Source organism: Electrona antarctica (assembly GCF_951216825.1).
Source record: "Electrona antarctica genome assembly, chromosome: 6".
NCBI lineage: Eukaryota > Metazoa > Chordata > Actinopteri > Myctophiformes > Myctophidae > Electrona > Electrona antarctica.
The window spans coordinates 10620354-10683167 of NC_136811.1; the positions used below are offsets into that span (position 1 = coordinate 10620354).

Below are 62814 nucleotides of genomic sequence, written 5' to 3' on the forward strand. Positions count from 1 at the left end.
AAATGAAAGAAGTTCAAAATAAATAAATAAGATGGGGAGACCCGTTATTGAACATACAGTCCATGGCAATGATTGCTATAGGAATAGCTTCAACTGGCGACGGTGGCTCAGCGGTAGAGTGGCTGGATGTTCCCGGTTCGAACCCGGGCTCCCCCAGAGTTAGTGTCTAAGTCAGTGGTTCCCAAACTTTTTCATGTCAAGGACCCCCAAATTGACACTGATGAGCCCGCGGACCCCCATTTGAAAAATATATGCCAGGGACCCCCATAAGAGAAGATTTTGACGGCTCTAGCAGTGATTCTCAACCCGTTCAATTTCAAGGACCCCAATTTAATGTCATTTCTATCTCTGGGACCCCCGATTTATATTGTAAAATCAATGTTAATGTAACTCTGTGAGTGTACAAATCCATTTGGTTCCATTTGTACACTCTCAGAGTTACAGACCCATAAGGGACCATTTAGCTGGGTACCCCCTGGAACTCCCTCAAGGACCCCTGGGGGTCCCCAGACCCCACTTTGGGAACCACTTGTCTACAGTAAGTGTCCTTGAGCAAGACTCTGAACCCCTAATTGCTCCGGATGAGCAGGTTGGTGCCTTGCATGGTTTCCTCCGCCATCGGTGTGTGAATGTGTGTGTGAATGGGTGAATGTACAATTATGCACACTCTACGTAAAGCGCCTTGGATAAAGGCGCTATATAAATGCACCATTTAACTTATTTCTTTACACTCACAAGGATTACTTTACCAGTCCGGATGTTGCTGTGAACTTAACCAAAATGACACCTCTGTGGGAAAACCCAGCGAAACAAAGACTTGCTGCATGACCAGACTTGAGGCTATACCGTGGTTTATTTAGCGCTGCTTAGCTCATTGCTGTGAACGTCGAAATGAAAGAAAAACAAACTTCTGCACGTCTTTAGCCTCACGTTTCACTTTTCAACTGGGCGCTCGGCAGAGGAACGCCAAACTGTGTCAACAGCCCCGCATACTTAACGGGGCCCTGTACGTGATTTATCCCAATCCATACACAATACTTGGTTTGTTTGTAATCTCTCTCTAGTTTTGACACTTTGTGGGTGTATAGCTGTCACTATAATCATATGTTGTCAAAAATGTCACCTGCGGTAGTTTGTTACGTTGATTCACAGATTATATTTTAACCCATTTTGACCTGAGATCAGATTCTAAAAATGTCTTCTACATCCTGACAGTTTTCTGAAAAAGCTATGTTTTTATGTCAGTCGTTCTTCGCTTTTTCAAAAATAGCAGATCTACCGAGTGGCGCCACCAAGTGGCGCGCTACGAGCTTGTAGATCTGCTATTTTTCAATAGCTAAAGCATAACATAATGCTAACACCAAAAGTGGTTCCCGCCCAAAATGGGGTAAGTTGCGTAAGTTGGTTTCTGCCTGGTTCAAGCATTACTAAATCATACCTTGACTCAAGACCTTCTGAATTCAGTGTAATGGATATTCAATTGAAGGAGGAGGGCGCCCATCAGCAGACAAGCTGCTTTATGATAGTACAGTCAGTAGTACAGTATGTGCTGCAGCCATATAACACCGTGAAAATTAAGCATGTCTAGGAAATGATGTGGATCTCAAGGATCGCCATGGAAACGTTGTGGCTATAATGCGGACCTCAGACTTCATGTGACCAGCCGGTAACATCTATGACATGTCTAGGCGTCTATGACGTGACTCCAAAATGAAGGCGAGGTTTCAGCCTGACTTGAATTATTTAGTTATAAGAAAAAGTATGTATAGCCGCACACTCGTAGCTGCCAATGGCAAAATGACAGACAAGCTGCCTTCTTCAGGTTTCGTGCCCTGAAGAAGGCATGCTTGTCTGTCCGAAACGTTGGTCTCGTCTCGGTGTACACAATAAAACCATTTGACATTAACAGCTACGAGCGTGCAGCGGCTATACATTTTTGAGTGGTGCAACCACTCCAAGGAACAGCAATGTCTGTGACCTGTGACTCGTGTTAACCTATGTTTGTGTGTGACTCATGTGTGACTCATGAGTACCAGTAGGGGCGCTGTTGTGCCAGAAACAGAGACAGAGAGATAGTATTGCACTGTTGCCTGCTAATGAGAGAGAGAGAGAGAGGGGGGAATTTGCACCACTCGGTTCACACGGGTGTGATTTTTCTTATTAGTGTTTATCCTGTTGGCTGGAACCTCACATAGACCGGTGTGCTGTGCACCTTTTGATAACCGTGTTTGAATTATAGTTGTTTGAACATTTCAAAAAGCATGAAATGCGGGGAAATTTCTTTAGGTACTTCCGTGGCCTATACTGGCAGCATGCCTGCAAAGTATGGTGCCGATCAGTCCAGCGGTTTGCAAGATTCGCTCCGGACACACGAGACACACAGACCCTGTCATAGAGGCGGCTATGGCCTCTTGCAGAGAGCCATGCTGTATAGAAATAAAGACGTGAACGCATTGACATCGTACCGTTACCGTACGCCAGCCTAAAACCCAGTAAGGCAGTGGCTTTCAACCCTTTTCACATCAAGGCCCATCTTTTATTCAGCATTTGAGCCACAGACCACCATTTGATGACATTTAGCCTCTCAGACCCAAAACTAAAGAATATTTTGTTTTCGTCGTATAAGATTTTGTCCAACAATTCCATGCCTGTATTGATGTTGGTACCATTAGGAGAGATAGAAGGGGAAACGTTGATCAAAACAACAATTTTTTGACATTCTCTAATAGTCTAGACCTCTTGTAAATGAAGTAATGCAGGTGTTTAACAATAATGTAACTCTTGAGAGCGTAAAATGAAACCAAATGGACCCGTACGGGTCCATTTGGTTTCATTTTACGCTCTCTGGAGTTAAAGATCTAATAAGGGGTCCATTTGGTTACCGACTCTTCATCATTTAGATGCATGGGGGACCACCTGGAACCCCCTCAAGGACCACTGGGTGGTCCCAGGACCACTGGTTGAAAACCACTGCAGTAAGGGTATTATTTATAGGCGTGCTGCTAACCTATTGATTGATTGATTGATTGATTGATTGATTGATTGAAATATGTATTAACAGTTTGCAGAATTACAGTACATTTCAAGCACAAACTCAATACAAAGGCTGTTAACTGTGAGTGGACGACCCAATTAAGCATTACACTTGTTTACAAGAGGGTCCACCATGTTCAATTCATCAAAACATTTAGAGACGTACAAATAGACACTTCTATATAGACAAAGAACAGAACAGGAATTCATCATAATGGAGGTAAAAAGGGAAAAGAAACATATACAGTGAGGGAGAAAGGGGGGGGGGGGGGGGGGGGGGGGGGGGGGGGGGCGTTGGGGGGGATTCAGATTTTACGGAGGCCAGTTTCGAATTGCAGCAACCTATGGAAGCGTTAGCGGTGTGTCTAAGGATAGTAACGGCGTCAGATGGATTGGATTGCTATGTTGTGCTGTAAACAGGGTCAGCGTGGGGTTTCCTCTGGAGGTCACAAGACCCCGGCCTGTCTCATTAACGTACAGACACAGGGCCCTGACGTTGATGTGTTTATTGGTTGGCTTCCTCTTCCCAGACAGAGATGTGTGTTGTTCAGGCGTTAGCCATGCTGATAAGCCTCGGGCAAACACTGGTGTCATCAGACACCCCATGTGCCATGGGAAAAACAGGAGAGTGCTCTTTGTACTCGCTCTCTCTCGGTCTCGGTCTATTTCTCCTCTATTTCTCTCTCTCTATTTCTCCTCTATTTCTCTCTCTCTCTCTGTCCATTTCTCCTCCATTTCTCTCTATTTCTCTCTCTCTCTGTCCATTTCTCCTCCATTTCTCTCTCTCTCTATTTCTCTCTCTCTCTCTCTCTCTCTCTCTCTCTCTCTCTCTCTCTCTCTCTCTCTCTCTCTCTCTCTCTCTCTCTCTCTCTCTCTCTCTCTCTCTCTGTCTATTTCTTCTCCATTTCTCTCTCTATTTCTCTCTCTCTGTCTCTCTCTCTCTATTTCTCTCTCTATTTCTCCCTCTCTCTTCCGCTTTCCTTTTCTGTGGTCTCTACTCCTCCTTATCTCCACATACACACACACACGCACACACACACACACTCACACACACACACACACACACACACACACACACACACACACACACACACACACACACACACACACACACACACACACACACACACACACACACACAGTATCCCTCTTTCTCTCTGGCAGCAGGAGCTCAGAATCAGGTCCCCAGTCAGTCAGCGGTGGAGCGTTAATGTGGCGCTGCCTGCCTGGCCGTGTGACGAGGGATGAGACTTGCACAGTCACCTCCGTCGTGGTGTTCATTCAACTCTCTGAGTGTTAAATTAGTTTGTGAGGGGCGCTAGCATTGAAGACAAAAGTGTGCAAACACAAGCATTGAAGACAAAGGTGCGCAAATTGTGATTGGCCGGCGTGATTGGGTGGGAGATGTGCCATTGGTTGAGTGAGAGGATGTATGATGACGTATGATGATAAGAGCCCCCTCCTCACTTCACACGGGTGTGATTTTTATTTTTTTAAAGTTCAGTCAACATTACAGATTTGGCTGTGTGGCTGTCCTGTTTCCCATCGTGAGACAGAATCAATCCACCTGGATTATTATGTTGCTGTTTTTTTATGCCATGTTGATGAATTGAATACATAGGACCACAATGGAAAGAAGTCCCCATAGGACTTTTTCTTCTGTTATCTTTTTAGCGCTATTGTCTGACTGCACCTACATGGGTTGCTGTTGCTGTTTTACATTTGTGAAATTGTGACTAATAAAGTCAATCAATCAAAAAAGGGTGGCCACCTCCAGACAGACAGACAGACAGACAGACAGACAGACAGACAGACAGACAGACAGACAGACAGACAGAGACACACACACACACACACACACACACACACACACACGCACGTGCACACACACACATTCCTGAGGCGTCTCCCTCTTGTCTCTGTCAATGGTGCCACAAGCAGTCATTCTCTCATTCTCTCTGCCCAACGCCCCCTCCATGACTACAGCTACAATAGTGACACTCAGACCCCCCCTGTTGTCCTCTGTTGGCACACAGTGCACTGACTGACTGACTGACTGGAGGGAACATGGCAGCTTACACTGACTGAACCACTTGCTCTGTTGTCTGACGGGGCAGTTCATCTCCGACCCTGTCGAGCCCTTTGTCGCGGCTGTCAGAGGAACGTTTCACCTTCTTTTATTACTCCACCTCCTCAGAGGCAAGCCATCTGGACGGCCATTTCCTTGGGTTCACTGACCACTATGGGCCACATAAGTACTACCTATATACACAAATGATCTTTTTCCACAATGCTTTTTTATTTTATTTTTTAGAATGGAGGTCAATGGGGCTCTGAAACGTCATGACTCCAGATTTGGAGTCATTATGTTACCACACACACACAGACTCCACCTGCTCCTGAGATCCACATGATTTGATTTCAACATCTTCCCCATATAGAGCGTCGCAGTCCCGCCCCCTACCATGGCCTAGGAAATGAATCCCAATGCATTTTTCCCATAGACATTTCAAAAAGTATTTATTTAAAGACGGTTACGCCGCGGACAAAGCCAACTCCAGTCGTGACAACTCATGACAACAAACACAATATTTTGGACCAAACAAATAATTACAAAGAAGAAAAACAATTCTTCTTCAAAAATTGTGTTTGTTGTCATGATTTGTCACGACTCGAGTTGGCTTTGTCCGCGGCGTAAACGTCTTTAAATAAATACTTTCTGAAATGTCTATGAGGAAAATGAACGGAGAATAATTTCCTGGGCCATGGTAGGGGGCGGGACTGCGACGCTCTATTGGGTGCTCACTAGTCTCTCAAGACAATCACTCAAATTCAAGGAAAAGAGGGCGCTGTTTTTCCTTTTTCTTGTGATGGTGGGTTCTCAGATTGGGTCCTATAATGCTCACTATGTGGGACTGTTCCATTTCGGTCTACATGCGCTGACGTGTCTCGTGGACTGTGGATAGTTAAGATGTCTTACTGATGACATCATTGGTTCAAACAATTGGTGTAACAACAGGTGGATTCAATTACAGCATGCCAACTTCCCAGGAGGAGAAAGGCCGTAGTTAGCCATTAGCTTGGGATCCCCACCAATGATGTCATTGGTAGGCACATTCCTGAACTGTCCACATAGCCAGGGATAGCAGAGCGACTAGACAGAAAATGGTGCTATCTTAGAATGAGCAGCATTGTTGACTAGGTCTGCTATTTTTGAAAAATCGAAGAACGACTGACATAGAAACATAGCTTTTTCAGAAAACTGTCAGGATTTAGAAGATTTTTTTAGACGTTGTATTGAGTCTGACGCTTATCTCTCACTGCACACTTCCTACAGTAACCTCTTTGACTGCCACCTAGTGGCCATTGGAGGTAGTTAACTTCTGCCAACGGAAACTGCTGGATTGCTATACTAATTTGCATCCGGTCTCCCGGCCTCCCAGACTGAGAGAAGAAGAAAACGGCTAATGGTAGCATTAGCTCACAATGTTTATCTTTCGCCAGAAACTGTCGCTGATCGACATCGGATGTTTGGTCAAAACCACGGACAGGACAACGCTTGTAATTTCCGAGATAAACAGCCACAGGAGGTCCTACGTTTAATGGGACCCTACGATGGGATGCGCGCCCACGCAGTCCTGATGCTGGGGGTGACAAAGGCGTTGCCTAGCAACCCGGGACAGGACTTAAAAGTTGGTTTTTGGCGTAACCGTTTCATTATGTTGATATAAAGCGATCAAATACGGGATATGGCGTATTCGGCAGACAACAGAACGGGTCAATTAGACATACTGTATATATATATATATATTCAGCAGTGAATGAAGTAATTGTCCTTTTTTTTATTATTATTATTTTTTTGTAACTCATGTCATATTGTCTCTTTATTGTTTTGTTTTTTTGTTTTTTTAATGTTCTGTTTATGCATTTTTTGTTTTTTACAAATATAGAAGTAAATTGAGAAATACAAACAGAGTAACAAATACAAAAAACCTAAACACACATGACAACACACAAATTCCAAATCAAGACAACCAAAGAACATTCAAAACAAAACAAAATAAAAAGAATATATAAAAAAAAAAAACCCCACTCCAATATAGTAAGTAAATTTTATTTATAAAGCACTTTTCAAAACAAAGTTACAAAGTGCTGTACAGTAAAAACAACAATATAAACAAAATCAAGTTAAAACAAGGCACAAAGGAGCAAACACAACAAAGAATAAGAGCAGAAACACAAGTTGACAACAAAGATGGTCAAAATAAAAAAGTTCACAAGATAAAATGTAACCTAAATAAGTGAGTTTTCAACAAGACTTTGAAACCCTCGACAGACTCTGCATTTTTAATTAAAAAGGGTAGGGCGTTCCACAGTGTGGGAGCAACTACTGCAAAGGCCCTGCATGTCCCCCTTGGTTTTCAGCTTTGTCACAGGGATATTCAGGAGGCCTTTGTTAGAGGACCTGAGAGGTCTTACATTTGGTTTTGCCACCAGTAAGTCGGTGATATAAACTGGGGCTAGGCCATGTAGTGCTTTATACGTTGTTAAAAGGATTTTAAAATTGATTCTGGATTTGATAGGGAGCCTCAATATAGTCAATATAGTCAATATACAAAGCAGTTCATGGTCACAAACAACATCCAGACAAGACAGGTTGGCAACAGCTATTCAGGTTCAATCGGGGGTTCAAGTGTAAGGCGGTCAACATGAGATAGAAAAGGCTGCCATGCTTTACTGAATTTGGAGATTGAGCCACGCAATGTGTATTTAATTTTTTCCAATTTAAAAAATATAGTATGTCAGATAAGTAATTGTCCTTCTTCCCCCCCCCCCCCCCCCCCCCCACCCCCTCTGTCCCTCTCTCTCTCACATGCTCTCGTATCCCAGACTGTGGGCTGAACGTACACAAGCAGTGCTCCAAGCTGGTTCCCAGCGACTGCCAGCCGGACCTGCGCAGGATCAAGAAGGTGTTCAGCTGTGACCTCACCACGCTGGTCAAGGCCCACAACACCACGCGGCCCATGGTGGTGGACATGTGTGTCCGAGAGATCGAGCTGAGAGGTAACGTACCACTCGTCCTAACTCGTCCTAACTCAGAACATAACCCCCCCTCCGCTTCCTTTTCCCCCTACAGTGTTTGTAATTTTGTCAGGTTGAAACCTAGCCTCGGAAAACCCAGACGTTTTTATTTCCGGGGAGAGAAAAAAAAGTCTGGGGTCGAGTCCACTTCAATGCGGCATACAGTAGCGCAAACGTCGCTCACTTTCTGCTGATTTCTGATCGTCTGCACCTTTGTTAAATTGACGTACACACGTACACACACACACACTCCTCTCTCTCTCTGTCGCTCTAATTAATTAGTCTCATGTCGCGCAGCTGCGTGTAGTTTCTCCCGGCGGATCCTGCCGGGAGCTGCCTATGCCATAGAAAGCATAGGTGTGTTCCAGTCTAGGTGAAACCTGACTTATGAACGCTCATGAAATGTAAGCGTTCGACTTTAATGTGATTTATTTTTCTTTCTTCCATGCCCGGGTTTATAGCGATTTTTCAGCTACCTTTGGAAAAATCACAGAATATTTTGCTTCGCTCCATTCCGTGCACGGGCTGCTCTCAAATGATGCACACATATATCGTAGAATCGGGAAAAGAATCATGGTATATACGTGTCAAACCGCTTGAAAGATACAAGCTGTGATTGAGAGCTTGCTCCACGTCCAGGTGTCCATTGGAATGCATTATAGTGGAGTTTTCAAACCAGAATTATAAAACGGGTCGTTTCGTGACATTGGCAGCCCCTCACCCATGTGCATGCACGTTTCTGTTGTAGCCAACGTGCCCAAAATCACACCAACCACAGCAAGCCGCCTTTGTTTTAAATGGTCCCCCCATTAGCAAGTCGGCAAAACCGGTTTCACCTATCGGCCGCGCGCCCGTCTGTCCAGTGGGGGGGGGGGGACGACGACGACTACAACTTAAAACATAACGTAAAATGTACAATTATTATTAGGGGCAGAATTGGGAAGGACAGGGTCATGTGTTATGTATTCACTGAAGGGGGCGCTAGAGGAAAGGTCATGGGGTCAGCAAACCAGTAGCAATCAGCAGCAGTCAGTAGGGTTCATGCTCCAGGAAGCATGAATGTACTCGGTGAGTTTCATGACAAATGGTCTGCATTTCTAGAGCACCTTGATAGCTTTTTGACCCCAATCTTTCCCCATTTTTCCTCCTAATTTAGTCGTTAGTCGCCAATTCTCGATTTCCCCCACACTCATGTGTAATCAGCCAGTGACTGCAAAGCGCTATAGTTGGTCATAGGGGATGAATATGCATCCTGACAATCCCGTAGGAGTCTCTATTGTAGTGACAGAGATCTCCTTCTGCCACTAGTGAAGTTGAAAAGATCTTTGCGTGCATGTGCATGTGTGTGTGTCCTGATTGAGTTAGACTTAGCGCAAAAGCCACTATTGTTCATTGATTTGTCTCTAGAGAAACATTCAACCTTTTATTAGGCCCGTTTGCACAAAATAGGGTCAGGAGAGGAATAACAACGAAAAAAGACAGCTTTCCAATTTTTCCCACATGTAGGTCTGAAATCAGAAGGACTCTACCGTGTGTCTGGATTCTCGGAGCACATAGAGGACGTGAGGCTGGCGTTCGATCGAGGTGTGTGTGACCTTTTTCTTGTCTTTGCTACAGTATCCATGTCTTGACAACGGGGGACAAAATGTGTGATCTTTCCTGATTCTTTTCTTTTCGTATAGTCCTTTTTGTAAATCAACATACACTTAACCCATTTTGGGCGGGAACCCCTTTTGGTGTTTCAAGCATTCTGTTATACTTTAGCTATTGAAAAATAGCAGATCTACAAGCTCATAGCGCGCCACCGAGTGGCGCGCTATGAGCTTGTAGGTCTGCTATTTTTGAAAAATCGTAAAAATGCGGCCCAAATCTTTGAATAGGTATATATTCTTTCAGAGCGAACGTTTTGACTAAATGGGTTAAAATTACACTGCGGCTCTGTTGTTTTTCTCTCAACAGAAGGTGAAAAGGCTGATATCAGTGTTGTTTTTCTCTCAACAGAAGGTGAAAAGGCTGATATCAGTGTTGTCTTTCTATCAACAGAAGGTGAAAAGGCTGATATCAGTGTTGTTTTTCTCTCAACAGAAGGTGAAAAGGCTGATATCAGTGTTGTTTTTCTCTCAACAGAAGGTGAAAAGGCTGATATCAGTGCCGATGCCTACGCAGACATCAACATCATCGCCGGAGCTTTGAAGCTCTACTTGAGAGACCTGCCGATTCCAGTCATTACATTTGACTTGTACTCCAAATTCATTCAAGCTGCAAGTAAGAGCTCGTCAGCTGTGCAACATTATTATTAGTGCCTATAGAGCGTCGCAGTCCCGCCCCCTACCCTGGACCAGGAAATGATTCTCCGTTCATTTTCCTCATAGACATTTCAGAAAGTATTTATTTAAAGACGTTTACGCCGCGGACAAAGCCAACTCGAGTCGTGACAAATCATGACAACAAACATAATTTTTTGGGGCCGAACAAATAATTAGAAAGAAGAAAAAAACGGCAGGTTACAACACTTTTTTTGTTGTTTTTCTTCTTTGTAATTATTTGTTTGGTCCAAAATATTGTTTGTGTTGTCATGAGTTGTCACGAGTTGGCTTTGTCCGCGGTGTAACCGTCTTTAAATAAATACTTTTTTAAATGTCTATGGGAAAAATGCATTGGGATTCATTTCCTGGTCCATGGTAGGGGGCGGGACTGCGACGCTCTATAGTGGTGTAGCAGTGTCTCTGTCTGGATCCACATGAGTTTCTACTGGCCTGGCACTAAACTCTATCGGAGCTTTCTCGCCTGTGCCCCCCTCTCAGCTTTCCTATTGGATGACAGGGGAGCCTGTGCCCCCCTCTCAGCTTTCCTATTGGATGACAGGGGAGACTGTGCCCCCCTCTCAGCTTTCCTATTGGATGACAGGGGAGCCTGTGCCCCCCTCTCAGCTTTCCAATTGGATGACAGGGGAGACTGTGCCCCCCTCTCAGCTTTCCTATTGGATGACAGGGGAGCCTGTGCCCCCCCTCTCAGCTTTCCTATTGGATGAGAGGGGAGCCTGTGCCCCCCTCTCAGCTTTCCTATTGGATGAGAGGGGAGCCTGTGCTTCGGCCCTCTCACTCACTTTATTCATTTTTAATGAGACAAAACTTATATAAGAAAACGAAAAGAAGAATGCCGTGCTATGTTGTTAACCTGTTAAAGCCGGGAAATCTGTGTCATTTTGTCACTTTTGCTATTCAAAAATGATGAGAATTTGACATAAATATTTATAACTCAAATCTTTGCTTCTTGGGGGGGGGGGGGGGGGGGGGGGGGGTTCTTGAATTAATAATAATAATAAATAATTTTGGGGGTCCTTTTGGGGGTCCTTTCCTGTTTTTCAGAAAACTTTCAGGATTTAGAAGAGATTTTTGTAGAACCTGGTCTCACAGCTTATATTGGGTTAACAGGAGATTGTACACAGAAACAAAATGAAATGTGATTAGATGAGATGGACTGAGTGGAGGTGACCTCTGACCTGTACGGTGCGTCTTCTTCTTCTTTGTAGAACATCCAAACGCTGACTCCAGACTGGAGGCCATCCATGACAGTTTACTGCAGCTGCCTCCGGCACACTACGAGACCCTACGGTACCTCATGGCTCATCTCAAGAGGTCAGTGAAAAATGACCGTTTGTAAGGCTCTAAATGGTCAAGCACCTTCCTACCTACACGACTGCCTGCCTAGATAATGTCCCAAACCGCCCCCCTCCCTCAGGTCCTCCACTACTGCTGGCTAGCTCGAAGCAGCTTTTTGCTTCTACGGGCCGACGGCGTAGAACAAACTCCCACTATACCTTCGACAGGCAGCCTCTGTAGACACTTTTAAAGCACAGCTCAAGACCTACTTCTACACTCTTGCTTTTAGTTGAGTTGAGTTGTAGTATTCATGTCCTCACTGTATTGCCTTATTCCACTGCTAATATTTTAATGTTGTTTTATGCCTTTGCTTTTCTTTTCCTCTCGATTGCTCTGTAAAGCTCTTTGAGCTGCATTTCATGTTATGAAAGGTGCTATACAAATAGTTGTATTATTATTGTTATTATTATTATTATTATTATTAGTTCATGGGGAGAAGTCATTGGCAAAAAAGTTAACACAATTATTTTGTAGATTTGTATTTTTTTACTCTAATAATCACTTTCAATAATCAGTTGCAATGATTTTCAGTTGTTATGTCTAATTTTGTGAAATCGCCTGATGTAGTGTTGAAAAGATGCATAATAGTCATAATAGTCACAACAAAAATGCTTAATTCTTTCCCCACCTTGTATGGCTTAGGATAATTAATAATATATATTTTGTATTTCTTTTTATCCCCCCCCCCAACCCCTCCCCCCGTCAGGGTGACAATGTTTGAAAAAGACAATTTAATGAATTCGGAGAACCTGGGCATTGTGTTCGGACCGACGTTAATGCAGCCGCCGGAGCAGAACGCGCTGCTCACCCTCAACGACATGCGTCAACAGAAGCTGGTGGTGCAGCTCCTGGTGGAGCACGAGGACGTCTTGTTCTGAGGACGGACGAGAGAGACGAGGACGAGACGAGGACGCCAAGGACAGTTATTTATTCTGTAGTACGAGAGGAAATCGAAGCCAAACGCCCACCGTGCACCACCTGAGTCTGACGAGAGGTGGTCAGTGTTGTTGTGTCTATTCATTCGAGGTTGAAGTTGGAACTTGAATGCCTGTTTTTCTCGCATGAGCTGTTTTGTCGTCGGAGTTGGCTAAATGTTGACGTTTAGTTCCCCATGTCGTTACTGTACATTCAGAGTTTTTCTACACACTCTCTCTACGGTCAAGACCATCATTTTTGTTTTTATTTTTGTTTTATGCTATAGTCACGGGACAGCTCTAATATTTATAACTGCAGTACTTGCCAGTGCTGTTCATTTAAAAACTTGGAATTTAGAATTTGCCACTAACTAACCAGGTATGTGTGACAGACATGACAAATAGCTGTGTGACATCTACTTCTGGGAAGAACATCGTCACTGTCGGGAGGAAGTTTCGTCTTTTTTCATAAATTAATGCCCTATTTTTTACTTAATCTTGTCACGCAAAAGTAGTGGAAATAGCTGACGTGCGAGCTCATCGTGACACATCGTGAACTTATATTGGCTGTTTTTGCCAATTTACTTTTTTCTTTTTAGAGTAGCCAATACATTTGTACCACCTTTTTCTGCTCAATTTAGTCGTTATGCCAATTATTTCCTCCCCACACACACACATTTCTGTGTTGTCAGCGCTGTCGCACCCTACTGACTCGCCTGCCAGTGAGAATCCCCCCCCCCCCCCACCGAGAGGACGTAGTGGCCTTTGTCCTCATAGATATTAAAAACAATAGATGCCTCATTGGCCGCTGCAGTTAGTCGGAGCCATAATGTGTGCAAGAGGGGGCGGAAGTGTGCAGGAAGAGTGCTGAAGGCACGCTGCGTCGCTGCCCAAGTGACGTCACTCGTGCGACTCCTCCGTGTCTCTCGCTGCCACTCAACTGACTACTGGCCCATCACAGCGTGTCTTTTCCGGGACTTACGCTCGTGGAAGGTTGACAAGCTTCCGCTCACGCTTCGCAAAAGGAATCTCGGGAACATTTTGCCCCCTCTCAATAACACAGAGCCGGAAGAGGCGTCTACCTTTTTGATGTCTTATATGTTTGTCCTACTCCCCCCGCCCCAACACTCCCTGACCCTGCTGACAGGTGACTCCTCCCGCCCCAACACTCCCTGACCCTGCTGACAGGTGCCTGTAGGAATACATGCACTGCACTGACTGACTAATGTCACCCTCCCCGCCCGGCCAATTGTATCCGTGTAGAGTAGACGCCCGACAAAGCCGGATGCACCACAGTGGATTTGAACCCACAACCTCTGTGGTGGTAGGCAGGCAATTCGAATGAATTAAGTAAATAATAATAATAATAATAATAATAATAGAACACCGGATCAAAAACCGTTTTAGGCGAGACCAGATAGATGAGTGGTTAGGACGCGTATACCATATGGACTTAAATCTCTGACAGTGAGTCCCTGGTTGGATTCCCGGCTGGCCGGACCATTTGCTACATGTCACTCACCTACTCTGTCTTTGTCAAATAATGGTTAAAAATGCAATCCAAAATAACTTAAAATAAATGTATGGATTTGAACATCCAGTGCAAGGTTTCTGCCTGACAGCAATGATCTCCATAACATGCAGGTGGTCGTCGGTACAACTCGTGAAAGCCTGGTACTGCAGTGTGTACCTAATATCAGGCCCCACAGCACCAGTGTTCCCACGGGATGACCTTTTACGCAGAGCCTGGGAGTCGATGGTCACTGAGGGGGCGCTTGTTTTACAGGCGACCGGATTAAGGTTGGTGAGGGGTCCGTTAAAACGACCGGATTAAGGTTGGTGAGGGATGCGCTGCTCCGTGCTCGCGGTTATGGTTCGGTTAGGGTTTGAGGTAGGTTGTCGTTCGGGTAGTAGCCGGCGCTGTAAAACAAGCGTCCCATCAGCGCCCATCGAAACCGAGGCTCTGCGCTTAAGGGCGTCCCGTGTTCCCACACCGATAGTCAAATCAACTGAACCATGTGTGCATACCATGTGTGGGAATACATCTTCTAGGAAGTTGTAATACTTTGTAGAGAAAAGGTGCACACCTACAAGGACAGGTGCGTATAGGAGCCGGCAACCAAATGCGAATCATGAGAGGAAAAGGGTCCCCGCACACTGTCTTCACTTATAGAGCAGCAGTTTCGTTCAGATGACAACGTTTCGGTCTAAACGACCTTCATCAGTTATCTTTGTGATACCTGATGAAACGTTGTCATCTGAATAAAACTGCTCTCTATAAACTCTATAAGTGAAGACGGTGTGCGGGGACCCTTTTCTTCTCAGGAAGTTGTAATGCAAAAATAATTCCAGTTCCTTTTTATTTTATTTTAGATCAAATTGAATCACGTCATGATCAATATTGGAACTGTGTTTACTATAACGAGAGCTGAGACTATTGCTGGCTCATTAAGCACTTTTTTTTTTCTTCTTCAAAGAGTGCAAGGGTTTATTTTGTAAAGATGTTTTATTCTTGCCATTTTGTCAGCATCTTTGTTGCCATGATGTTGAGAGTGTGTCGAACGGCCCACAGAATCTGTTACATTAGCCAGGCAACCGTTTGTTTGGAAGTCCCCCAATGTTAGTTTTCAGCAATTGTTTTCAATACAATAGGAATATTTTGGTGAATTCATGAGGATGGAATAATAACCTATTAACCGTAGAAGAACTTACAGTAATGGCTGCCTATTTTGTCAAAAGAGAAGAAAGAAAAATCTATTTACATGTTGCACTAGTGGAATATTTTAAAATAGGACCTGGACCCATGCAGTTAATATATTGTTTTTTTTACTCACCCTTGCCCACACTGGTACCGTTGATATTAGTGAGACCACAAACCAAGTTCCTTTCACTTTTGTTTTGCTGTAATTAAGTGAATCCTTTCTACAAATCCATTTTATTAAAATGTATTTTTGTGATGGTTGCAATTAAGATTGTAATTTATCAAATGAGAATTTATTAAAGGATGTAAAACTTATGTGCAAAAAGTAATGCCCTTGTGGATTTGTTTTATTCCCTTTTCTGCATGCTGGTTTTAACCACTTAACCCATTTTGGGCGGGAACCCCTTTTGGTGTTAGCATTATGTTATGCTTTAGCTATTGAAAAATAGCAGATCTACAAGCTCATAGCGCGCCACCGAGTGGCGCGCTACGAGCTTGTAGGTCTGCTATTTTTGAAAAATCGACTGACATAGAAACATAGCTTTTTCAGAAAACTGTCAGGATGTAGAAGACATTTTTAGAATCTGATCTCAAGTCAAAATGGGTTCTTTTTTTTTGGGGGGGGGGGGGGGTGATTGGGACAAAGCCTAAATAGGGGTGACAGGTAGGAAGTGATTAATTAAAAAATTACACAATCCCATTTGACTTGAAGTCTTCAAAACAGCTCAGTCTCTTGTTCATCATCCCTGGGTGTCTGCCCTCGAGAGGACTATAGAGAGTGAGTAACCAACCCGTCTTAAATACCCGTAATTTGCCTGGCATTTATTACAAGGAATTCCTCTTGACTTTCCCGCACCCTTTCAGTGTTACCTGTTGCCTAGGTGCAGCCATGCAGGGAGTGCATGGAGGGCGGGACCTTGCTTGCATGCCAGGAGGAGGCTACAGTATATATAAACAGATGAAAGTACAGGGAGAAAACACTGAGGCATTGTGCACCACCACCAACCAACCAGTGGGTCCATACTGAAGCAGTCCCTCAACAGTCTGTCTGGAAACATGGATAATGTGAAGCTGCCTCAGTGACACCCTCACCTGAAGACTGAGATATCTGCTCTTGAGTTTCCCACTGCCTCAACGTGACCACCATGTAAGTCTACGACAGTTTGGTTTGGTTCTCGACCCTTTTCATATCGAGGTCCATTATTTATTATGCATTTGATTTGCGGACCACTATTCGATGAGATTTAGCCTCTCGGACCCAATAGGCCTACTTTTGTTTTCATGCTGTATTGATGTGGTATACCATAGGCAGGGCTTAAAGTTCTCAGTCCTGGGGACTGATTTCAGTCCTGAGGATTTCATAGGGGTCATTTAATGAGATCAGTGCAGATTTGCAAAAAAAACATTTTCAGTTTTGGGATTTTTTTTGGCTTTAAGCCCTGCATAGGAGAGATAACAGGCGAATGTTGATCGAAATAACAATTATTCTACATTCTACATTCTTGTAAATTAAGTAATGAGATGTTTAACAATAATTGAACTCTCGAGAGCGTAAAATTAAATAGATCCGTTTGGTTTAATTTTACGCTCTACCACAGAAGAAAAACAGTCTAAGTCCAAATTTCAGACTGACCCCTCCACGAAAAGGCCTCGTTGTCCTGACCCCCTTAGCTATCATTTATACATCATGGATAAATAGTGTGGACTTAGACTGTTTTTCGTCTGTGGCATTCAGTTAACGATCTAATAAGGGTCCATTTGGTTACCAACTCTCCATCATATAGCATGGGGACCACCTGGAACTCCCTCAAGGACCACTGATGGGTCCCTGGACCACTGGTTGAGAACCACTGGTCTACAACATCAATTATTATATAACACAAGGGCACACTGGGTTTGGCTGGGATGTATCGGCTGTACAAATCAGATATGATGAGATGTGTGACGGAGCATGTCATATTTCTTTGTCAATACTGTAGTTGGCAGTGAGTTGCTTGCTTTTGTTTAGACAGTTTGGTACCTTGGTATAGAAGTTCTGTTGCTGGACATATTCTTTTTTTGTTTTTCAATGTATTTTTATTGATGCTCTGAAATTTCACAACTGTTCAATCGCAATTCAATGTGTATATAGAACCACACATTTATTTTTTCAACACAACATAGGAAAACAACCAAACAAGTACCACAATACGGACATTACAATGCACAGACGAAAAAAGAGGGAAAAAAAGACAAAATGAGTACACCACAGTCTTGACATGTTTGTACATTACAGGTTACCAGAGTCTTTGTTATTCACTACCGTTCAATAAGGTACATTGAAGGCTGGACATATTCTAGTATTAAATGAGGTCTACAGTAATGAAAGGCGTACTTGTACTTAGTTTCCACTCTTATTGATCCTTCTATGATGGAGTGAGGGTATGCGTGTGTGCGTGCACGCGTGCGTAAATACTCTCTACTAACATCATTGCTGGCTGTCTGTGTTGCAGTGGGTTCAAAGTTATTGGCTTCAATTCTTCAAAGCACATGGTGTTAGCATTATGTTATGCTTTAGCTATTGAAAAATAGCAGCTCTACAAGCTCATAGCGCGCCACCGAGTGGCGCGCTATGAGCTTGTAGGTCTGCTATTTTTGAAAAATCGAAGAACGACTGACATAGAAACATAGCTTTTTCAGAAAACTGTCAGGATGTAGAAGACATTTTTAGAATCTGATCTCAGGTCAAAATGGGTTAACCACTTAAACCATGATGTATACTTAATTGTACAACAGATAGCTACTATTATTATTATTATTTATTTATCTAACATTATTGCTGGCTGTCTGTGTTGCAGTGGGTCCAAAGTTATTGGCTTCAATTCTTCAAAGCACATTGCCATGGCAGCGACAGCAGCGTCACCCTGGTGGAGATCCTTCACTGCGAGGCGCAGGAACGCCCCGGTGTCCGCAGAGACGGACCCAGAGCAGAGTGGAGGGAACGCAGACCTCCCCGCATCGACGCCGGACATCCCCTCGTCGTCCATGATGGAAAACATTTACACCCAGGAAATCGGTCTCCAGGGAGACCTCCTCCTCCTAGAGCCAGGATTCAGTCAGCAAACGTGCAGGCGAAATCTGAGAATTTCTCGATCCGGACGTTTTAAAGAAAAGAGGAGAGTGCACGTCGCTATGCCGGAGAGCAATAACTTTTCCGAGGGGAATATCATGGCCCTGCCTGTCACTGCTAAATAGCTGATCGTACATTACATCAGGGGTTCTCAACGTTTTTGGCCGGGGACCCCCGGAAATGCTTTGGCAACGTCTCGGGACCCCCGCCCCGCCCCCTCCCGCCCCCCAATATAAATTGACTGCTACAATAACCTTAAACCATTTTGGGCGGGAACCCCTTTTGGTGTTTTAAGCATTGTTATAATTTAGCTATTTAAAAATAGCAGATCTACAAGCTCATAGCGCGCCACCGAGTGGCGCGCTACGAGCTTGTAGGTCTGCTATTTTTTTATTTTTTTTTGAAAATAATTTGGGGACCCCCTAAAATAATTTGGCGACCCCCCGAGGGGTCGCGACCCACGGGTTGAGAACCCCTGCATTACATTACATGCTTACACTGCAGTAGCCCACTAATGGTAATGGAGGTTTTTGTGTGTGTTACATTACAGTTTATGCCTGAACACTTGAAGTCAATACTATATATATACAGTTGGGTGCCACCGATATTGTCCCTTATTATTTGACCCATTTAGGCCTGACCTCAACTTTTTTTTTAAATCCTTCTAAATCCTCCAGTTTTCTGAAATAAATATTTTCACGATTTTTCAAAAATAGCAGACCTACAAGCTCGTAGCGCGCCACTCGGTGGCGCGCTATGAGCTTGTAGATCTGCTATTTTTAAATAGCTAAATTATAACATAGTTTAAAACACCAAAAGGGGTTCCCGCCCAAAATGGGTTAACTGTCCTTTTGCGCAGATCACGCAAACCTCAGCAAAAAGAAAAGGACAATATCGATGGCCTCCAACTGTATATGGTTCAAATCAGTTAGTTATGGCATCACAACAACCAAAACAAACATAAACAAACAAAGAAACAATCAAACATAACAGGAATTATAATGTGAAATAGCTTGGACATGAAGGATTCAACTGTACTGTACTGTAATGTGGCATATATATAGAACGTGTACTGTATTTCAGAGTATTGTTAAATTATTGCAATTTTGAAATGCATAATATTGACAAATGTTGACTTGTATTTGAGGTGATGAACTGCGTTGTTGAAAGTATTTATGCTACAATTGGAATACAGTATTCCAATAGTAGCATAAGGAGCTGTCAGTATTCCGAATACTGACAGCTCTCTCTCCTAAGTCTTTATTGTTTTACAACATTTATATTAAGCAATGGAAATAGGCAAAAAAGCAGGATCTTGCACACTACTGTTCTTACATAAACGTATTGAAGTAGTGTCTAACTTACTGTACTTGCACAATATACTGCTTTATTTCAATTGTATTTGTGGGTACACACTTTATATAGTATATTTGATGTTGTTTTATTTGACGTCCCTTTCTTATTCTTATACCTTTTGAAACAATCCGTGGAAGATTGCACAACAATTTCGCCCTCTCTTTTACACCTGTAAACGTGTGATGCGTCAATAAACTTGAACTTGAAAGCTGTGATAAACGTGTACCTGCTTCGTGGCCCCCTCGACCCACTTGGCTGAGAAACAATGCCAAAGGTTGTCAGACCGATAGATAAACTCATCACAACAGGGAAACCTAATTCTAATTACTCACAGCTGGGGTGTGGTGGCGGCTCCCTGGCAACGTGTCTTTTAGCAAAACATTGAACAGAACTATGCATTGTAAACTGTTGCATAATTTTATTGAATCTAATTCAGGTTTATCCACTTTGGGTGGATCAGCCACTTTGGTGGATAAACGGCGCTGACATGATTTCCACAGGTTGCATCCTCTTCCTGTGTATACAATCGCAAAATCCATTGTCATGGCCCAAAGTTATAAGGTCAAATATAGACCAACAGCGAAACCCTGAATGTTAATTTACATTCACACTTGTGTCTGAGTTAAACAAACAGTGAGGATTTAGCTGTGATCTTAGTCTGTATTCAGTCACTTCAAGTCAAGTCAAACTTTAGCTTTTTTGAGTGGTGCAACCACTCCAAGGAACAGCAATGTCCGTGTTAACCTATGTGACTATGAGTACCAGACCAGTAGGGGCAAAAGTGGCGCTGTTGTGCCAGAAACAGAGAGAAGATAGTGCTGCACTGTTGCCTGCTAATGAGAGAGAGAGGGGGGGAGGGGAGGGGGGAGTTGCACCACTCAGTTCACACAGGTGTGATTTCTTTAATACAAAAATAGAGTTTAAATTGTATTCTCCACTATAATAGATAGATAGTATGCAGTGATGGAAGAAGTTCTCACAAGTATACGTTCGGTATAACATTTTTACTTTGATGCAAAAGTATTGGCATCAAAATATCTTAAAGTATAGTCATCATTAATTATGCAGAATGTCCCATTTCACAAGTTTTCAAATGTATAAAATGTTTAAAGATCCTTTGCAAATAGCAGATCTACAAGTTCACAACACACTTGCAACGCATTGTGAGCTTGTAGATCTGCTAAAGTATATACCGGTATATATATATAGGCTATATAGGGCTTAAGTCCCTCAAAATTGTACTTGAGTAAATGTACTCTATAGCACTGGGTCTACGTGATGTTTTTAGCTCTTCCTCAGTCCGAGAAAGTGCCTCTTAGGCCGGAAACGTCACGTACTATGGTGGAGAATAAATGTAATGATCCAGTGTGTGGCAGACTCTATTTTTGTTAGATGCTGTCTTCTGCCCGGCAACCTGGCACTTCATAGACTGGACGTGCGTGCTCCTTCGCTTGTTTCGAAACTTTATTTTTACACATTTTATAAACGACAGGAAATGTGTGAACTACAAAATACAAAAGCAGTGCAACATTCTATCTATAAAGTAATACACAAGATGTCGTTTAAAACGTTACACGGTGACCGACCGTTTTAACGGAAGACAAATTGGGTGCTGAATGTGCACACTCAAGTGTTTAATTTGCTAATGTCATCATAATACACAGCCTAGCCACAACACTTCCACCTGGAGAAGAGGAGCTGCTATGTGAGAATGTTGTTCACAGCACTAGCTGTTTCTCAACATCTGGTCCGGGGCCCCACCAGGGGTCCAAATGGGCCAGTCTGAGTGTAAAAAAACGGAACCAAATGTACTACCAAATGAATGTCTCATATGGGCCCTAATACAAAGTAGGGGATAGGCCGGGAACCCCTTTTGGTGTTTTACCCCTTCTGGACTGGAACCCCTTTTGGGGTTCTTGTTGCTATGTACAGTATATTAGCAGCAAATCATTTTTGTAATTTTTGAATTAATATTTGAACATTTTCAGAAAACTTAGTTCAGTATTTAGAAGGCATTTTTAGACTCTGCCTTAGTCCTCCTAAATGGGTTCATAAAAAGGTTGAGAATCACTAAAATAAACTAGAAAAGTGCAATTCTTGGAAAATTCATCACAGGAACCATGAAAAATTGTTCGAACCCGGGCTCCTATAGTGTCGAAGAGTCCTTGAGCAAGACTCTCAACCCCTGATGTGCTGGTTGGTGCCTTGCATGGTTTCCTCTGCCATCGTGTGAATGTGTGTGTGAATGGGTGAATGTAATGCACAATCTATGTAAAGCGCTTTAGAAAAAAAGCGATATATAAATGCACCATTTACATATACTGTATATGTAAATGGTGCATTTATATAGCGCTTTTTTTGCAGAGGCATATCTAGTTAGGAAGATACTAGGTTTGTTGCCAACTTGGATTTTGTAGTAAGGTTAGGCCATATAATGTATGTGTGTTCTATAAGCACTCCAATTCCTTGACCACTAACCCTGTTGTCATCCATGTACTCTTGTCAAAATTACATTTTAATAATAATAATAATACGCCAAAAATAGGGATTCATTGCCAGGTTGAAAGTGGCTGAACTGATCAATAACATTCCAGGGAGGATCTAAGTGCATGTGTTGTGTATGCGTATTGTACACTATGCATACATTCCCCCTTACTGTATATGTTTCTTTTACCTTTTTACCTCCTTACATGATTTCCTGTTTTGTGTATTTGTACGTCTCTAAATGTTCTGATGAATTGAAAATGGCGGACCCTGTTGTAAACAAGTGTAATGCTTCATCAGTGTGTCGTCCACAGTAACAGTCTTTGTGTTGAGTTGTGCTTCCATGTGAAACATACCCATTCTGCAAACTGTTAATAAATACTTCAATCAATCAATTCAATCTACCTGTAAGGATTACAATGCAAGACTTTGACAACAGCTCCCTCTAGTGGTTTCATTCAAAAATGTACAACAAACCAATATAGCTAGATAACTAGCCTTTTCACTGATAAAATAATACAGATCATGTTTCTTTTATCCCTTTGTTTGTTCTGTATTTAATTCAGTTGCTGACAATGGTAGATCATTTCCAAACCTACTGTAATACTGTATAATGTGCATGATACATTTTGGCAAGTCATCAGTGCATGTTGAATGGATTTCAAGACTTCCTGGAACTTTCTTTTTTACAACCAAGAGTTCACTAAATTCGACATGGTTTGCCGTTGATTGTATATAAACAAATGCAATGAATTAGTCTTTCAGTAAACAGAGAACACCTCATTAAAGGAACTAGACCGGTGCCCGGCTGTAGAGCACCGAGTCGGTAACGATGGAAGTTGGACATCCACCACGCCCCACCTGGCTATGCAATACCTGTTGTACCCGTTCCACCCATCTGTCTGTGTCCCTTCTATGCCCATATATGGAGATTTCTGGATCTGTCTCTCTGTGTCCCTTTATTCCTATATATGGAGTGCTGTGTCAGGCACGCCCAAATATGGAGTGTTGTGATTTAACAGGCCAGCACCATATATGGACCATGAACCATGGGCAGGGGCTCTGTCCAGAACCCGGGCAGAGGCCTTTTGTGGCAGTTCTGGTTGACCGTGGGTCCGACCGACTCGACACCGGGCACTACACTCCCTGTGGGTGTGTGGAACGTGTGTGTCGAATTTGAAGTCGGTGGGGCGAACGGTTCTCGAGTTACGTGGATTACAGACATACAGAGACATGGTGCATTTATACATAGATAACTGAAAGGTAATTTATTTTACCAGTAATTACTGTGTTTTGCTGTGAGTGAAATGACTTAAACGAACATGGAAAGCCAAGGCAGTGGTTGCTTTGACTCAGCGTGGGGGTCAAATCCCGATGGTAATCCAGTACAACGCAGCGTCCAGGGACACACCAGGGGTCGTGAGGAGGGGGGTTGAGGGTCCTCGAAAAGGAAAAAGCCTGAGAATCACTGCTTTAGGAAGCCAAAAATCAAGAAGGACACATTGGGGATCGCCGATCGGTGACGTGAAAGGCAGAACTTCTACAGTTCGTCGTGTTGGTCGGTGAACTCCCTGGCGGATATGAAGCCGTCGTTGTCCTCGTCTTCCTTCGTGAAGATGTCGTCCACCATCACGTCGTGATGGGTGTCGTCGCCATCATGCCCGTGCCTTTCAAACTCTTTCCTCAGGAAATCTTTGACCTGTAACACACAACCAATATTAAGGACATGATGTGTGTGTAGTATACTGTCTACAGTATATATACACTGTATATATGTGTTTTGTGTGTGTGTTGTGTGTGCGTGCGTGTGTGTGCGTATCTCAGACTTCATCTGGTCAGCCTGTGCATGTCAGTCGTCTATATGTGTATCCTCAAATTAAAATATTTCAAAGGAAAAACAAAATGTTTGGTGGTAATTCTGTGGCCTGCTGACAGTGTGTGTGGACACAAAGACACACAGACAGACCTACGTACACACTGAGCCTGTTATTGACAGCCAACCTCCTGCCGAGCCAGCGTAAAATAACATGATAATTACTGCATCTAAGCATCGTCGATATCTTCTGCTGACCATTGCTGATACTAATAAAGCTGATTAATCCATTTAGGCCTGACATCGAAATTTAAAAGACGTCTTCTAAATCATGACAGTTTTCTGAAAAACCTCATGTTTCTATATCAGTGGTATTCAATATTTCATGTCAAGGACCCCAAAACATATATGTATTTGGCCGCCGACCCCCATCTGAAAATATGTTGTTCCAGGGACCTCCCCAGAGGCAAAGATTTAAGTTAAAATGTTCACTCTGTAATAATATATATTCAAAGATTTGAGGCACATTTTCATGATTTTTCAAAAATAGCAGACCTACAAGTTTGTAGATCTGCTATTTCTGCGGGAACACCAAAAGGGGTTCCCGCCCCGAAATGGGTTAAAGTGTATGTATGAAGGAATGCAAACTGCCGAGTTCGGAAAACACGCGGCCGGTTCCACACCTCGAGTCGGGAGAGCTTCCAGTCATCGTTGAGATCCATCTGGTGAAAGGTATCGTGTGACCTCGGGCCGTTTTGTATCTCCACGAGCTCGATGTCAAAGAGCAGGGTACTGCTCGGGGGGATCTTCCCTGTGAATCCATGAAGGACAGAGTCCGAGAGGTAAAACAAGGTGAGGCATGAAGGATGTTATTCACAGATTCACACACGTCATGCTTTTCGTTTCACAAGCCTGTCATGGCATTGGAAATAATAGTATGAGGGAGGGAGAGAGGGAAGCCTTTGTTGGCACCGCTCTGCAGCATACATTCAGTTAGTGCAGGGGACTCGGGTCGGGACCCCCTGGGGGGTCCCCACATTTAACCCATTAAAACCGAGGAAAGCATCCGTGTCATTTTGGATTTTTGTGTTGGCTATTCAAAAATAGCAAACAAGCTCACATCGTGCCGCGCTGCGATCGAGCTCGTACATCTGCTATTTTTGAGTGGTGCAAACCACTCCAATAACCAGCTTTGTCTGTACCCGTGTACCTGTACGTGTACCTGTACGTGGGGCCATGTACAGGTGAGCATGGTTGCTATGGTTAGTGTGTGACGTCACTGCACCACTCAGTTCACACAGGTGTGATTTTTTTTAATTCTTTGAAACATCTTGAAAGTGTCACGGCCCCTGCCAGTGTCCTGTGTGTGTTGCAAGGGGCCAGTGAGGCTTTCCAACGGAGCTTCGCGCCAGATCAGTCTCTATCCTTTTATATACTCTATGGTGTGTTGTCTCTGTGTGTGTGAGCATGTGTGGGCGTAGGCTTGGTTCCTGGCTTTCCAGATTGGCACACCTGGCTCTGATCATCTAATCTCACTCACCTGCCTGCCATCTTCTCATCACCACCACTCCATAAAAGCCCTGGTTTTCTCACCGCATGCTGCCAGATCGTCTCACAGTTCTCCTTGCGGTAACGCTTCTAAGTGATTCCTAGTGACAATTATGCCTAGTGTTTTTGCTCTACTATTGCTTCGTTCCCAGTGTTTTTTGGTTTTTGACTTTGGTTTTTGAGTGGTGCAACCACTCCCTTACGGAGCTATGTGTGTGGGGATGGCTGGCTGGCTGGGTGGGTGCGTCTGAGCACAAAAACAGCATGGTTGTTTTTCACCACCTGTGCGCAACCTAACACACACACAAAGTCACAAACACACACGTACATATTAACTGTATATATGGTGATTTTGGGTGTGCCAGTACAGTACAGTACAGTAAAGGGTACAGTAGAGGGACCCCCACACGGTAACTGTAATTTCTCAACCGCTTCGGACACGGGGCGGCTCGCCGGAATTGGGCCGGCCACCCCCCGGGCCCCCCCCCCCCCCCCCCCCCCACAGAGTTGCACCACTCACTTCACACGGGTGTGATTTTTTTCCCCCTTCTGCTTCAGTTGCCTGCCTGTTTGCCTGCCAGCCTACCCACCACCCCAGCTCCAGCTAACATTCTGAAAAGTCAATCTACAAGCTCATCTTTGTTTCAACAACAAACACCCTTGGACTTTGCCTTCCTTGTCGTGTCTGCATTTGGGCCTGCCAGTTTGGTTAAAACGTGACAAAGTGTCAGAACTGCTGCTTTAGAAGGCATGTGGAATCTTAATGGGTTAAGTAGCCTTGCAGAGCCATGGGGCCCATAGGGCAGGAGCCTATCTCCTGTTTCTGTAGCGTGAGGCAGCTTGATGTACAAGTACACCCCCTGGACATGACAATAGTATGTCGCAGGGACTTGACTTACCCCCAATCCAACCCTTGACGCTGAGTGTCAAGCAGGGAGGCATTGGGTCCCATTTTTACAGTCTTTGGTATGACCCGGCCGGGGATCGAACCCCGACGAACCCCGACCTCCCAGTCTCAGGGCGGACACTCTAACCACAAGGCCACTGAGCTGATTTGTGGAATCTTAATGGGTTAATGATGATGGGTTAACGTACCTTTTCCTTCCTTCCCATACGCCAGAGCAGGGGGGATGGTGATCTTCCTGCGTTCTCCCGTGCACATGTCCTGCAGACCTTTATCCCAGCCCTTCAGCACCTCGCGGACCCCCAGAGTAAACCACACCGGGTTCTTGTCCCCATGCTGACGGCTGTCAAGAGTCACACAGATCCATCACAGTGCTCTTTAAGACAAGACAAGGAGCCCAGTGCACACACACAGGTATAACTCACAGGTAGAACTCATCAGAGAATCGCATCATACATCATCTCATTCTCAACCAATGGCACATCACCCACCCAATCACACTGGCCAATCATCATTTGCGTCCTCACTCTCGTCTTCAATGTTTGTGTTTACACACTTTTGTCTTCAATGTTTGTTTACACAGACCCTCAAAGCTGGACATGGGAGGGGCTAGCGCCCCTCAAAGATGTAGGATTCAAGTTGCTTATAGACTAATACCAGAAGGCTCGCCTCGGCGTACAGCTGGCGGAACAGTATACGGTCGCAGTGATGTAAATAGGTTTTCAATGAGTCCCGGGATGCAGGGATGGTCTTTTAGATGAGTCCCAGGGACATTTCAGGGACATTTCAACGACGTTAGGAGTCATATTTTGCCATTTTTACAAATTGCAGCATTTAACTCCCATTTAATTTTATATGGTTATAATGTGGTTATATTATATAACTAAAGCTAGCTAAATAAACTATAGAATAGAAAACAGTACAGTAGTGCATCCCGTGGATGCAGAGGTCGTTTTTATTGCGTCCCTCAACTATAAACTGTGTTTTGGGATGCAAAATTCACCCTATTCTGCCTGGTATTCCTAAACGTAACCTCGGTAAACTATGCCTAAATGGTTAAACCTAACCTTATTCCTAACCTGTAACCTTGTTACAGACAATATTTTCTGCTATTATTAAAGGCCTTCTATTCAAATTCTCATCATGGAAGAAGAAAGCATACATTTCATTTGGACTAATTGAGTCCCCCGAGTTGGTCCCCCCCATTTGCTACGATAACATTGTCCACTATTCTGGGATGGCTTTTCACCATAGTTGGAACATTTCTGCTGCAATTTTCTTCCATTCAACCACAAGAGCATTAGTGAGGTCAGACACTTTATGCTGGGTGATTGGGCCTGGCCTGCATTTGGTGCTCCAATTCATTCCAAAAGTATTTGATAGGATTAAGATCATAAGCTCTGTGCTCATTCTTCTCGACAAATCATTTCTGTGAGGGGGAGTGTGGGGGCCACGGGCGGCATTGTCAATTTGTCAGTGCAAAACGGTGCCTTCCACAATCGGTTGCCACAAAATTGGAAGAACACAATTGTGTAGTTGGTAGATTTGTCATTGACTTTTGGTCATGTATATTTGGTATGTGACCTTCTGATCTGATTGGTCCCTGACTGACTAACCAGAACAGCAGGCTTAGTTTCTGCCTTGTTCTGCCCAAGCTTGTTCTTCCCAGTGGCTCCAGGGCCCAAACCAGTGAAACCACACCAATGATTCACCATGCAACTCCTTGCAACCAAACGGTTGCGAGTATAGATAGTACTTTAGTTACATTGCATGCATGATGAAACCATTATCTCCAATGGCAGCTGCATTGGTGCGTTTGAGCCTTATGATTGTAGAAAACATGATATTGAGAGAGAGAGAGGGAGAGAAACAGGTGGGGGGAGACCAATTATGACATACTCATAATTGGTATGCTCTAGTAGCCTATGCTGCACTTGAGATATGTTCCTTTTTACTGACACCAAGTTTAAAATAAGAATTTAATAGCCTACACAGAATAGCAAGACGAAGCAAATGAAGAAAAAAAAAGTGGGTGAAGAATTTTTGTCCAACCAAAGAACAGCAACCAATGGGTGCGAAGAGGGGCACATCCACGGGCGGGACTTGACAAAGGGTTGCTATGGGAACAGCTTAGGTCCAACTTGACTTCCTGTCTGACAGTAGCCTATATGACCTGTCAAGTATGAAAAGGTAGTCTATAGTGTCGTGAAAAAAGCCATAACAAATTTGGTGAAGCAATCCAAGCAGCATGCAATAGGTAAATAATAAGTGCTTCATCAAATCACCTGGAATGAAACATGGTGCCATTGCTCTCCAGAAATCCCTCGAAATGGACAAGAAGCATATCTCCATATTTCGACTTCCGAAAACAAATGAAGGGCTTGTCTATAACTTCAATTTTCACTTCTGGCTCGGGCAGTTTTCCGCCACTCACGTACACAAACAGTGAGGAGATCATGGGCCACAAACACAGCAGTATCATTTTCAAGTTGTTGTGGTGCCAATAATTATTTATGACCCAATTTACAATGAATCCTCTCTCGCTACAAAATATCCAAAGGGTAAACCATGCCCAGAGGCTGCGGGAGATTTATGTTACAGCCAAGAATGCCAGCTACGTAGGTACGTGGCAACTTCAACCAAAAACTTCCACCGCTGCTGTCTTGGCAACAAAGTATCCACTGTCCGGATGTGTGTGTGACAGTGTAACCCCTCCTCCCTTTCCTGGTTGGTCGGAGCTACTCATGAGCCACGCCCACTTTCTTAAAATAGCTTGAATCATTGGTGTTCGGTAAAAAAGTGCACGCCTCCGCAGTCCTTTAAAAAGACTAAACAAAAAAATGTAATAAAAAAAAAAAAATCCCTTGCCCGGTGTTGCCATGTCCGCTTATTGTAAGCAACTGTGGGTTAGTTAGATATTCCTCAATTGCAATGTGACAGCTCTGTGTACTGAACTGATTACTGAACTGAATACTTTATTTGTATATTTTAACAGTTTGCATGGACAAGCCTAGCACTACACAGGGAGGTACAATACAAGGTCCGTTAAAAGGATGAAATCAAGAAAGCTTCATTGGGCTCCTTTTGTACTCAATTGCACATCACATCTATTCCCTGCATGTACATGATCCATCCATCCATCTTCAACCGCTTATCCGTAGTCGGGTCGTGGGGGCAACAGCTCCACCAGAGAGCTCCAGAGTACAGACTAGCAGGAGGAAGAGTAACTTCCTCCTGGGGGATCCTGAGGCGTTCCAAGGCCAGTGAGTCGATGTAATCCCTCCATCTCATCCTTGGTCTGCCCTGGGGTCTTCTCCCAGTGGGACGTGCATCGAGGACCTCCCTAGGGAGACGCTCGAGAGGCATGCTAACCAGATGCCGGAACTGCCTAAGCTGGCTCCTTTCCAGGCGACGAAGCAGCGACTCTACTCAAAGTCTCTCTCGCGTGACTGAACTTCAGTTCTCACCCTATCTAAAAGGGAGATGCCAGCCACCCGTCGGAGAAAACTCATTTCGGCCCCAAAAAAAATAATATATATATATATATATTTTTTTTAATTATAAAATTGTAAAGTGAAATCCAATTCAAGTGAAATGTGTGTATTGTTATTGTATTTAGTTGTATTATGGTTAAACCATTGAGAGCTTCTGCCTGCCTGCCTCTCTTTTTAGGGGCCTGGGTACCCCAAAATGAAAACAAAATAGCCCAAAACAAATTCTGCTCTGCCGCTCGCCCCAAGGGGGGCCCTCAAATTTGCTCCAGCTCGGGGGCCCTCAGCAAGGTAAATCCGGCTCTGCATATAGGTGAGTGAGCAGGAAAGAAGATTGCTTTGCCTTCTGATTCAGCTCTCTTTTCATCACCACAGTGCGGTACAGCGACTGCAATACCGCCCCTGCCGCTCCGATTCTCCGGCTGATCTCCTTACCCGTCCCTCCCCTGAGTCCCCTCACTCGTGAACAAGACGCAGAGACACTGGGGTAATGTCTCATTCCCTACTTGGACTGCACAACCCATCGGATTCCTGCTGAGAACTATGTCCTCAGATTTGGATATGCTGATCCTCATCCTGAGTCATCCTCATCCCAGCCGCCATACACTACCGAACTGCGAAATACTTAGTGTCAGGGAGTGATCCCCAATCAATACAATATTTGTGTTGTTAAAATGTTTAAAAAATATTCCAAAATTACTTAATTTCTTTTTTCTTTTCTTTTTCCCCCCCAAATATTAGATCTACAAGCTCACAGCGCATTGTAGTCTCAATACAAGCAGACATTGTATTGAACTGTACTTACTTTTCCTGTGCTATTTTCTGCAAATCAAATCAAATCAAATCAAATCAATCAAATCAATCAGCCTCTTTCGGGCTTGTTTTCGTAAATCTGGCAACACCGCCCATGACATGACAAGTGGGAGGATCGTGTGATCCTCTCGTGATGGAGGTCGATTCACCAACGACTTTTACGCACTTTTACCTTCGTAGAATCGTGGGCGAGATGTAAAGACGGCGACGTTACTCCGTAAATACACAGACTTTTTGACTTGGATATACCAGACCGATGGAGTGAGTGTGTGTGCGGCTCCGATCAGCTGGCCATTTGATCTGCTTTATGAGAGAAAACAACACACACAACAAGTAATGAACCACGGCAGCGCATAAACTCATATACACCATGGAGGGGATTCTCTATAAGTGGACTAATTACATAAGTGGTACGTTTTTATTTGTTTCTATATGGTGTGTGTGTGTGTAGATCATCATTGTGTTGAGTTTGTAATCACAGCAGCATATAAGCTAGGCTATCTATAGCTAACGGTGGCTGGTTAGATACGCGTTACTTCAAATATAAGAGCCTATAAATGATTCAAAGTCTCCGTCTCCGCATTCCGTGCTGTCATGTATAAAGTTGTTAAATGCTAGTTGTTCACAGTCAAACGTTATTATAACCTTTGTGACTCGTACTTCATATAGATAGCATTAGCTGTTGTACCACCACCTGTCAGCCATAGCAAAGAAGATAATCCAAAGTTACTTGGGTTGCTGTTAACCCTAACGCAGTAATGCTTACTGTATATCTGTATATATAAAATCAATACATCTTGGTTTGGTGCTCTGAAGCAAACGGTGTGTGTGTTGGTGGCGGCTGTCTGTCATAGCCTGTGTGTGGGGGGAGGGGGGTGTCACAAATACTGTGTCATGTGAATGTGTATATTTATGGAGTTTATAAATGCGGTATTTTGTGTGTGGGTGGGGGGTACAGTGTTGGGCAGTAACGAGTTACTAGTTACATCTTACTGTAATATTTTTTTACTTTTTCCAGTAACGAGTAATAAACGAATTACTCTGCAGAAATAGTAATATAATAACTATTTACTCCGCCAAAACAGGCTTCATTACTCCTTACTTTCACTTACAAATGAGCGTCATTTGTTGTTGTTCATTCGTAATAAGTAATGTAATATTATTACTTTTTCTAAGGAGTAATAAGTAAAGTAAACATTACTCTCCTAAGTAATATTGCCCAACACTGGGGGGTAATACATTTTAATATAATGGGCCGTTCTAATGGATGCTTGTTTGTTGTCATGTAATGTGAAACACGTGGAGTTTTTGTGTGTATGGAATGTGACACCAACGTGCTATAGAAACAGATATATATAAACCCCATCCATGACTGTCTCTCAGGTTGGCAGCCTCGCTGGTTCGTCCTGGACGGAGGCACCCTGTCCTACTACGATTCCCAGGAGGACGCGTGGAAAGGATGCAAGGGCAGCATTAAGATTTCAGTCTGTGAAATTCAAGGTTGGTCAGAGTTCCTTCCTTGGGCAGGTTGTTTATAACTCGTCGTCATTGTATTTCATATGAAAAACTGGGCTGGCATTCTCTCGCCACTCATAGAGAACAACATTGTGTTTTATTTATAAAGCCCTTGTGTGGCAAGCTTCTGTTGTATTTATCTTCCATCTTCCAAAAAACACGGGCTATTTAACGCGCTCACAGACATACATTACACATAGTACTCCACGAATGAACAGTGAACAAGGAAAGACTGCTTTCATCTTCTACGCCCCAGACAAATAGAAGAAAATCAGGACTCTGAACCTGGACAAACTGGTCTCTTTTAAGGCACTACTGGATGCAACACATAGCAACTGTACCTATTATGTAGCCCCCGTGTATTAGCATTATGATGATTTAAAAAAATATATATTTCTCACTATATTCACCTTATGTAAAATTGTGTTTTGTTGTTTTTGTACGTTGTGATCATCGTCCTTGCAAAAGAGAGCATGCTTTCAATGGTAAAATATGTTACCCCATTAAGACCTGAGGCCGATTGAACTCTTTCAACAATTTTCAAAAATAGCAGATATACAGTTATCTGCCAGTTTTTGAATAGCCAACGCTAAAATCTAAAATGACAGTTGCTTTCCTGGTCTTAATTGGGTTAAAACTAAGTCTTCGTATCGTAAAAATAAGTCTAAACATCATGCATGTTCAATATGCATGGTAACCATTACGTGCCAGTTGCCAATACAATACTGCTTTACAGCAGTTTGAGAACAATTATGTTTCAAGCCTGAGGAAGGTCGCAAGACAGAAAAGTTGCTTTGCTTTAATAAAAATCTCTGAAACCAGTAAGTGGCAGTGTGCGGGTGTCCCTCCTTCAACAGCAAAATTATGTTTCAAATGCTACAGTGTATAACAATTAGGGTGTCCTTCTTCTTATTGTCTATACCTCTCCTGGTGTCTGTCCTTTTGTATAGTTAATTCATCAGACTTCACGCGAGTGGACTTGACCATCCCAGGGGAGCAGTATTTCTACCTGCGAGCCATCAACGCGGCAGAGAGGCAGAAATGGCTGGTGGCTCTGGGAACGGCCAAGGCCTGCCTCACTGACAACCGCACAAAGAGGGAGAAAGGTAACATGATAGCTTTGGACACCGATCACATAACGGCGGTTTTGGCTTTCACACAGCTGATTACGTGTGCGCCATGCACAACATTTTAGCCCTTATTCATTGTAAAAAAACAAAATACAATTTCTCTGGCTTTGTCTTAATTCACGTCATAACACTGTTGAGCTCGTGTTGCATCGTGTGGGGTTTTATTCATCTCTTTGATAATTATGAATCACTTCCTGATGTAAAGGCTTATTTATTTGCTAATGCTTTGTTTGTTTGTAACTTATTCCTCCTGTTCTTTGCCCCCCCCAAAAAAAACAGAGATCCAGGAGAACACCGACGCACTGAAAACCAAGATGTCTGAACTGAGATTGTACTGTGACCTTCTCCTCCAACAAGTAAACAAGATCAAGGACAGCGACGAGCTGGAGGAGTCCGCAGAGGTGAGGGGCAGCCGCGCAGGGTTTGATCTTTTGAAATCAGAGTCAAGTCATTTCATTGACGCGGTGAGCAGGGGGGAGTTCACCGGATCACCTGCAAACAGTGACTTGTCACATTTGAAAAGTGCTGTTGCGTGAAAGATGGCTTTTTATTCTTCCAGTCAGTCAACCAGCAAACCGTTTTAGTGTCGTCGATGCATTTTTAAAAACCAGTTGACTTTCAGGTCAGACCTGCTTGACGTCAGCAGGTTTACTTGCAGTGCACGCTGCAGTGACTGGCGTCCCGTCGGTGTCTACTGTCTATTTATACCCGACACAAGGCCGAGATATCTAGGATGAAGGTTTTGTGTTGGTTGGTAGTAGGGCTGTCAACTGACCTATTATATTTGTGTTTATTATCATATGCTGTTTGTGTTTATAACTGGCCAATGCGGTCATTGTCAAGATGTCATGTTTAACTGGCTTTGGACAGGTTGACGCCCATGAAATATTGCAGAGTAAACCCATTATTTTACCTTCTCATGCCTTCTACTTGAATGTTGTCAAACAAGAAATAATTATGGTACCGTACCAGTTAATCATGTCAGTGTTCCAGCAGCGCGAACCAAAGCAGTGCGCACTGCTTTGGTCGAATTGACTAGCCTGGGTTCCAGCCTGAATCGCTGCGTTCCGTGATTCTGAATTGTCACTTCGCTACTCATTCTGCACAGAGGCTGCTTGACTTGCATTTCATAACATTGACTGTTACGAAGTCACGTTGTTGCTGATACGTCATCAGCCAGCGCCACTCTGTCCAGGCTTCTCACTGTTGCAAAAAATAGCGCCGTTCAAGACTTGAGAGTAAAGCCCTACGGTAAAAAGGAAACTATTCAGTAGTACACTGTCGGATTCAGTAGTACAAAAAAAATCAGACCAGTCTGAAGCGAGTGTTGCAACAACACCCCCTATTGGTACTCTAAACATCGGGATATTGCTGTTCCTCATTTTTGAGTGGTTGCACCACTCAAAAATGACGGCTGTGTGGGGGTGAGTTTAGTGAATGATAAGGGGACGTCGCAGGGCAACAGCAGTAGCTGTGTGGGGTGAATGATAAGGGGACGTTGCAGGACAACCAGTAGCTGTGTGGGGTGAGTTTAGTGAATGATAAGGGGACGTCGCAGGACAACAGCAGTAGCTGTGTGGGGTGAGTTTAGTGAATGATAAGGGGACGTTGCAGGACAACAGCAGTAGCTGTGTGGGGGTGAGTTTAGTGAATGATAAGGGGACGTCGCAGGACAACAGCAGTAGCTGTGTGGGGTGAGTTTAGTGAATGATAAGGGGACGTCGCAGGACAACAGCAGTAGCTGTGTGGGGTGAATTTAGTGAATGATAAGGGGACGTCGCAGGACAACAGCAGTAGCTGTGTGGGGTGAGTTTAGTGAATGATAAGGGGACGTTGCAGGACAACAGCAGTAGCTGTGCAGCGCGCATCGATACAACATCAAACTGGTGTTTTTTCTCAACCCGCACCACAGACCAATCTGAATTGTCAATTATTTAATGTTACCCTGGGCTCTACACACTCCCTCTGCCAGCCTGGGGAGAGCAACGGCTGACCTCATGCTTCCTTAAATGCATGAGGAGTCCACTCCAAGCCGCTTCTTTTCACCTGACGGGGGAGTTTCCTGGTTGGACGTAGCACGTGGAAGGAACATGTTATTCCAACCAGTACTTCCTTTCCCCTCCATCAGGTGCCCTGGCCTGCATGTTTTTTTGGTTTTTTTAGGGTACCTACTTGTTATTTGTTTTACAATTGATTCCACATTTTCACCCCAAAGTCGGCGATTATTCGAGACTGTTGTTTATTTGGAGTGGAGAGGGTGTGTGTATTTAATATTTCTATGGGTCATACATTTTTCTTTCAGGTGGATGTGGACAGTGGAAACATGGTGAAATCCACATGCACCACGTTTCTGAGGACCCTGGAGGAGTGCATGCAGATAGCCAACCGCACTTTCAACACAGAAACCAGAAAGCAGAGCCCCCCTGGCTCTCCTCCCGTGGCAGCAATCAAGCCACAGAAAGTATGTTCCTTTTATTTACCTCATCTCTCTCTCTGTGGATGTAGTCGTGCTGACCAAAAAAGATTCCACTGCTCTGCTGTTTTTTTTTATATTTTAACCATATTATCTCTGTGCGTTGTTGTGAGTTTGGCTATTTTTGTTACGTGACACTGGCGTATGATGACGCCTAAAAATCGGACTTAACAGTGTCCTTGAACAGTGTCCTTGAACAGTGTGGAAAAATCCAGTAGTGAGATATTACAGATATTCCTCTTTTCAGTGAAAGGGGAAATAACTGGCCAAGATGACCTTGCCCTTATCCATTTATTTCCTACTAAGCATAATGTTCCCTACAAGTGCTACTAGTGTGAAAGGCGAACAGAGCAAGATAAGAGAAGATGGTCCAACATTTGAATATAATTGTTTGGTCCATAGCTATTGTGACGTTATCTTTGGGTCATGTTATCATGTTAATGCAGGACACAGAAGTCATCATATGCCCCAGCTGTGATCAGTTGACAGCCTGCGGATCGAATCCGTGTTGCTAATCAGCCATGCAGCAATCAAGCCCATTCTCACAACAAGGCATTCCATTTAAATCTGACTCCACCTAGCCTCTACTGATCTACTCCCAGCCTTACTCATCTCATCTGCGGAAGAGAAAAGCCTGGTCACGACCTAAGGCAGTGAGTGTCTAGCGGCTAGACACTAGCTTCCGGCTAGACTCTAGCCAGAAGCGGGGCTTCCAGCGTTGGAACTTCCCCTGGAAGTTTTTCCGCTTCCACCAAATTCCAGCACTTCCGTTTAGACAATCAACAGCATACTGTAGGTCTTCTCGCCCAGCGTGGACTCTCAACCCGGAGTGGTGTAAAGAGAGAGTGGCGACAATGGACGCCCAAAATACATGAGAGTCCCCCATCACTCATGTAGACATGAATCAGTTCCCTGAAGTCCTCTGGTGGGCCGTTTGAACTCTATGGAAGGGATAATTAGGGATAATTAATGGTGAGCAGGTCATTGTTGAGAAATAATCCCAGATAGACGTGAAGCCAAGGGGTCTTTATCACACTGAAAGGCTTTATTTCTCCATGTTAATTATACCGCTCATTACACAACTACTTAATAAGTAAAATTAATACATTGACCAAAAAATAATAATTGCTTAAATTATGTTAAAGAAAACAGTATTAGATTATGCAAGGTGTGTGTGCCCATTGATTGATTCAGGTGCGCACTCTCCTTTCACAGCAACACCTTAACTTCATAGCGATACCATATATTATGTATATAGTAGCGCACAGTATACACTATGCAGTTATAGTGAGTATATCTTAAAAAGAAATGTAAACTTTACTAATATTTTGGTGTGAACGGCTAATGTTACCAACTTACCTGTCTTGTTGACATATTTTAAGCCACGATGGACTTGGTTAACAAGCTCAGTGGCCTTGTGGTTAGAGATGAGTGTCCGTCCTGAGACTGGGATGTCAGGGTTCAATCCCAGGCGTAGTCATACCAGTACAAACAAATGGTACCCAGTCAGTGCCTCCCTGCTTGGGACTCTGCATCAACGGTTGGACCAGGGATAAGTCCCTGTGACAAGCCTAGCTATCATCATGTCCAGGGGGTGTACTTGTACATCAAGCTGCCTGGCGCTATGGGAACAGGAGACGGACTGCAGCTGAACTATGGGGCACATGGCTCAGGGGCTACTTAGCTTGATTAATGAGCACTCTGTAGTTCTTTATTGCTTTAAAGAATGGTCTCTCCTATGATCCTATACTCTATTACACTCTATTGCGCTGGTGGTGTTTACTGCTAGTATTTCCATTTGTTGCAGTACATGGTGAACCGTGTTCCTGTTCCTGACTGAACTAAAACTGTAAATCAAGGAAGCACGCACGACTCCCAACACGTTTCGGCGTGTAGCCTTCGTAAGCGTTTTACAACGCTGATGAAGGAAGGCTACACGCCGAAACGCGTTGGTTGTTGTGCCGTCTGCTTTGCAGCATACCTTACTGAACTAAACTGTAACCACTCAATCTGGTTTGTTCCTACACTGATATTGTTAACGTCTTGCTTGTTCTCCTCCACAGATCAAGCCTGTCAATCATTTGAATCAGAACGTTGGAGAAAAAAAGTAGGTCGCTTCATGTTCTATATAATGCTACTCTGTTGTTGCACCCTTGCTGCCTCAGGCAGGCTCACACAATTAGCTCATTTCGGATGGCAACAACAATATGGACCAGTGTTCCTCGACCTCACCCCCAACACACTGACAAAGAGAGTCAGATATCTACTCGAATGTTTCATGATTTAACCCATTTTGGGCGGGAACACCTTTTGGTGTTAGCATTATGTTATGCTTTAGCTATTGAAAAATAGCAGATCTACAAGCTCATAGCGCGCCACCGAGTGGCACGCTACGAGCTTGTAGGTCTGCTATTTTTGAAAAATTGAAGAACGACTGACATAGAAACATAGCTTTTTCAGAAAACTGTCAGGATGTAGAAGACGTTTTTAGAATCTGATCTCAGGTCAAAATGGGTTAAGGAATTAACCATTTCGTCATTTATAGGCGAAAAATGCCAAAAGTGATTTGAAAATGGCACATCCACGACTACGAGCTCACTACCCATCACAATGCGACGCTTTGTGAGCTTGTAGATGATTGGATATTATTTGGTATTTGTCACAAGACAAAAGTATATACGGCGTAAGTGGTTTCAAGTGGAACTGTCTTTGCTCATGGACCAGACAATGCTTCAGTGCACGTTAAGAGGAATATTTAGGCAGCTGTGCCTGTGTAAATGGCTTAATGGAACGTGGTCTATTCTGAATAATGACAAATAACGCTAATGCATGTCCTGTGAATGTATATACATGGCCATTTAGAGGTAACCACTTAAATACGGCTGTACTCGGATCGTTTTTTCGAATCCCTTTATTTTAAATTGTTTTGTAGTAATAGTACAACATAAACATTAAAGAGACTTTAATTGTTAGTTGTTACTGTACAATACTTTAAAACAGTTGTCATGTTGCACACATGCTTAAAATAGCTCTGTTTGCGCCGCCCTTGTTGGAAACAATGTATTTCCAACTCCAGCTTGGCTCAGTTCAGGGCTGCATGAACAGCGCTCGAGCGCTCGGTTTCTGCCACCTCTATATCGTAACTCTTCTATAATTCATATAATGTAGCAAACATATAGCATTGCTAAGGCTATGTTCTCGGGGCAGTGAGTGTGGTCCACTGCTGGGAGCTGCACCCACAAAGTGCATCACACTCACAGCTGTCTAGAACTGTGGTTTTCAACCAGTGGGCCGGGGACCACCAGTGGTCCCTGAAGGGATTCCAGGTGGTCCCCAGTGAAATAATCGAGAATTGGTAACCTAATGGACCCTTATAGATCTTTAACCCATTTAGGCCTGACCTCAAAAATAGCAGACCTATGAGCTTGTAGATCTGCTATTTTTCAATAGCTAAAGCGTAACACAATGCTAACACCAAAAGGGGTTCCCGCCCAAAATGGGTTAACTCTTGAGAGCGTAAAATGAAACCAATTGGACCCGTACGGTCCAATATTCAAAGTTCTGGTTCTGAGATGATACATCTCTATCGCATGGTGGTCCGTGGCTCAAATGCCGAATAAATAATGGGCCTTGATATAAAAAAAAAGTCAAGAAGTAACTTTCAACTTTTATTTTCAGACGGAGAGAATCGAGCGAAATCTCGGGAGGATCCTCCACAGCGCACGACAGCCAGAGCCTGGACTCTTCTGGCGCGGAGGCTCCAGACGTACCTGACGGACCAACAAACACTGCAGCAACCCCACAGAAAAAGCAGCTGTCTCTCACCACAGGTCAGCCTTCGCTTCCATTTCTGCTGCTTGAGGCTGCTTGAACCGACCGGAGAGACCATTACTGCATTCCACAAAGGGAAAATTACACTTGCCTTCAGGGAACAACCCGGACACAAATGAGACCTGACGCGCGCGCGTGTGTGTGTGTGTGTGTGTGTGTGTGACTGTGTGTGTGTGACTGTGTGTGTGTGTGTGTGTGTGTGTGTGTGTGTACACAGCGTTTGAAATGATGTGGATAGATTAATGTGTTTTGGAGGGTGGACAATGATGGATGCCCAGTTGCATTATTGCATTACCCTCAGCATTCATTTAATCAACCCAACGTGCATGCAGGGCAGCAAAATGGTCAGCCGTGGGGAGAAATGCACACATTCCCTGCCCAATCCGTTGAGTTTCCACTCATTTTAGAACACCAGAATTACGCTCAAATGCAACGTAATAACGTAAACATTATTAGGGCTTAAGTAAGTAGTCGACACGATAATAATCCAATCCAATTTGCATCCGTACAGCACAGTAGAAAAACAATGTCTGTGTTTTTTTAGGGGGATTCCAAAAAGTGCTGAGTCGCTGTGTAATGTACAGTAAACAGGAAGCCAACACAATGCAAAGGAAGATTTGAATCCCTGGCCATGTCATAATGGAGAGCTTCTAGAGAGTGTGTGTGTGTGTGTGTGTGTGTGTGTGTGTGTGTGTGTGTGTGTGTGTGTGTGTGTGTGTGTGTGTGTGTGTGTGTGTGTGTGTGTGTGTGTGTGTGTGTGTGTGTGTGTGTGTGTGTGTGTGTGTGTGTGTGTGTGTGTGTGTGTGTGTGTGTGGTCACTAGTCGACCTTGTTGGTACTAGTTGATAAGAAGAAAAAAAAAAAGTTTATTTTTTTATTTTTTTCCCGATTTTGTAGGCCTCAAGATCAGGTAGATTATAGTTATAGTCACCATGTACACAGTTTTTCAATGTACAAATATTTAAAAAGAAAGTTTATTTTATTTTTTACATAATAGGTAGTTAAACAACTAGTCGACTAGTCAACTAGTAAAAATGACCAGAAGTGAATGCCCTAGTGTGTGTGTGTGTGTGTGTGTGTGTGTGACAAAATGACGTAACTGTCTGCAGATCTAGTTCTTATTGTGTGTTACCGAAGGGCAGACTGTTCTGTCTGTGTATGTACTGTATCACCCTGCTAAGCTCACATTAGCATTTCATCGCTCTCAAACTGCATAGCTACTCGTAACTCGCTGTACTTGACAAGTACAGATCGCACAGGGAAGTATTTAGACCATAATTACACCCTGTCTGTCTTGTTTTGCGATAACGTTATAATTGCATTTGAATAAATGGCCATAGATGTCATGCCAAGCATTTTTTGCATAGTGAATAGTGAACAAACCAGATGAATCTGCCAGGGGGGGGGGGGACTCTGTGTGTGATTTTGGACTCTGTTTTTGAACCCCGCCCCCTTGGAAATAAATCTTCCACGTCAAAGTTCCAGACTAATATCTATGCAGTGTGAGGCTGATGATAAAACATGTAGCCAAATGATATAGCCAGATAGTAATGGTGTTTTAATATGTATCTGGTTCAAACCAGAAACATTGAAACAACGGAATTGTACAGTAGTGTTGTTTGGAACGCGCCATGACGAGTCACAATATTATCTGTGCGTTCAATCATTTTCCATCCACTAATACTCGTGGTTCTCATCTCATGGTGTACAATAATGCAGTGAACACTTTGGTGGCGTTAGGGTTAGGTGCAGACGGTCTTGCACAGTGTCCGACCCCAGGACCTCAAGACGAGAACCAAAGCTTTCTAGCTGTAACTAACGGGGCTAATGAAAGCTATGCTAAAAATGGAGCCGGCGTCGTCATCCTGCGACTGCATACGACTGTACGGCCATCGTCCCATTATGAGGTTTCAACGTTGGAATTGTACAGTAGTGTTTGGAATGCTCCGTACTTAACCGTTTCCGTACATAGGACGTCGCCACACGTCCTAGGGGTCCCAATCGACGCGTACATCCGACGTCCTCACACGTCCTAGCGCATCCTCAATGATATGGGGCGTATTTTATTTGTCAGTTCGCCTTTCGGCTACCGTATGCTACATTCTAGGCAATTGTTAGCTTACCATTGACCTAGCCGAAAGAATGACTCGTCTCTCCTAATCCAGGGCGCTCTCCGTGGTGTTGAACGGATCGATATACTGGCGCTTCATTTCTGCTCCTCATCCGTCTCTCCCGCAAAATATGAACGCTTTTTGGATCATATATCGTATAAACTAAAACGATCGCAATGTCAGCTAGCTATGTAAAGTAAACTTTTTTTTAGTGGATTGTTTCCGGGTCATGGGTTTCCGAGTAAAAGCGGCCATGTCTTTCCGGCACCCCAGAGCTCCTATTTTGAAGGACTTCCGGTGTTAAACACATTCTTCTTATTTTTGTGATGTCTGAGCACACCTAGACAAATTCTAAATCAACTGTAAGTTGGTTTTGGATAAATGATTGATTATTACCATGGGAATGTCTTTGTTTACAGTGGAAGTCTATGGGAGTTTTTAACTGTCTCTCAATAACGCTGGTTCTAACCTACTGTAGGACGACATGCCATGAAAACGAAATAATGTAAGCACTATTTCAGTATTTCCCTCTCTGTGTGTCCGTGTGTGTGTGTGTGTGTGTGTGTCCGTCCGTCCGTGTCCTTGTGTGTGTGTACCATCCAGACCCCAGTACCCTCGGTGTCACCAGCTCAATCCCAGAGGAGGTGGCTGAACCCGCTCCTCCCCACGTTGCCCAGAACAGCCCTGAGACCGAACACACAGACCAAGCAGCGGGCGAGGAAGAGGAGAATGACGGCGATGACGAACAGGAGGAAGATCAGAAGCACACGGCAGACCAAAGCCAAGAGGAGAAGGAACGCCACAAAGAGCCAGGGAGCCCGCCGCCCGCCTCTCAGGGAGATGGCGTCCCTGCCGGTGATTCCAGAGACAAGGAGGTCCAGCGACGAGAAGAAGAGCTTCCTTCCCAGGATGCAGTGCAGCAGGACGACGACGACGAGGCGGAGCATGTGGACACCTTCTTCAGCACGATGAGCCACAGGTACGGCACCACGCCTCAGGAGAGTCACATCCTTTAGGACACGTTTTTACTGGGCTTTAGAAACAAAATGGCCGGCTGTGACATTTCAACTGTAGACGGTTATAATAAGTCTGAAAAATGCCGCAGTGTACAGGGTACCTTTTAACCACTTGAACCCTAGCATCCCCTATTACATGGGAGAGGGGGAAAAAGATCTAAAAGCTCACAACGCATCACTAAGAGATTTTGTTGGGAGGGGACAAAAAGAGCGGATCAAGTATTGAGCGGAACCCCGGTCACCTAGGTATTAGTATTCTATGAGTATAGAGGGTATGCATAATGCAATCAGATAGGACTTTTCTGTTTGGATGTATGGGCTGTCAAGCCCAGAAAGTAGTATTTTTGCCACACAGTAGGCATTCCCGCATAACGTCCGGGTATGATGATGATGATGTCACTCGCATACCCTCTATTTAGGGTTTAAGTGGTTAATACTAATTCAGAATCAATTGCGTTCGTACTAGGGGTCGACCAATAGTTATGATTGATTATTTTTTTCAGGGCCACTACCAAACTTTCAACTGCCGATCTGTTGTGCACCATTATTTAATTGCAGTAGATGTAAATGTTTCAATATGGATTTGAAATTAACATAATTATGTTTGATATAATAACTTCTGTACACAGCATTTGAATGAAATGGAATTTAATTACAAAATACATGGAATAAGACACTAAACTAGACACTCAAATCTAGACCCACAAATCCACGATGTATCTCATAAAAGGGAAAATGACAGCTTTTATCTTCCAGTGTTTTGCTATTATAATATGGAACAGGATGAATATCAAAGCGGATAATGTGTCCACCCCTGGTTTGAACAGATCTCATGTGAATCTAGCTCCATACAGAACCTCTCCCTCCGCTATGCTGCCCCGTGATGAGGTCTCACTCATCCGGGTACCGGCACAGGGCGACACCGGCAAATATTTGCCGCGGTGCACAATTCTTCCTTTTTTTCCAAAGAGTAAAGGTCGGGGGAACCAACCTGCTCTCAGATGTTTTATTTTCTAGCGGGCAAGAAAATCAAACTGCAGGGTTGTAATAAGCGTTTAAATCTGTTTATTTCGTCCACATTTAGTTCGTTTTTTTTTAAAGATTTTCCTGCTTCGGAGTAAGCCTGCCGGAAAACCAAATGGAAGACTTCCGGAAGGTCTTAAAAAACATGGAACTGGCTGACTAAATAAGCTATTTTTAAACGCTTGTTTCAACCCGTCAGTTAGGGCCGATTCATACTCCTATTTTACCGCTGTAGTGCCGAAATTATTTCGGCTCGTCAGAAATTTTCAGTAGCACCGAAGAGCCGACTTTAGGACGGTACCCGCCCCCCCGAACCTCAAATGACGTCACATTGTAGGCTCTACAGAGCCGAACCGACTTTTATTCGGGATAGGAGAATTAATCGCGCCTTCGATGTCCTTGCCTCATCTGGAAGCTACATAGCAGAGGGAGAGGTTCCATATTATGGTGGAAGCTCACCTAGGAGCCACATGGCAGAGGGAGAGCTTCCATATTATGGTGGAAGCTCACCTGGGAGCCACATAGCAGAGGGAGAGCTTCCATATTATGGTGGAAGCTCACCTGGGAGCCACATGGCAGAGGGAGAGCTTCCATATTATGGTGGAAGCTCACCTGGGAGCCACATGGCAGAGGGAGAGCTTCCATATTATGGTGGAAGCTCACCTGGGAGCCACATAGCAGAGGGAGAGCTTCCATATTATGGTGGAAGCTCACCTAGGAGCCACATGGCAGAGGGAGAGCTTCCATATTATGGTGGAAGCTCACCTGGGAGCCACATAGCAGAGGGAGAGGTTCCATATTATGGTGGAAGCTCACCTGGGAGCCACATAGCAGAGGGAGAGGTTCCATATTATGGTGGAAGCTCACCTAGGAGCCACATAGCAGAGGGAGAGGTTCCATATTATGGTGGAAGCTCACCTAGGAGCCACATAGCAGAGGGAGAGCTTCCATATTATGGTGGAAGCTCACCTGGGAGCCACATAGCAGAGGGAGAGCTTCCATATTATGGGGCTAATGTGAAATGTACTGTAGTCCCAGCGGTTCCCAAAGTGGGGTCCGGGGACCCCCAGGGGTCCTTGAGGGAGTTCCAGGGGGTCCCCAGCTAAATGATATTTAGGAACCAAATGGACCCTTATGGGTCTGTAACTCAGAGAGTGTACAAATGTACAAATGTGTACACTCTCAGAGTTAAATTAACTTTGATTCCCAGAGATAGAAATGCCATTAAATAGCCTAATTCAGGTCAAACCTGGGGGGGTCCTTGAAATGAAAATGGTTGAAAATCACTGCTATAGCCGTGAAAATCTTCTCTTATGGGGGGTCCCTGGCATATGTTTTCAAATTGGGGGTCCGCAGGGCTAATTGGTGTCAATTTGGGGGTCCTTGACATGAGAAAGTTTGGGAACCCCTGCTGTAGTCTTGTCGGAGCCTGGCCTAAAAGTGCGTATGAAGAGGTCAGTCGTCACCATTACGTGTTTGTCAGAAAGTAGCCACTTTGCACAAGGCTGAATGACTCTATAATGAACAACTATAAATTATTATTTATATAATAACAATCTGAGGATTTGGAAGATGTTACAATGAGTGTTTTTATATTAGTTTGTTTTCTCTTGATCACGTGACCCGTTACAGAGATGCCCTCTTCTGACATTTTGGGTTTGTAAAGTTTCTTTGTTACCCTTTTTTTGCTCTTTCTTTGAACTATTTATTCATTTATCTTAAATGTTCTGTTATGGACAAGAAAAAGCTAATTGACTAATTAGTAGTACTAATTAGGCTTAGTAGTTTTTACAAACCAGTATTAAAAGTGCAAGGTAAAGGAAAAACGTTATACTTTTAAGTTTTAGCTAACTTATATCCTACTCTCCTGTCCAGTGTTATAACTCCTAACAAGCGCAGCTATGAAATAAAGATCATATTTGTGAGTCAGTGGGACAGGATTGTGTGTCCTGGTCTGTGTATATCCCCGCTGGCCAGCTCTAGACCGCGTCATTCCAAACCCTACAAGGCTTGTGCAAGGACACGCTGTGATTGGCCAGTAGCCGATTTGAGTGGCAATCGGAGCAAGCCATAGAGTATAAAGAGGGATAGAGACTGAACTCCCCCACACACCTCAACCCCCCCCGCTTGGGCACCAAAATTTGGTGCCCAAAATGTGGAAGTGCAAACGCGCTCAACGTTAAAGCCCAGCTGCACGGGGTTTCCCAATCATACTTCCACGGGTCCGCCTGCAGTCCCTCCTCTTACCACTAGGGCCCAGTGCTTCAACGTTGGAGAGCCTCACTGGCCCCTTGGGGCAACAAGCACTCTCGCCCCGCCCAGAACACGATTGACTATTCTCTGCCTATCGGGTCGCAATTCGGAACGGCACCGAGTCTGCTAAACCGAACTTTGCAACGTTCGGCACGCAACTCGCTCGCTTTAGCTCGCTGGGGCCTCGCGTGGCTCAAGTTCGCTTGAGATGACCCGCCTCCATCGCGAGAGGTACTTCCGTGTTGGCCACATAAGCGGGGGCGTGGTTATGAGCACAAGCCGTGTGGGATTTAGAATGTTGCCACCAGTATAGTAGCCTAATAATCTCAGGTACTGACAGGCAAGTCGACTGCATCACTCTGTGTGTGTGAATCGTTTGTATGGCTTGGTTTTGTATGTGTAACCTGTTATTTTAATTCATTTGGTTTGATCAAATAAAAAAACAAAAGTTGAACCGCTTGGACCATTCTCTAATCCATGACATTGTTGCGATCTGTTACATTTCTTTATTTTTTTTTGTTATTTTCTTCATAGATTTAGTGATATAAGACTCGTCGAGGACAATGGTATCCCAACACAAGAGTTTTTGGACTCATGCTATGCAATAGTACCAGTATTAGGTAGGCTACAAGTCACTTTCAGTCTCTCTTGTCTTTGTCTGTCTCTGTCTCTCTCATTCTGCATACAGTCGCTGTCAGTCAGAAACCTTGTATCTCCCATTTTTCATCTTTCTTTTTCATGAATTCCCTAATTTATGCTACGTCGCATCGCCAAAATGTACAAACTCAACACCGCCTTGTAGAGTATATTTATTTCTATTTGAGAAAATGGTTTAATTTTGTTTCTGATGTACCCTAACCCACGCCAGGTTGAAAGTGTGTCTGTGGGTTTTTTATAACTACTTCTTAACCCATTTAGGTTCTAAATCCTCCAGTTTTCTGAAATAAATATTTTCACGATTCTTCAAAAATAGCAGAACTACAAGCTCATAGCGCGCCACTCGGTGGCGCGCTACGAGCTTGTAGATCTGCTATTTTTCAATAGCTAAATTATAACTATGTTTAAAACACTAAAAGGGGTTCCCACCCAAAATGGGTTAACCAATGAGGTATTATTATTATTAACGAGAGCTTGTGACTAAAACAACTACTGAAACAAACACGGCTTCTTTCTTTTCCGTTTCCTGAAGGCTTTTGGACATACGGTGCAAGGTTTCCGACTAACAGCAACGATTTATTATGAATGATCTGTGCATTCAGTCATTTTCCATCCACTAATACTCGTGGTTCTCGTCTGCATCTCACGGTGTACATAGCCCGGGGGGGGGCACTGACCAAAAGCTCAAGGAATTAGGGTTTAACCTGTGATGTCATGCCGTACTTTTTATTTGTGTTTTTTCATATTAATTTGGTCATTATGGTCCACAGAATGAGAGGCCTGCTCTGCCGGAAACATTGCAAAAAAAGGTTATGGACATTTGTGCCCAAATGTGCTGACCTCATCACATTTGTGATGACGGCTATGGCCGTTTTTTAGGCCAAGGAGTGTTTTTCGTGCAAAACGAATGCTTGGAATGGATTTAGAATAATGAAAATCCCCTAGTTTGACATTTGTCACATGCTACTTAAAGCATAATGAAATTTGGAAAATGTTTCATTATATAGGTTGTCTATGGTGTGGTATACAAAAATGGCCATAACCTTTTTTTCGCAATGTTTCCGGGAGAGTCTGTGGACCTTAATGACCAAATTAATAGAAAAAACACAAATAAAAAGTATGACGGGTCCTGTCAATTTTGGGTGGCTATAATGACGTGAACACTTTGGTGGAACGGAGGACTATAGGTCTGCACAGTGGCTGACCCACAGAGGTCTGACCCCAGAGGACTGCAGACGAGAACCACAGCTTTCTAAGCTGTAACTAACGAGGCTAATGAAAGCTACGGTAACGACGGAGCCGTCATCCTGCAACTGTGTATGGCTGCTACTAGCATGCTGGCATGTTCAATGTAGGGCCGTCGACATTACAATTTTTAAGTTGACGACTAATTGTCACATAAATTGTTGCGATTTAACGATTTAATTGTGGGGGTCCAATTGAACATTGGAACGTTACAATTTGTATTTCCGTTTGCCTTTTAGGCTTCGTAATCACAAATTGCACCGGGCAGATAACTTAAAATGTACAAAGAAATCACTGACACAATAATTTTTTATATTTTTTCATTCCCCAAAAAATTTACAAAATAGCGGAAATAATTGATCTACAAGCTCACAAGACGTCACAAAGCTGTACGCTTGTAGATCAACTATTTCTTTTTTTGAAAAATGTGGACACGATTGACGATTACAGAACGGTAATTGTGATTAAGTCAAATAATTACGATTAGGCGATTATGTAATGGTTGTGACAGCCAGGCCTAGTTCTATGCTTCATGCCACAGTCTGTCTCGCCTCCTTATTTAACGTCTTCCATTCCATCCATCTGCATGTGTCCACTGTACTGACTCCCCTCTGCATCGAAATGATGCCCTTTTCTCTCACATCTGCATGTGTCCACTGTACTGACTCCCCTCTGCATCGAAATGATGCCCTTTTCTCTCACATCTGCATGTGTCCACTGTACTGACTCCCCTCTGCATCGAAATGATGCCCTTTTTCTCTCACATCTGCATGTGTCCACTCACTGTACTGACTCCCCTCTGCATCAAAATGATGCCCGTTTTCTCTCACATCTGCATGTGTCCACTGTACTGACTCCCCTCTGCATCGAAATGATGCCCGTTTTCTCTCACATCTGCATGTGTCCACTGTACTGACTCCCCTCTGCATCGAAATGATGCCCTTTACTCTCACATCTGCATGTGTCCACTCACTGTACTGACTCCCCTCTGCATCGAAATGATGCCCTTTACTCTCACATCTGCATGTGTCCACTGTACTGATCCCCTCTGCATCGAAATGACGCCCTTTTCTCTCACCTTGTTCATCCGTCTGTGTGTGTGTGTGTGTGTGTGTGTGTGTGTGTGTGTGTGGGGGGGGGGTCGTCAATCACTTGTTGACCTTGTGATACGCGTCTTGTTTAGGCTGCATTGCCTTAGGGCCCTGTGAATTCCCCCTGGGAATGTACACATGGACAGTATTCAGGCTACACACAACATAACTGTAAATTGATCAAAACTCTCTAAAGGGAAGGGAAGAATAATAAGGTAGAAATATAAGTAGTATAAGTGTTGTGGCATTTAACCCTACAAGTCAAGCTGCATTATTCAAGTCTTAACCCATTTAGGCCTGACGTCGAAATAAAAAAAATGTTCGCTCCGAAAGAATATATATTCAAAGATTTGTGCCGCATTTTTACGATTTTTCAAAAATAGCAGACCTACAAGCTCGTAGCGCGCCACTCGGTGGCGCACTATGAGCTTGTAGATCTGCTATTTTTCAATAGCCAAAGTATTACATAATGCTCAGTTAAAACACCAAAAGGGGTTCCTGCCCAAAATGGGTTTTAACTCATTTATCGGAAATATCAGTGTCTTTGCTGCATTTCTTTCCACTGTTTTCCCCTACCACATTCCCATTTTTAAGTCTACACCTAATAAACCAGTATATTAATTAATACGCTCTCATTACAGGGGATTTATTTTAGACATTTCAGGCATTTTTCTCAAATCACCTAAGCAGGCTACAAATCACCTGATGCCAGCTAAACGGTTCAAAATTGTTTGTTCTGTGTTATGTGTTCCAACTACTAGGCCTAGGCTACTACTAATAATAGTACCAACAGCCACATACGTAATGGATAGATTGATGCCGTAAAGCTGCTATAAGCAATAATGTTAAAAATGTAATTACTTTTCTTTTTTGAGTGGTGCAAACCACTCCAACAACTGGCTTTGTACCCGTGTACCCGTGTTTGTACCAAAAAAACGAGCATGGTTGCTATGGTTAGTGTGTGACGTCACTGCACCACTCAGTTCACACGGGTGTGATTTTTTTTGTATTCAGACAGCCAGCAATGTGTAGAACGCTCCCAATTTATTTTGTCTGACACATCTAGGGGCCACAATCTACAATTCAAAGATTTTCCTAGAAGCTTTGTCATTGATCGATTTGCCTGCTTCCTGATTGGTTAGTCATTGCGACCGGGTTTTCTTTCGACCAATGACAAAGCTTCTAGGAACATCTTTGAATGCAGATTGCGGCCCCTAGATGTGTCACAGATAGGACTCACAGAGACTACTTTTTTTTGGGAGTGTTCTACCCATTGCTGGCTGTCTGAATACCAAAAAACTAAACAAAAAAGGTCATTCAAATTTTGACATAGTATTGCTTATAGCAGCTTTAAGTTTCCTTGTGGGGAAACTACAAAGGTAGTGTAAAATAGGACAAATGGAGATGAGCATTCATAAACCACAGACCAATGACCAAGGACTCTCTCTCTTCAGACAAGCTGGGCCCCACTGTGTTTGCGCCAGTTAAAATGGATTTTGTTGGAAACATCAAGGTAAGTGTGTCTGAAATAAGTTACATTTCTTAAAAAAAAAAAAAACGAATTCACTGTTAAACCATTAGGAGTCCGATTCTACAAATGCCTTTCTAAATCAGCAGTTTTAGATGTTCTTTTTTGTAGATTTTCCAAAGATTTTCCAAAATAGCAAATGTACACATAAGCTCGAGCGAGCTTTTTATCTCTGCTATTTTTTGAACAGCCAACGAAAAAAATCTAAAATGACACGGGATGCGTTCCCAGTTTTAATGGATTAAATGAGAAATATGTTTGCTATGAAACCATCCTCACCAGGAAGCATTTCTAGCAGTTCTTTACATCTCCACTGGGGGGCGATGGTTTTGTCTTCTACAAAGGCCCTCATTTTAAACTGATATGAATGTTTACCAAGTGTTGGCTAATGATTGATTAATTCATTCCTGCACACAAAGTGCCCAAAACCCTAAGTTTATAGGGGTCTATAAGGGGTGCATACTTAGTTTAGACTAGTCATTGGTTAGACATGGGTTAAGGTTAGGTTTAGGTGTGCTGCCCCGTGGGAGGTTAGGTTTAGGGTGAGGGTTTGAGATAGGACTAATGACTGGTCTAACCAATGACTAGTCTAAACCAAAAACTGTCTAAACTAAGTACTGCACCCGGTTTATAAGACACCATTTTACATTTGCGTTTACAGCACGTTTACATTATATCCACAAAACATTGCATTACAGCCCATAGTTATCCACACAGAGTACTCTGTTTTCTCTCCCAAGCTTGACAAATGAATGTTGGCTAATGTAGCTGCATGTCTACAATTGTAATAATGTAGTAATGCCCAATTAAAAGGGCGTGTAAGTCCGTTGCTCTCCCCATGTCCCCCATATATGGGGACTAGGTTGGCGGAGGGTGTGTAGAGCCCAGGGTCACATTAGATAATTGACACAGGGGTGAAAAAATGGGTTACAAAATCGTGGGATACAAATTATTAGAAAAAAAAAGGGCGTGTAAGGAGATTTATTTTTAGTTAAAGAAAAGAGCTACGTATATTCGGATAGTAATCATTGCTATAGTGTTTGTTCAGAAACAGGATTCTGTCTTTTCAGTGCATAGTGAGCAGAGAAGACTGTATTTTCAGGTTCATTTAACATTTTGTCTGTTTCATCACTTCCGATTTCACCTGAATGCGTTCTCTCTCCTGACTGGATGAAAAGATTGGTATCCCGACCTGAAAATGTGATGTTTACTAAAGACCCCCTTTTTGCTGAACAAACACTCTTGTAGAGAGGATTGCTATCAAAATCAAACTATAGAGCTATTTATTTAAAGAACTAACCTTGTACGCATTTAAGACCGGGAAAGCATTTTAGATTTGAGCTAAAAAGCATTATTTTATACTTTGGTTATTCAATTATAGCAATTTCTTTTGCCATTTACAATTAATTTGCTTTTGGGGGTCCCTGGAACAAAATCTTTTTATATGGGGGTCCGTGACCAAATGCATTACATAATTTGGGGGGGTTGTTGACATGAAAAACATGTTCATATATTTATATTGATTTAGAAGACATTTGTCTAATCTATGGTCTAAACATGGCAGCCCTGAATTGAATTGAATTAATTTCGTGTGTGTGTGTGTGTGTGTGTGTGTGTGTGTGTGTGTGTGTGTGTGTGTGTGTGTGTGTGTGTGTGTGTGTGTGTGTGTGTGTGTGTGTGTGTGTGTGTGTGTGTGTGTGTGTGTGTGTGTGTGTGTGTGTGTGTGTGTGTGTGTGTGTGTGTGTGTGTGTGTGTGTGTGTGTGTGTGTGTGTGTGTGTGTGTGTGTGTGTGTGTGTCGCGCCCCTACATGACGACTGTGTCACGCTTGCGCGGCTGTAGAAAATCCACCAGAAGCTGGTGTCTTCCTCGGAGAACTTCCCCACGCTCCAGTCCATCGTGCTGCACGAGGTGCGGACCAACGTGGCCCGCGTGCGGAACTCTGCCACCGAGGCCCTGCTGTGGCTCCGGCGAGGCCTCAGTTTCCTCAAGGAGTTCCTGTCGGAGGTGCACATGGGACAGAGGGACATCCAGGGTGCTCTCAGTGAGTACATTTGGAGTGTTATTGGGGAGGATAGCCCCTTGAGATGCAGCGTCTCATTTTACAAGTGCACAATAGAGCGTCACCTATAATTACATGCCCCCAAAACGGGGACTCCCGCCCAGGCCAAATGTCAAACATGCACTCCTATAAACCAAATGTTTCATCACACATTTCCTTTCCAAACTAGACTTTTACTACGACAGAGTGTGGATTTTAATCACATTAACCTCACACACCTTGTTCTTTTTGCCCAGATAACGCTTATGGAAAGACCCTTCGACAGTACCATGGATGGGTGGTGCGAGGCGTGTTTGCCGTACGTATATTCTTCAACCTGCTCCACTTCTTTTATAACGAGCTCCTCATAGTTTTAGTCACCATAGCTTAGTTTTCATGTAGTTTCCATTTAGTTTTCGTCAGTGAAAAAAGGTAGTCGACAACATTTTTTGTCATAGTTTTAGTCAACAAAAACAAAGGCAAATTCTAGAACAGGGGTTGTTTTTACAGTATGTACAGTAAGTATGTATTTACGTCCCCTGAAACGGAGCCACCTTTCACAGTGAAATGCTGAAGTGCCTGGTGTAGTGAAAGTGAAACGTTTATGAAGAGCATGAAATTGTGGTCGTAGACTCGTAGTTGTAAATCTATGCATGTGAATGTTTTTACGCCGACACTGTTCTTGTGACGCACTTTTTGCACTTATTCGTGATGTATTTATGAGGATCACTATTTGCATTTGGCCAAGGGAAGCATAGTTTGCCGTAAAAAGGTGTGCATTGGAACTGACCACACAATTCAATAGGATACTATTCAACTGTTCGATTACATTTTCAAATGCATCGGCGATGCGTCAAACTTTTCTATATTACTGCACAACATGGCAAATGTTTCATCAGTAAATGCAAGCAGTCGGATACATATACTGAACATATTTTATTTAGAATTATATAATATTAATATATACAGTATAATATAATTGTATATTATATAGGCTTCGATTATGGATTATGTCACGTTGCTGCGTCAATGCAGAATCGTGCACTGCCAAGTCGCGATGCATTGCTGAAATCGATTATTTTTGACACCACTAGTTTGCCACTGCACTAGGACATGACCACAAGGAACAAGCTTGCGTGGCTTCAGTCACAAACTGCACACACAGTACACTCCCTATTGAGCGTCGCAGTCCCGCCCCCTTTCATGACGACGTAAGTGAATTCCCCGTTCATTTTCTCCATAGGCTTTTCAAAAAGTATTTATTTAAAGACGTTTACGCCGCGGACAAAGCCAACTCGAGTTGTGACAAATCATGACAACAAACAACATTTTGGGCCGAACAAATAATTACAAAGAAGAAAAACAACAAAAGTGTTGTAACCTGCCGTTTTTCTTTCTAATTATTTGTTCGGCCCGAAAAACTGTGTTGTCATGATTTCTCACAACTCGAGTTGGCTTTGTACGAGGCTTAAAAGGTCTTTAAATAAATACTTTTTGAAATGTCTGAGGAAAATGAACGGGGAATCATTTCCTGTGCTCTGGTAGGGGGCGGGACTGCGACGCTCTATTGACAGCTAATGATCGGACACAGAGTCCACGTCGTTATTATTAGAATCCACTAATATGTTTAAATTCTCTTATCGAGGTATTATTTTTCCATCTCATGTATCCCTGGCTTCATTAACGGCTCCATCGTGTCCTCTCTCTTGACAGCTGGCCCTGAGAGCCGCCCCGAGCTACGAGGGCTTTGCCGCCGCCCTGGTGTCCACGCAGGGCGACCAGCATAAGGAGGGCTTCGTCGTTGGCATGCACCGAGACCTGGGGCTGTACCTGCCCGCCATGCACAACCAGCTGGCCATCCTGGACGCCCTGTACGAGGAGTACAACCTAGAGAACGACGAGGTGGTGTGAGGAACCCCTGGCCGCGCAAGAGCAAAACTCTGGAGGAGAGTGGAGCCCCCACTTCCAGGTGCAGGATCCTGAACCCTTGACGAGGCGTTAGCGGTGACTCGGACGTCACTGAGGGACAGGGAGTAGTAGAGCATGGGTGTGTGAGCGCTCGCTGCAAAAAAAGCACCCTGGGTTACCAAGTAGTCTTAAGCGACGTTCAAATGTGAGATGTTTTCTAGTGCTTCACCAACTGCGCTGGCGGTAGAAAGGGCTGTAGTTAATGAACGACATGTTTTTCAGTAGCCCTCTGGGGGGGAGGATGAGACGAGCATTAACGATAATAGGCAGAGCCTGGTAATGGTTTGATTAAGACCTGCTTCAGAGGATGTAACTTAAAGGAATTCCTTGTAGTATGTTGTATGTTGCCCTCTAAAGCCCAAATCCCACCAATGATTCGCCACGCAACTCGTTGCAACATGCAACTACTTGCAACCATTATTGTAAGGAGTCGCATTGGTGTGCTTGACCTTACAACTGTTTTGTTTTAAGGTCAACTGGTGCAACTGGTGTGGTTTAGGCTTAACGCAGACTCCAACTCCAACCACTATGGGTTGTTTTAACATTTGTCTTATTTATCTGGCCTTTATTTTTATTCTTTTTATTTATTTTTTAAATGTTTTTTTTATTTTGTGGCTTTCGCCTTTATTTTATATTTTTTATGGAGGGACAGACAGTAGGCTGACAGGAAATGGGGAGAGAGATGGGGGGAAAGACATGCAGTAAAGGCCGTCAGGATCGGGAGTCGAACCCGCGGCACACTGCCAGACTGGATTACCAGCCAAGGTGCCTGGACCACTGAGCCATGGCCCAGGCTTTATCTGGCCTTTATGTACTGCGAGTAGGGATCCTTGATTATATTCTCCACAGATTGAGTGTGTTGTACAAGGCAGCAAGGCAGATGTTTTTGTATAGTACTTTTAAACGAGGCAATTTAAAGTGCTTTACACAAAACATTGATGGCATTAAGGTGCAAAAGAACCTCAAAAACCTCAGTAAAAATAATTGGCAAATGGAAAATTGGAACTATGTGAGATTTTGAATGGATGTGCTCCGGCCCCAGCAAAGTCACCAAAACACCAAATGATCGTTGTTAGAATGGTGTTCCATCCTTCCAGTCGAGACCTGTACAGTCTATGACCAGGTGCGTTGAAGATGTTCTGGCAGTTTGTGCTGGCCCAAAAACACCTTATTAAGACACTGTTGTTTTGTTTTCCTTTCACCCAAACAGTATCTTTAGAGTTTAGACCATTGGAATTCATCATCAGTCCTGCTAGTTCTGCCTTTCCATATCCCTCAATCTATTTTCACAGTACTTATTCGGGCTGCACGATATGGACAACATTTCAGATCTCGGTATTTATGCTAAATATTATATTTTAAGTGTTGCAACATTGAAAACTATTCAAAAAACATATTCAAAGTTAGTGAGTTCGCTAACGCACTGGACCAGGCCCCACACACAAACAGGAGTGGTGGTTTATTGGGCTAAAACAGAGGAATGTTGCTGGCTTTAGAAGAGGACGATATTATCGTCTATGTCGACGATATATCGATATATATCGCGATACCGTAGCCTTTGTGCGATACTGATATTGCGTATGTTCATACCTCGATAACGATATGATAACGATTGTGCAGCCTTAGTAATTATGTCATGTCACAAGCCAGGGGTCTTCAACCGTTTTCAGGCCTTGGACCCCTGGCCTGTAGTCTCTGTGGACCTTATTGAAGACCCTCGTCATAAGCTATAGCTCCGGGTAGATTTGCCATGGGACCAAAAGGGAGCTTCCATGAGAATGGTGTCTGTTGACTGAGCTGCCTATACCTAGCCTGGCTAATAAGCCAGACTCAAATCACACTGAGCCAGGCTAGCCTATACCATACATTACACAGGAAGATCATGTTCGATTGTCCTAGCAGCATATTTATTTAGACTGTGTGTGTGTGTGTGTGTGTGTGTGTGTGTGTGTGTGTGTGTGTGTGTGTGTGTGTGTGTGTGTGTGTGTGTGTGTGTGTGTGTGTGTGTGTGTGTGTGTGTGTGTGTGTGTGTGTGTGTGTGTGTGTGTGTGTGAGAACTCTTGTGAAATGGTCAATGTTTGCATCCATAGAGCATGGTTATAAAATGCATGACTAACACGTCAGGTGCCCAATGACAATTAAACACACCAAGGCCTTTAACTTACAGTATACTTAGATCTATACGTGTGACAAATGGCCAACATAGCTGATCTACAAGCTCGGTCCGACACGTCGTGAGCTCGCAGATCTGACGGCTATTTTAGCTTTTTTGAAAATGTCCCCCAAATAGGGACGCTAGTAGGGTTACTAACTTACTGTGTTTAACGGCCAGAGGGCTGATTATTCATGTCGTAAGGAAGTGGTTCCCAAACATTTTCATGTCAGGGACCCCCAAATTGACACTAATCAGCCTGCGGACCCCCCATTTGAAAAGATATGCCAGGGACCCCCATGAGAAGATTTTTATGGCTGTAGCAGTTATTCGCAACCCTTTCAAGGACCCCCCCCCCCCCCCCCCCGGTTTGACATGCATTAGTCTACGGACCCCCATTTAATGGCATTTCTATCTCTGGGTGTGTACAGAGATAGAAATGGACCCGTTAGGGGTCCATTTGGTACCAAACTATCATTTAGCAGGACCCCTGGGGGTCCCCGGACCCCACTTTGGAAACCACTCTCATAAGGCAGTGTTCACGTCATAAGGCGTTGCTTCAGTCTCATCTCTCTCCTCTTGCTCTGCACAGCAAACCGTTTTGTAAGTAAACGATGGATGGTCGGTCGTTATAACCTTTGCTATGACCTACGCTCTGCCTGAATGTCGGCTTTAGTTTTTCCACTCTTTTTCCAATCTTTTTTTCTACATGTATACGCATTACCAGCCTACTGCTTTATTATGTTAACGATGTCAATTCAATGATAACAAACTTTTTTTTTTTGATGGCCTATGCTTTGTCCAAATGTAAAGTGTAGTTTATACTTTGTCCCGCATGGATGACGCTCGCCTTTTTTTGGTGTTAGCATTATGTTATGCTTTAGCTATTGAAAAATAGCAGATCTACAAGCTCATAGCGCGCCACCGAGTGGCGCGCTACGAGCTTGTAGGTCTGCTATTTTCGAAAAATCGGTAAAAATGTATTTTCGGTGAGCGACGCCGTCGTGCTACAAAGTATAATCTAGATGCCAATTAGACTAGATACAGTGTTATATATGTGTGTACTGTACTGTAGATGCACTCTTCTTCTTCGCCACAGAACCACACTGAGCCATTCGAACAAAGCTGGAGCATTCCGTCTGGTTGTTTGAACACATGCCAACGTGTACACTGTACTGTACAGTACTAGAAACAGTATTCTCTCTCCACGAGTCCTCGAGTTTACGGGAACGACCGAACTCATTATTATTCCATGTGCAACGTATGGCGTAGTGGTTCTCAACCTTTTTCTGGACCAAGGGGCCCCACTTCGAAATCCTGAAAGCATTCGCGGCCTGCCCGTCTGACCGATGAGCGCGGCAGCCGCCTGCATTTTATTTTGATGCTCAATCGTGCAATTGTTTTTCTACATTATTTTATATTGTATTTTTCATTTTATTTTAATGTCATATTACCATTAAAATCCTAGTGTCTTGCCAGTTGTTTTAAGGGCCCACTTGCAATTGACCATATGCAGACCGCGGCCATCTTGCCATTAAGTAAATGGCAGGGTGGTAACTATAGTGCAATTTGCGCATACATCCAAACAGAAAAGTCCTATCTGATTGTATTAAAGTTAAACGACGTCAAACTCGCCAACATTGCAGCTGTACGAAAAGCTTGAATTGGTCTCTATATCTGCCAAGTGTTTGTTTCATGATAGAAGTCCACCATAGACATGTTAGGAGCTACTTTCTGTCAAGACATTCCTCGCAGGTGAAGTGTTGGAGTTTGGGAGTGCTCGTTGGATATCACTCAACAGCCCGGCGCACCACCTGTTTTGAATTTGCACATTAATGCAGGAGGCAGCAGGAGGTTGCCTTTATGAAAACGAGTGCCTCCAAACTCCAATGGGAAGATGGCCGCGGTCTGCATATAGTCGATATCCTCACGGTGCCCACCAGTGGGCCCCGGACCACAGGTTATCCTCACGGTGCCCACCAGTGGGCCCCGGACCACAGGTTGAGAATCACTGCAATAATGGATTGTCGTCACAAGCCACGTGTGCAGGGACGGATTAACCCCTACGAGGGCCCCTGGGCCGGTAATATTTGCAGGGCCCCCTTAGCGCGCGTGCGCGCAACATTTTCGTGTTTTTCCGTGTTTTTATCATCTTTTTAACCTAAATTTAACAAAATCAACAGCCAATGAAGGGCCCCAGGAGCCCTTTTCAGGGCGTCAAACCTAGTACATCACGGTCCAATTTCCCCCAAGGGCCCCTGAGAGCCAAGGGCCCCTGGGCCACGGCCCCACTGGCCCAATGGCTAATTTGTCCCTGCATGTGTGCTCTCCTGCATGTTCTGTGTTGTTCCACAATGTTAAAGGTGGTGATAAGTGACATTATTTTGTTTTAAAAACTAAGTGTTAATTAGCTACAGAATAACTATATTCTGGTATGAATCGAATCGTTGCTATAGTATAGAGTCTAGACTTTGTTCAGTAACGGGGGGACGAGGGGGGGGTCTCCCCATCTCTCCCGGTAGACGGAAAATAAATGTTCATGTCAGGGTACCAATTTATCCAACCGTGAGAAAGGAGGATAAAGGGGTGAAATTGGATGTAATGAAACAAATCGAGCAGACAAAATTGGAACTGGAACACTGAATTAATGCTGATAATAAATTATCTTTGTGGATTGGATTGGACTAAAAGAGCTGCAGAGCTGCTGCAAACACTGTATAGCACTGATTGATTATTACAGTTAAATAGAGCTTTCACCTTTTTTTTTAAAATTTCTTTCTCTTCAACCCTGACAATATACCGTTGTATCTTAATGTTTGTTTTCTATATCAATGTACATAAGATGCCATTTGATTTTTATGCAATAAACCTAATTAAATTAACTTGGAAGTATTGCCTAATCCTTTCTATTGGCGTGGTTTTCAACCAGTGCGGTCCGGGGACCACCAGCGGTCCTTGAGGGGGTTCCAGGTGGTCCCCAGCTAACTGATGGAGCCCTAGAGATATTTAACTCTTGAGAGCGTAAAAGGGGCGGCGGCGGTGGTTCAGGGGTAGAGTGCCTGGATGGTAACCGCAAGGTTGCCAGTTCAAACCCGGGCTCCCCCAGAGTTACTGTCGAAGTGTCCTTGAGCAAGACACTGAACCCCTAATTGCTCCCGATGTGCTAGTTGGTGCCTTGCATGGTTTCCGCTGCCATCGGTGTATGAATGTGTGTGTGTGAATGGGTGAATGTAATGCACAATCTCTGTAAAGCGCCTTGGATAAAGGTGCTATATAAATGCACCATTTACCATTTGGTTTCATTTTACGCTCTCAAGAGTTAAATTATTGTTAAACATTACTTCATTTACAAGAAGTCTACACAATTTGAGAATGTAGAATAATTGTTATTTTGATCGTTTTGCCTGTTACCTCTGGTTGGTATGGTACCAACATCAATACAGCATGCATGGAAAAACAATCTTATCCAACAAAATAATATTCAAAGTTTTGGGTCTGAGAGGCTAAATCTCCTCAAATGGTGGTCCGTTACTCAAAATGCCCAATAAATAATGGGCCTTTGATACAAAAAGGGTTGAAAACCACTGGGATAGACCGTACTGACGTGAATAAAACCACTGGGATAGACCGTACTGACGTGAATAAAACCACTGGGATAGACCGTACTGACGTGAATAAAACCACTGGGATAGACCGTACTGACGTGAATAAAACCACTGGGATAGACCGTACTGACGTGAATAAAACCACTGGGATAGACCGTACTGACGTGAATAAAACCACTGGGATAGACTGTACTGACGTGAATAAAAACGCCACAAAACTGCATTCTTGGACTTGACTAGTCCCATCATGTTCTGGAGCCTAGCCATCGGCCAAAATCAGTGGTTTCCACACTTTTCAGGTGGAGACCCAAAAGAAAGATTAGACATTTGCCCAGCACCCAAACTAGTGAAAATAGCTGATATACAAGCGCACACCGTGTCGCTTCGTGAGCTGGTAGTAGATGGCCTATTTTCCCTTTTCTTTTCTTCCCTTTTTTGGGGGGGGTTCTTAATTTGTTTTTTTTTAATGTATAAAATTCCTTTAAAATGTTTTATTTAAAAATAAAATCTTTTGAAATACTTTTATTCGAGTCGTGACCCATAAGAAAATGGTTTGTGACCCACAAATGGGTCCCGACCCACAGTTTTGGAACAAATGGGGATGTCAGCCAGGGTTAATGTGGTTGTAAAGACAACCATACCTATTTCAACAGCTTTTGTCTCACCAAGTATTTTGATGTTCGGCGCTCTGCTGCCGGCCTCACCTGTCAATGAGGGCCCATGATTAACGAGCGAGCTAGTGTATTCTAAGTGTGCGTCTGTCGGTTTGCCTGAATGACATTGGCATTGAGTTTAAACGAGGCCTGTATCCCTGTGGCCGCGTGTCCCCTGGCCAGTCCCACAGCACCCTGCATGCCGGCCATTCCTCCCCATAGGTCAGGGATTTTCGCCGGGCCCGGAGCCAACAGCTGGGCCCCCAGACACCCCCCCCACCCCCCTGCCTGCCCCAGAGGGCCTCCCTCGGTCAGTGCAGTCCATGATATGATGCCATGCTGTGCTCCAACCCGTCTGCATTGCATTGAACTATAATCCCCCCGTTTTCACTTAAAAACCTTGATAATGGCCTGGGCCGGCTTAGCGGGAAGTGGGGGGGGGGGGGGGGTCATGGGTCCATTCCACGTTTTACCAGATATTCTCTGAGCTTAGTGCCCAATTCACCTGCATCCCCCATCAGAACAAAAACAATTCTATAATAGTAGTTGTGTGTCTGGTTTTCACATATGGTTCAATCCCAGGATTGGAATTGTAGGTTTCCCTGGTTGTACGTCCAACCAGAGAAACTCCCCCTGTCACGTGTAAAGGAGCAACTTGGACACTCAGGCATGAATGAAGCATGAGTTCAAGTCCGTTGCTCTCCCCATGTCCCCCATATATGGGGACTAGGTTGGGAGGCGGAGGGTGTGTAGAGCCCAGGATCACATTAGATGATTGACACGGGTGAAAAATGGGTTACAAAATCGTGGGATAAAAATTATAGAAAAAAAAGGAATTGTGGGTTTGGTTAGTGAGGTGCAGCTAGAACATAACCCACTGGTTCTCAAAGTGCACTCCGGGGACCCCCAGAGGTCCTTGGGGGCAAACATGAGGAACAGTTTAACCAATTAACCACTTATGGTAAGCACTATTTTAGAGAAAAATACAGAATGAGATAATAGTCTCAGAGGTCTCTATTTTGCGCATCTTAGGTATACCAGGTCTTATGACTTAAGACCATGGAGGCGTGGTCAATTCTGTTTAGCTATTTTTAGTGTCCATAAAACCTTAAGATGTGCAAAATAGAGCCCTTTCACCAATGAGAGAATGTGTATAAGAATGACTATTCAGAATCAATTATTTTCTCTATCTGCTACATTAGTATATACAAGCTGTAGAATTCTGTCCTTAATCTAACAACTAAGATTTTCTCTTACCAAATATTTGCAAATGGGGGAGGGTCTTAAAGCTGCTATAAGCAATATTATGTCAACATTTTAATGACATTTTTATTTTCTTGGTATTCAGACAGCCAGCAATGGGTAGAACGCTCCCAAAAAGAATTTAGTCTCTGTGACACATCTAGGGGCCGCAATCTGCATTCAAAGATGTTCCTAGAAGCTTTGTGATTGGTTAGTCACTGCGACCGGGTTTTTTTCGACCAATCACAAAGCTTCTAGGAACATCTTTGAATGCAGATTGCGGCCCCTAGATGTGTCACAGAGACTAAATTCTTTTTGGGAGCGTTCTACCCATTGCTGGCTGTCTGAATACCAAAAGAATAAAAAGGTCATT

The 62814-nt window shown here is 43.7% G+C and overlaps 4 protein-coding genes and 1 long non-coding RNA gene across 7 annotated transcripts in view; 4 read left to right on the forward strand and 1 right to left on the reverse strand.

The window, feature by feature from the left end:
- The window catches only part of chn2 (chimerin 2), a 75273-nt gene extending 62615 nt beyond the window's left edge, over positions 1-12658 (forward strand). Inside the window, exons 6-10 of the mRNA XM_079503617.1 lie at positions 7924-8097; positions 9622-9699; positions 10243-10380; positions 11648-11753; positions 12484-12658. Of these exons, the coding sequence (XP_079359743.1) occupies positions 7924-8097; positions 9622-9699; positions 10243-10380; positions 11648-11753; positions 12484-12655 (668 nt within the window). The 3' untranslated portion in view covers positions 12656-12658. The remainder of the gene's footprint in view (positions 1-7923; positions 8098-9621; positions 9700-10242; positions 10381-11647; positions 11754-12483) is intronic.
- Positions 12659-18272: 5614 nt separating this feature from the next.
- On the forward strand, positions 18273-18626 carry LOC306924937 (proline-rich protein 15-like; the record flags this gene model as incomplete). Its single annotated transcript, XM_079503618.1, has 1 exon — positions 18273-18626. One exon carries the CDS (start codon positions 18273-18275, stop codon positions 18624-18626), a length of 354 nt encoding a protein of 117 aa, XP_079359744.1.
- A 307-nt stretch (positions 18627-18933) lies between these two features.
- On the reverse strand, positions 18934-29264 carry fkbp14 (FKBP prolyl isomerase 14). Of its 2 annotated transcripts, XR_013790266.1 has the most exons (5): positions 28892-29264; positions 26798-26949; positions 24838-24965; positions 23654-24040; positions 18934-18976 (listed from the first exon to the last, which is right to left on the reverse strand). XR_013790266.1 is itself a non-coding variant. In XM_079504519.1 (4 exons), the coding sequence occupies exons 1-4, from the start codon at positions 29086-29088 to the stop codon at positions 23882-23884; spliced, it is 636 nt and encodes a 211-aa protein (XP_079360645.1). In that variant the 5' UTR covers positions 29089-29264; the 3' UTR covers positions 22406-23881. The 2 variants fall into 2 exon arrangements, 1 of the variants encoding a protein (XP_079360645.1); XM_079504519.1 differs by lacking the exon at positions 18934-18976 and having other exon boundaries at positions 22406-24040.
- A 1828-nt stretch (positions 29265-31092) lies between these two features.
- plekha8 (pleckstrin homology domain containing, family A (phosphoinositide binding specific) member 8) lies at positions 31093-56894 on the forward strand. 2 transcript variants are annotated; one of them, XM_079504500.1, is made up of 13 exons: positions 31093-31320; positions 32294-32410; positions 33376-33531; positions 33835-33956; positions 35858-36016; positions 38092-38135; positions 39707-39858; positions 42573-42948; positions 46796-46881; positions 50709-50767; positions 52623-52824; positions 53079-53140; positions 54535-56894. In XM_079504500.1, exons 1-13 carry the CDS (start codon positions 31281-31283, stop codon positions 54730-54732), a joined length of 1773 nt encoding a protein of 590 aa, XP_079360626.1. In that variant the 5' UTR covers positions 31093-31280; the 3' UTR covers positions 54733-56894. The 2 variants fall into 2 exon arrangements, with proteins under 2 accessions (XP_079360626.1, XP_079360627.1); XM_079504501.1 differs by having other exon boundaries at positions 38092-38132.
- A 1017-nt stretch (positions 56895-57911) lies between these two features.
- Positions 57912-59823, forward strand: LOC306925598. The gene is made up of 2 exons (XR_013790268.1): positions 57912-58901; positions 58942-59823. It is a non-coding gene; the product is annotated as an uncharacterized lncRNA (long non-coding RNA).
- Positions 59824-62814: the final 2991 nt, after the last annotated feature.

Coding starts and splice junctions, on each gene's coding strand:
- plekha8 (XM_079504500.1), top strand. CDS start 31,281: ATGGAGGGGATTCTCTATAAGTGGACTAATTACATAAGTG. Junction 32,411..33,375: donor TTCAGTCTGTGAAATTCAAG/GTTGGTCAGAGT, acceptor CCTTTTGTATAG/TTAATTCATCAGACTTCACG. Junction 53,141..54,534: donor TGGTGCGAGGCGTGTTTGCC/GTACGTATATTC, acceptor CTCTCTTGACAG/CTGGCCCTGAGAGCCGCCCC.
- fkbp14 (XM_079504519.1), bottom strand. CDS start 29,088: ATGATACTGCTGTGTTTGTGGCCCATGATCTCCTCACTGTTTGTGTAC. Junction 24,966..26,797: donor GTATGGGAAGGAAGGAAAAG/GTACGTTAACCC, acceptor ATGGATTCACAG/GGAAGATCCCCCCGAGCAGT. Junction 24,041..24,837: donor GGAAGCTCTCCCGACTCGAG/GTGTGGAACCGG, acceptor TGTGTGTTACAG/GTCAAAGATTTCCTGAGGAA.